This window comes from Furipterus horrens, unplaced genomic scaffold (assembly GCF_987537825.1).
Source record: "Furipterus horrens unplaced genomic scaffold, mFurHor1.1.pri manual_scaffold_4, whole genome shotgun sequence".
Lineage (NCBI taxonomy): Eukaryota > Metazoa > Chordata > Mammalia > Chiroptera > Furipteridae > Furipterus > Furipterus horrens.
The window spans coordinates 130,779,792-130,851,880 of record NW_028327174.1 but is presented as its reverse complement, the minus strand read 5'-3'; the positions used below and the strand labels follow the sequence as shown (position 1 = coordinate 130,851,880).

At 36.2% G+C, this 72,089-nt stretch overlaps 2 pseudogenes; both read left to right on the top strand.

The window, feature by feature from the left end:
* Positions 1-36,700: 36,700 nt before the first annotated feature.
* Positions 36,701-40,772, top strand: LOC150012862 (large ribosomal subunit protein uL14 pseudogene; annotated as a pseudogene).
* A 4,658-nt stretch (positions 40,773-45,430) lies between these two features.
* LOC150012861 (proline-rich protein 3 pseudogene) lies at positions 45,431-46,003 on the top strand (annotated as a pseudogene).
* Positions 46,004-72,089: the final 26,086 nt, after the last annotated feature.

Here is a 72,089-nt window from a genome sequence, read left to right as displayed (position 1 = left end):
TTAGAAGCAATACATGAAAGCAACATCCAGAAATGGTCTATATATGTAATATCTTTCAAAGAGGACTTCCATAGGGAGTACACATAAAGACCATACAGACTGAATCAGATCTTAGTTCAAATCCTGGCTTTGATGACAATGGTTTAAGCCATCTTAGAGTAACATTTTGATTCCTTTGGTCCTCTATTTCTTTGTCTATACAATGGAAATAATGATATTAGTGAGTTATTATAGTTGTGAAAATCAAATCTCTGTATAGCTGAGTGAGTGGGGAAATCACACAACCTCTTTGTGTCTCAGTTGCCTTATGTGTCAATGGGCATAATAAGAGTACCTACTATATAGGATTATTGTGAAAATTAAATGATAAGGTATGTGTATGTGCTTCCAAATGTGCTTGATATTGAAGAGTCATACCGAATATATCAGTTGTTATTAGTTATTGCTATACAAATCACCCAAGTTTCTTTCACAGAGCCATGAAAGACGATACGAGTGTTATAACTCCAGGTCAGGCTCTGGCTGAGGGCTGCTGTTACTTTGCAATGAAAGGGATTTAAGAAAATAGTCATTTCAGGAAACTTTTTATGTGAGTTAACGATGACAGTTTGAGCTGTACCAATCAAATCCCTGTGGCTCTACTGCTAACAGTGTGAAACCTCTGGCAATATTCTTATAAAACTGAATCAGCATCTGTGAGCCTGTTTGCCCTCTGCCCTCTGCCCACTGCCTAGGTGGTCATGATAAGAGCCTACTCAAACCTCAGTGTGCTCACATTTAATAGGAGTTGGATGAGTTAATTTCTGAATTCAAAGTAGCTCTAAAACTTACTAAATTTCTAGCACATACAAGCCTGTGTCTCATTGTTTGTCATACACTTAAAAAAACAATTACTGAATCCATAGCTTTGAAAATGTTTTAAGTAGAAGTGATTAGCCTAGATCCTTGACAATTAAATATTTATATGCATAAAAACCATGGTAGATAGAAAAAATATAGGTCTATTTGTTACTATATTATTATCTCAATTTCTATCATGCAGAGATATTCATGAATTTCACATTTTGGCCTTTCCTTTTCTTTCTTATTTCTATAATTTTCTTCTGGTTGTACTCTGTTTTCTCTTCATGAACTTCTTTTCACCTTTTTGCTTCTCTCTACAAAAAACAGATGCTCTAATATTCAGGCATAAAGCTATATTACTTGATGAAGGTGGAAAAGAGAAGGAGAAAACAGCAGCAATTCTAATGTGCTTCACTAGCCTATTAGGAAGTTTTGAAGTATTATTTTGGTTACCTCCTGAAGAAGGTGGCCCAGGTCAAGGATTATTAACTCTCTGATTTTCTTTGTGATATTATAAGTCAATCAGATTCTTGGAAAGGATTCTCCACTTATTTTTGTTTGTTTGTTTTTGTCATTGAAAGTTTTTCAATTGCTACACGAAGTCCCTGAAAATCTAAATGGGGCAGAATTAGATTACATATTTTAAGCCCAGTACTACAATTATGCTAATGCAATTAAGCTTCATGAATATAGTATGCAAATAAAATTGTCAAAAACTATACCAAATAGAATTGTTCTTGAAGCTGGAACAGATTGGTTCTGAAATTCTTTTAAGGATCACTGTTTCATAAATTCCTAAGTGGAATATCACTTTGTACAATGGATACATATTTTAAGAACATCGTCATCAATATTTAATTTGCAAAATTTCCTCCTTGGAAGTGGCATATCTTGATGTAAAGAGAAAATTATTTCTGTTGGCAACAGAAAGGTTTAAAGTATCAATACCTGGAAAAGGTTTAGATGTTATACCTTGTTCCATCTTTATTAAGATATAAGTGACATAATCTTGTGTAAATTTAAGGTTTACAATGTGGTAAATTATGTGATATATGTATATATTATAAAATGATTGCCACAGTAATGTAAGTTCATACATACCACATCCATCACCTCCGTTGGTTACCTTTTTCATTTTTGTGGTGAGAACTTCAAGATTCATTCTCTTGCAACTTTCAAGTATATTGTACAGTATTGTTAGCTATAGTCATTATATTATACATTATATTCCCAGAACTTATTTGTATAATAATTGGAATTTTTTACATTCTATTGTAATTCATTTCCTCCACCCCCTGCCCCATACCTCTGGCAACTACCAATCTGTTCTCTGCTTCTGAGTTGTTGTTGTTATTGTTTTTTAAGATTCCATATGTAGATGAGATCATACAGAATTTGACTTTTTTTGTCTGACTCATTGCACTTAGGATAATGCCCTCAAGATACATCCATGTTGATTTCCTTCTTTTTATGGCTTGATAATATTCCATTATATATACCACCTTCTCTTTATTACTCTGCGTATGAACACTTACACTGTTTCCATGTCCTCACTGTGTAAATGATGTTGTAGTGAATGTGGGAGTACAGATATCGCTTAGAGATAATGATTTAATTTCCCTCAGATATATAACCAGAAGTGGCATTGCTGGATCATATGGTAGTTCTAGTTTTCTTTTTTTAAGGAACTTCCACACTTTTAAAAATAGTGGCTGTATCAATTTGCATTCCCACAACAGTATAAAAAAGTTCCTTTTTGTCTACATCCTTGCCAGCACTCATTACTTCCTGTCTTTTTGATAATAGCTATTCTAACAGATGTTATATCTTAAATATAAACAGGCTTTTCTCCAATAGGAGCATAACATGATATACCACATTTTATGAAAAATAGCTTAAACAGAGATGTTCTATGAGCTATTGATTTTTATCCCACACCCCCACAAATATAATCACAGAAAAGCTATTTTGAGATATCAAAGTGACCCGAAACCCCTCAGCAGTTATTATATGAAGGTTGTAAGTCCTAGGAAGGGCTTAATGAAGAGGAAGGTGACAACAACCTAGGTTCCTTCCTGTGCCTTGGGCCTTTCTGCCTCTAGTGTTGACCCAGTCCTGTCTATTTATTTGGTGAGATCCCTTCTCTGCTGATCACCCATTTCACCTTCCAATGTCTAAGTCTTCAGAGAACTGGCCCAGAACAGAAGCACAATGGAAATAAATACAAACAAAAAGGACTCAATTGTTTTGTGCGTGATTGTTTACAATTTATAATTATAAAATTAACATTTTGTCATTCTAGAAAATGAGAGGCAGGCTGGAACAAACAAGGAAAAAATTAGCCCAAAACCCTATAACCCTACCACCAAGAAATCATCTGTGATATCATTTCAGTATTCCATCCAAACTTTGTGTCACCTTTTTAGTGTAATGCACATATTGCTGTTACATACTTTTGTATTTTTTAAAACTGAAAAAAATGTCCTGTATATTTCCCAGGTTTATCAACATGTTTAACATCATCATACTCTTCTACTATGTGTGTGTAGCTTGGTTTATATAAATGCTCACCCAGTGCTGGACAGAGGGCCTGAGGTTGGTGCTGATGACCTGCCCCTGCTTCAACTTTGTATGGGGTAAAGCTTTACATTTTTTCCTCTTTTCATCAAAGTGAAATATTCTATATCCATCTATACCCATGTAGATGATTACACCCCCAGAATTTTAAAGTAAATGTAGTTTTATAAGGACACCAAAAGTTATGTTTTTAATAAGTAAAAAATATGCTTTCTACCAATGTTTAACAAAACTATGGATTGCATTTTCAGAAGAGGAACGAAACTCATTATTGATCATATTATCTGCTCAACCAAAACCCATGATTGATTGATGTCAGGGGGTGGTGCTTGAATTAGTTACTCTACATTATCTTAATTAAATAAATGGGTGTACTGGCGGAGAGCTTACGTTGATTTATTTTCGCCTGATGATCACTGGGTTACATACCTTGACGTCTCTCCCCATCCTTCAGTTTTCTAATGAGGTTATTTTTAGGGTGAGTCCCATACTGGCTTGGGGTCTGCCCTCATTCACAACTGCCTGAATTTGGGGGGAAAAATTGATGCCTCAGCCTGGCTGGGTGGCTTAATTGATGGGAGCACCATCTTGTACACCAAAATGTTGTGGGTTTGATTCTTGTTTAGGGCACACACCTAGGTTTAGGGTTTTATCTCCGGTTGGGGTGCGTATGGGAAGGCGACCTATTGAGGTTTCTCTCATACATTGATCTCTCTCTCCCTCTCTTCTCTCTCCCCATTCCTCTCTCTCTAAAATCAATAAAATATATCCTCGGATAAGGATAAAAAAACAAAAAAATATCATGCCCCAAATGATGAATACTTTGTGTGATGTAGCATCTCTTTTATCCACAGGTTCCCAGAGGCCTCCCTTCAATGGTTTCTATTAAAACTCTCATTTTAATTTCCTCTAGCTATTTGTGGCTGAAAATCATAGATGTTTCCATTCCAAAGGGACTAAAGTGTAATACTAAGAACATTAAAATCTACTGGTATCATTTTAGGCATTAACCTAGAGTTTTGAGAGATGCAAGAGGCAGGTAACTTTAGGGATTTTGTAATTTTTTTCTCTGCACGTGACCTCCAGCCCCAATTTCTCTCCTGAGCTACTTCCTTAGATAGCCAACTGTCTAATGCCCATTGACTTTGGGTCGATCCTCTAAAACCTAAGAGCCAGCTACCCCACACTGAAATTTATCATCATTTTCATCGAAACCAATGGTTGATGTTATTTTTTCTTTATTTCAGTTGGTGTCCTCATTTTGTCAGTCACTTAGGCCAAAACGCTAGGAATCACATAGGTTATTATACCTCCCTCACACCTTGAACTTAATCAGCTGGAAAGTCCTGACATTTCCATCGCTATGTGTTTCTCAAGTCTGTCCTCTCCTCTAAATGCTCTATTTCATACATGTCTCAACACTTGATTACATTATTTTAACAGGTTCCTAACTAGTTCCAATATTTCCAGACTTTTCCAAGATAAACCACTAGCTCTACAATGACTTTACAAAAAGCAAGCTCATTTTCCTGGCTAAATCTCTTCAGCCCTGCCCACCATCTGTGCTATTTTTTTCCCCAAGTGAGGTCTGTTAATCACCTGCTTAATAATCTGCTAGGGAGGGATGTTGTAGAAAAATAAGTAAATTACTGTACCAATGACTTTAGAGTCACAATCTAGTTGGGTAGAGTCCAGGTATCTGGATTGTAAGCAAGCTGTCAAGGTGATCTTAAGTACTCAAAGATTATGAATCACTGACCCACCTATAGGATAAAAGGCAAGTTCTCACCAAGGCCTGGTTTCTGTTAATCTCTCTAGACACCTTCAGCATCATGCTTTTTTGCCCTATTAAGAGAGAACTTCTTTCTCAGCTCTTTCTCAGTAAAGTGCCCTTTCCCAGCTTCTTTGTCTCACTAATCACAACACAGGCATTGTGGTCTCCTCTAACCTTGACATTTAGGATGTGGTCCTCAGACCAGCATCTTCAACTTCACAAGGACACTTGTTAGAAAGGCAGAATCCAAGGCCCCACCCCGATTGTCAGGGTAAGAATCTGCATAAGACAATTCCTAGGTGATCTATAGACACTATTTCATTTGAGAAGCTCTGTTTTGGAAGAACCTACTAGATGTCTTTAGTTGGAACAAGATGTACTTTTGCAGAGCACACTGAGTACACTTTGTGTACACATCTGTCTCTTCTGCTGGAGTATGGGCTCTTGAAAGGCAAGAAACCTTCTTTATTATCTCTTTATTTTCAGCCCTTCTTAATGTCCCTGGCACATGGAGTGGCTCAACAAATGTTTGTTTAAACTGAGCTGACCTGCAGGTCAGCCTGGAACTCAAAACCTGGATCTTTGATGAAATGTCCTTTTGCACAGGTTGGTTGTACTTTTGTTTTTGGAAGCTCTTGCTTTTGGCTGAGCTGATGCTGTTTTTGTCTCCGCTTTCTAAATTCACAGATGGTCTAGAGCATTTTCTCACAGAGAGTGAATTGCTGCCTGATGTGGATTGCTGTGGGCCAGGCAGCTGGGCTTCCCTGTTGGTTACTGGCCAGACCCTGCTGATTGAAGCTTCCTTCAGGGACTTTCACATTCATTTTTCCTTCTAGGAGGGGCCTCATTTGAGTTTAGATGAGCATGTGCACGTGGTGCAGGAGAGCTTCCTGGTTATCAGAATGTTATTTATCTCCTCATGTCTAGGTTACTGAAGTTGCTTATGCCATGTTCAAGTCAAACTCTTCAGCATGAAACCTTTCTTATCTCCCAATCCACATTTTCTACCCCTCATTTTAGAAACTGGTATCTTTTACCCCTTACTACTTGTTGTATGTGTATGTCTGTTTCTTCTGTTGTATTTTGAGCAACTTGGAGGCAGAGCTGTCCTGTGTCTGTCTCTACTACAGGACCCAAAATGCCTTGTACAATACAATGCAAAGGTCTTGTATATAAAATTGAAAAATAATTTGACTAAAAGCCTGGAACTCAGGAGTCAGGGGTGTCCTACTGGCCCGTCACTTACTGGCTTTGTGAGGATGGCTATCTTAACTCTCTAAGCCTAGGCTTCCATCTGTGAAATTGTAAAATGGGGTTAGTAATAGAATCTCCCTCTTTAAGATACATGAGCATTACATGAATTTATCTATGTAAAAGACTAGCACTTACTAAATTTGGTATTTTATATATTCATTTTATCTTCATATTTCCTTCATACATGGTTACAAGCTGCCAAATAAGCCACAACTGAGAAACTTGGCATTGCTAATTCTCTCTAATTTTTCAATTTCCGTAGAACTCATAACTGTTGCTAGAGCAGAATTGCTGTTGAAGGCAAAGCTTTAACTCAAAAACCATCAAAATTTTTTGAAGGGGAGTTTAAAAGGCAGGAGGTAACTTAACCATCAGGGTATTTTCGCTGCAGTTCATAACAACTAAACCTGTTATGGATAATTTATGTTGAAGCTGTTTATGTCACATGGAAGAGGGTTCTATTTGCACAGCACATACTTCTTTATTGCCCGATGATTCATTGAAAATCACAATTTGTGATTATGTGCCTAGTGGAAGGGTTGTTGGTCATAAAAGCATCATAGAAGAAAATTCAATGACAGATATTATTTATGCCAAAGACATACATTTGTATTAGCTACACACATCCTAACGTGTGTGTATTAAAATGATAACACTGACAATTCAAATGAGACCCAAGGAAGGGTGAGCGTCAGCATTTCTGATAAGCTGTGCAAAATAATGGTTTTGGATACAAAAATTATTTCTGCAACCCAAATACCAAAGGATACTTACCTTAGTAACAAAGTCACATTTTCTTACATGTCACATGGAAGAGGGTTCAATTAACAAAGGGAATAAAGGGAGGGTAAAGGCAGAGAAGTAAAGAATGGCCTTCTGTACCAGATTTCTCCAACTTCTTGAATTATTTCCCAGTACTTACACAGGCACAGAGAAGCTAATTAACTCATCAGGCCTCATGGGTGCTATTGAATGCCTTTCTGAAGCAACAAAGAAATGGTATAAAAAAAGTTGATATTTGCTAAGTAATAATCTTTACTTTGCAATTAGATGGCTTACATGAAATGTCATTTGTAGATACAAATCTTTCTTAAACTTTAGCAAAAGGTATTTCTAGTTTGACACAGCTTTTCCTCTTTGTTAGTTTTACTTATTTTGTGGCTTTGTGTTCTTTTTACATGTGAAAGAAATTAGACCCATCAGAACTTGTCCTCATATGCTCGAGTAGATACAAGTATGACAGGGGGATATGGTGGCTTTATAAGAGACAAATATACCCTGATTTACTCTATATTATGTACTCTTCATTAATCTATCACTTTGTTTCTTACTGATAGAGTCTTAAGTTCTACCAATGTAGGAGACCGTGCAGCCTTGTAGTGGGTTAATTACATATGTTATGGTTAATAAACAATTAATGTTAATTATTCATCACATATAGTGATTAACTATATAAATATAGAATAATAATGAAACAAAATATAAATCAACAAAATTGAAATTTATAATATTTAGCATTTGTTTTTAAATGCTAGTTTAAAGCCTATCAACATTATTTCAATTACTTCTCAAACAGTCCTGTAAAGCAAATTTTATTTTTATTTTATTTTATTTTTTGCTACAAAGGTGTACTTTGCAAAAAAAAAAAAAAAAGAAACTTACAAAAAAAAATGTGAAATGACCTCTCCCTTCATTTCTGTTCTTTGATCTCCCAGAAGTAATTAGAATGAACACTCTGGTGTATATATTTCCTAGCCTTTTAAAGAAACACACATGCATCATTTTCCAAAGGACTATTATATGTTCAGAGATATGCTTTATCATTTGGTAGTAAGTCATGGACATTTTTTCATGTGAATACACATATGTGTTACATGCTTTTAGTAGTATTTCAGTTTTGTAAGTGGAAAACTGATGTTTTAGAAGGATAAACTTTCTAGCAAATAGTCTGGGTGAGATTGCAACTTGTATCAATCTGATGCTGGAACCCATGCCTGTACCTGCTACACATCTGCCTCTCCAAATGTATTGTAAACATCTAACTGTAGATATTTGAAGGACTGGACAATTATTTTTTCAAAAAGGTTTTATAAATTATTTTATTTCACCTTCTTGCTCTGTTAATTTCAAGAAGATTATTTATGTCTCAAAATATTTAATTTCAATCTAAATTTTTAACACTCTAATAAGTCTATTAAGGAATGGCACTGAGCTGCTCAGGATAAAATGAACTTAAGAATTGTTTATTTTGAAAAATATTTTTAACAACCTATTCTGTTATCAAACATGATGATGTTAAATGCAATGAAAACTTTCTATTTGATGAACAGTTCTCATCTTTCCCGTACGCTTTGTCTAAATGGGATGGAAAAAAGATTGACATAGAAGCTTTTAGAGGACTTTTATAATGGCTAAAGAAATATTCATTCATCTAACAGTATTCACTGAGAATTTTCTATTTTCTAGACACCAAGTTAAGCTTGTGCAATTAAACTGGGAACAGTGAGAACAGTCCTGTTGGACAATTATAATCAAATGACAGTAGTTAGAGGTTGGCTAAATACTGCTTCCAGTTCGTTTTGAAAACAGATTGGTATAAATTACAAATAAATAACTAAATACAAACTTTGACTGGCATTAACCACTTTTTCTTCAATTTTGTTGTTGGCCTGGTACTAAAATTCTTCAAGGATATTTTTCTGTTGTAAATAAATCATGTCTTTAAATATTTTGAAATCTCTTCACTTGTGCCACTGAGTTAACTGAGGCCCTCCATTGACATATTGAATAATACTTACCAGAAAAGGTTTAATTCTGTATCAGCAGGCCAGGACAGCTTCATTATTATCTTTGCTTCTTTTAAGGTTCCACTTTGGAAAAGAAGTGTTGAGATGCACATTCTAAGACAAACTCATGAGTATAAGCTCAACTGCTCCTGATGATCATTTGGAAGATGGGGTTATATTTTGGATCAGATTAAGATCTGGCATTTTATGAGCCAAATCCTCTGTTTAATTATATAGGTGAGATAATTGCCAGGGGAGTAGGTCAGTCAATAATTACAGAAATCCCAATTTAGCAAGAAAAACAGGGGAGAACAAAAGCTGATTTTAGCCAAACTGATTGTCAGAAACGTGGACTTTTGAAAATTATACATTCATTCATATCAAATTGAGTCATATAATGTCAATAACAGGGCTATTGTGAAAATTCCTCATTCTATAATTTGTAAAACTGCTGTAAAGACAAAGTTTGGACAGGAGAAAATAAAATATTAACACATTTTCATTATAATAAAGGTAAGACATATTTCCCTGAATAAAACAGAAGTAATTTACTCTAAGCCTTTTTTGAGCACACTCTAGACATCTGAAGAGAGAAAAAGGCAAGTGTGCATAAAGCTATTCAAGACATTTTCTTTTTCTTTCTATCAAATTAGTCAATGAGTATATGGGATTTATTTGAGAAGTGCACAGCTCTACCTAACTTATAATTAATCAATTGTACCATGAGGATTGTTATTAATATCATCACTGTCATGAGGAATTTGTTTTATAAAATTTTGTGATTCATGTTAGTTAATCCTTTGTGGAGCTGACCAAATTATTCCTCTGGATTGTGTTTTTATTTCAGTAGTAAATCTCTTAAACATTTTGCCTTTAGTTCAATGGTTGCTAAAAGCATAGTTTTACAAAATAGTAAAGAGCTGTCTTTAAATAGGAACTACTTATTTGCACTTATAATATTTTTAAAGAAATGTGTTATTGACTGTTACCTTAAATAAAGAACTTAAAGGTCTTTTAAAATTTAACATATTTTTCTATTTTGGGGGTGCAAGTAATTGTAGCTGCATTTCCTTCATTTTCTCAAATGAGAAAAACTTTAATAGCTTTAAATTTTTGTCATCATTTTAAATATTTTCTTAACAAGTTCAGTCATACCATAAGAATTAAATGAAACTGCCTACAGTGCAGAGTGATCCACTTAAAAAAGATATTAAAGCTGAAGCCAAAAAAAAAAAAAAAAAAAAAAGAGGTTTTCCATTTTTTCTGAAATTGCATAGAATATTTGGGGATGGAGTGTGACGGAAGGGATGCAGCTCTACCAGTGTGATTTCATTTCAATGTTTCCCTCCCCCGCCAATAAAATTTCTTCCTGCCATTCCTCCTCAAAATATCCTAATAGCTTCATGTTGCTTAGGGTTATAGGAAATGCTTGTAACATGGCTTACAAGGTACTTGTGATGAGCCCTGTGTGACTTGTTCAACATCCACTTCTCTATGCATCATTTCATTTCAGTTTTTGAATATACCTTGCTTTCTCTAGTTTTCAGCTGTTCAACATACTTGCATGCCTGTGGGGCAAGCTAATTTATACATATTTTCAGAGGTGAGCGTTGACTCCCTCTCTCAGTCCTTTCTGGGCCTTTCCTGAAAATTTTTCTCCCCCATTTGCAGCCCTTTGCACACACAAAACAGCAATGAAAAACTGGTTAGGCGCTCTTATTTGAAGCTGTCATAGCATACTGTTCTATAATATAGCCACTTATGAAAATTTACAATAATTATTCACTTAGTGATCTACCTTCTACAGTATTGGTAGTAATTATAACTTATAATTATAGAGAGTTCATACCTATCAAGTAAATCAAGATACACCCAGTTTATTTTGAATGCCTTGCACGGTGCCTGACAAGTAACAGGTGTACGAAAATAATATTTTAAAAATTATGTTGAAAGAGTCTTGTTCTTAAGTATATAATAATTGCAAAGAATAATGACTAGTTCCAAGACTCCTTTGAACCTTAAAGTAGAAAATGCCTATCATAGTGCCTGACCCCACAAAATGTTATTTTCATAGCTTTTTTCTTCCTTCATGGAAAAAATTGTTCATTGTACCAAATATCTCTTTTTAAGCCTGGGGATTAGTATGTTAATTTGGTTGACATAGATCTCCAGTAAATGCCATGTATTTTTATGATAATGAAATGGAATGTTTAATTTTTACTTGAAACACATTTAGAGCTTTGAATTTTCTAGCTGAAACCAGATGATAGAACCTTCAGAGAAAAAAAAGAGGTCATAAACTGATTTTATATACCTTGCAGTGTTACCAACTAGTTCAGTTGCATAGTAAAGGTTTGGGGGAGGGAATCATTTAAAATAGAATATGACTCTTTTCATCAAACTCTGAAGTCCTCATTTATATGCATCCTCTGTTTTTAAGCTTCATAGTCCCTCAAGGGAGGAAATGGGAAGCTCTTGTAGGAATGAAGATGATGATAGGGATGAAATTAGTGACAATGACATTTTCAGTCATAGGTAGATCATTCATTCATAAAAAAAGGTGTGTTCTTTGTTTTATATGTTCTGAGTGTAGAATAAACATCTTATTTAATGACAAACATAAAATCAATAAAAGATGCTGCATTCTCACAAACAAGTGAAAAGAAATGACAAATTCGGCAAGAGAAGCAGTGTCGTAAATATTCTTGCAATAATTACATTTGTCTCCTTATTAAACAAAAAGCCTTAAAGAGTCACTGGACAGTTAAGGTATTCTAATTTTTTTCCACCACAAAAAATAGCCACAAATGCTTTGAAATAATGACAGATATTGAGAATGGCAAAAAATGATGCTAAAAAAAGAGAAACTTATGTGCTCATTTCATAAATCATTTTAATGGCCATATTAACTGAACCTTTGATTTTTACACAGACACTTTTTGGTGGGTTGTTCATGGTAAGCAATGCACTCTTTGTTTTGTAGGCATTATCCTTGATTGAAAAGCAACTGGCTAAGATCTTTTCTAGCTTTAAAAGAGGTTGTAAATTTAAGCCACACGCAAAATAATTCAAATTATTTTACTTAGCATTTGGACTTCCAGGGCTAATATGTATTAGAACTTTCAAAATTAACCGGGCAAAAAAAAAAAAAAAGCATTGATCACCAGCTTTTTCTCCCAAATGTGATTCCCCCTATTTCCCATTTCAGTACATGGAATAACCATCCACCTAGTTCCTCAGACCAAAAGTCTATACAGTGTTATGATTCTCCTCTTATTCCCCAAACCCAAACTGACAGCAAATCTTTTAAAATTTTTATTGGGCTGGTGGTGCACCCAACTCTGCAGACTCATGAATAAACACCTTGCTGTGCTGCTCAAGTTCTGTGTCCCAGTTTTTATTGTGAGCATTTCTTACAATTTGGGGGCTCATCCAGGATCCTCTGCTTGTGTGTGGGAAGGGGCTCTGAGCTGAGGTGGAGAGACACGTCATATCTGCTTTTGGGTGGCCCGCTTGACCCAGGGCCCACCCTCCTCACAGTGTCCAGAAACAGACCTGAGACTTCTTGCTGGGACAGCAATAGAACCAATGCAAGGATAAACAAAAGGAAACACCATAGTAACCAGGCAACCTCATACACAGGCCAAGTTTGTTTTCAGGCCAGGATGGAGGCAGAGACAGATACGCTAAGTCTCCCTCCACAACCAAGAAGGAATACAACTACCTCAAAACTCGAAACAGTCAGAAGTTCCAGAAAAGCTAACTGCATGGAAGTCCAGTAAACAAAGATATAAAGAAGAAATACTCATCCAGACAGGTAGGAGGGGTGGAGCCGTGGCGGAGAGGACACAGTGTGGTGGCGGCAGCAGCCGTGACTCAGCCACACGTTTTAAAGTCAGGAGGGACACCTGGGGAGCGTTCCCAGCTCCTCACCAGACCTTGCAGCTCATGGTCCCAGCACCGGGGAAAATCAAGCCTTACTGCTTCTGATTGTGCAGACCAGTGGGGGTTGGAGTAGAGACAGAAACTGCCAGTCTCTCAGCAGAGTTTGCTTGTTTAAAGGACCCCATGGTCCTAGAACATCTGCAGACCCACCCACTCTGGGAATGACTGCCAGGGGAGCAGCTAGAGGGGTGCCAGTCCAGTGTGGAAGTGGGAGAGGTGCCTGGGAAAGGGATGAGTGTGAGGCAGACGGCATTGTTCCCTCTCAGAACCCTCCCCAACATACAGCACCACAACATGGTGAAACAGGTTGCCCTGTACTGATGAATCCCTAAGGCTCCACCCCTTACAACGTAACCAGAGCGACAGCTCTACCTGGGACATGGAGGCAAACAAACACAGGAGCCTGTCAGAATGAGGAGACAGAGAAGATGGCCCAAAAGGGGGAATGGATCAAGGTTCCAGTGGGAGAACTAAGCAATGAGGAAATAGCCAACCTAACAGATGATATAGTCAACCTAACAGACAAAGAATTCAAAACACTGCTGATAAAGATGCTCACAGATATGCTTCAGTATGGCAGATGTATAAGAGAAGAAGTGAAGGCTATGCTAAATGAAACGAAAGAAAACCCACACAAAACCAATGGTGAAGGGAAGGAAACTGAGGTTCAAATCAATGGTTTGGAACATAAAGAAGTAAAAAACAGTCAACCAGTGCAGAATGAGGAAGCAAGAATTGAAAAAAATGAGGAAAACTTCCCAAATTTTGTGAAGGAGATGGACATACAGGTCTGGGAAGCACAGAGGGTCCCAGGTGAGCTGGACCCAGAGGGGACCACACCAGGATGCCTCATGATTAAAATGCCAAAGGTGAAAGTTAAAGAGACAGTTCTGGGGGTAGCGAGAGAGAGGCAGAAAGTTGCCTACAGGGGAGTGCCTATAGGACTATCAGCTGATTTCTCAGAGGACAAATTGAAGGCAGGAAGGGACTGGCAAGCAGTATTCAATGTGATGAAAGGCAACCTGAAACCAGGATTAATCTATCCAGCAAGGCTTTCATTTGGAATGGGGGCAGATGAAGTGCTTTCCAGAGAAGGTGAAGTTAAAGGAGTTCATCCTCACCAAGCCATTATTATATGAAATGTCAAAGGGACTTAGTTAAAGAAGATCAAAACTATGAACACTAAAATGACAACAAACTCACAACTATCAACAACTGAATCTAAAAAATAAAAACAAAACCCAACTAAGCAAACCAGAATAGGAACAGAGTCATAGGTATGGGGATCATTTGGTGGGTTATCAGCTGGGAGGGAGGAGGGGGAGAAATGGCGATATGGTGCAGGGATTAAGAAGTCTAATCGATTGGTAGAAAATAGACAGGACGAAGTTAAGAATGACATAGGAAAGGGTGAAGCCAAAGAACTTACATGCATGACCCATGGACTTGAACTAAGGGGGGTGGGATTGCCTGAGAGAAGGGGGGTACTGGGCAGAGGAAATTAAGGGGAAAAAATTGGAACTACTGTAGCAACATAATCAATAAATATAGTTAAAACATTTTTTCATTGAATTTATTTGGGTGACATTGGTTAATAGATTTACATAGCTCTCAGGTGTACAATTCTATAATAAATCATCTGTATATTGTATTGTGTGTTCACCACCCAAAGTTAAGTCTCCTTCTGTCACCATTTATCACGTCTATACCCTCTTCTACCTTCCCTCACCCCCTTTCCGTTTGGCAATCAGAAGTGTCAGAAAGTCGTATACATATTACCACCTATTAGGAGAGATCCTCTTTTATGGGCCCTGAGCATCCCTACACATTCCTTTTGGGCCTAGAATGATAAGCCCTGGCTTCTCTACACCTGGGCAATTTCTCAGAGTTGTGATTATGCAATGTCTCCCTTGGAGATAAAGTATGGTCTTCCTTTCTGATTGCTGTAAAAGTGGTAGATTCCCTAAACTCAATGTTTCTCTGCTATAACACAGTCTACACATTTATAGATATTCACATGAGTCAAATAAAAAATGGGTAGCTTTTTGTGTATGACCCATTTAATAATTTACAAACTATGCTTTCTATCTGAAATCCAAATTTGCCCATAATTTTTTATTTATAAGTTGACATTTAAATTTGATAATTGAACATTGTGAAAAATGATTCAGAGAGATCTTATGTGCATTTTACAAAATTGTTTCCCAAAACTAACATTTATCATAGTAGTATCTTGACACTGGCACAACCCACTAATGCTATTCAGATTTCCCAATTTGGTGTTATTCATTTGTGTGTGTGCACATGCTTGTGCATGTGCGTTTAGTCTTCTGTTGCCCTTTAGTAGCTATCGAATTGATATTTGTGTTTAATCTTACATCCTTTGCCCTTGTTAACCTCAATTATTGTTTCTAGCTGTTTTAGTTTTGGTTTTTGGACCCATTAGTGTTTTCTATTTAGAACATCATCTATAGTTTTATTTCTTTCTAATTTGAATGCCTGTAATTCCTTTTTCTTACAGCAGTGGCTAGAACTTTCAGTACTCTATTGAATAAGAATATCGAGAATGAACATCCTGGACATATTGCTGATATTAAAAGGAAAGAATTTAGTCTTTTCCTATTTAGAATTATGTAGCAATAATCTTTCTTGTAGACGCTTTTTATCAAATTGAGTAATTTCTCTCTATTAGTTTTTTGCAGAGTTCTTATAATGCATAGATATTGGATATTGACAAGTGATTTTTCCTGTGACAACTGATTTGATTATTTCTTTATTAGATGTTTTATATAGTAGATTACATTGATCCTTGAATGTTCAACCTCCTTTGCCGTGCCTTGCTCATGGCATGTAAATGTTTTTATACTTGGTTAAATTTAGAGTATTAGTATATTATTAAGAATTTTTGCATCCAAGAATGTGAAAGATATTGTTCTGTAGTTTACCTTGATGTAGTGAATTTGTCTGATTTTGACATCAAAATCAGGGTAATAATGGCCATATAAAAAGAGTTGGAAATTATTCCTTTTTCATCTATTTTCTGTAATTATGTTAAATTCTATGTTAATTCTCTTTAAATGTTTGATAAAATTCTCCTGTGAAGCTATTTGAATCTGGATATTTTTGAGAAGTTTTAAATTATAAATTAATATTTTTTAGTGGTTAAAGAGCTATTTAAATTACATATTTAATCTGGTTGAGTTGTGGTAGTTTGTAGTTTTGGAGAATTTAGTCCACTTCTACATTATCAAATTTATTAGTATAAATCTATGTATATAATTTATTATTATGTTTTTAATGACAGCAAGACCTTCATTTCATTCCTGATATTTGTGATTTGTATCTTCTCTTTTTTAATTTTTGTCAGTCTTGCTAGAGTTTTTCTATTTTATTGAGTTTTTGAAGAGTCAGCTAAGTGCTTTACTCATTTTCTGTTATTTTTCTATTTCAATTTCATTGTTTCATTTATTTATTCCTGATCTTTATTATTTACTTCCTTCTGATTGATTCAGGTTTATTTTTCACATCTTTTTCTGTTTCTTGATTATTGGCTTGAAAACTTTCCTCATTTCTAATATAAGCTTTAGGATTACGCATTTTCCCCACAGTACTACTTTCCTTGGATCCTACATATTTTGATAGATTGTATTTTTATTTTCATTCAGTTTATTTTACTTTTTATTTCTCTTAAGAAATCCTTTTTTGACAATTAATTATTCAGAATTTAGAAGTGTGCTATTTAGTTTCCAACTGTTTGGAGGTTTTTCTGTTAACTTTCTGCTATTGATTTCTTGTTTGATTCCACTGTGTTCAGAGAGCACACTCTGTGATTCTAATTCTTTTATATTTGTTGAGGTTTATTTTGTGAGCCAGAAAAAGCTACCCCTTGGTGAATGTTCTGTAGGTAATTGAAACAAAAATGTATATTCCTCTATTACTGGGTAGAGTGTACTATATATGCCAATTATAGTCTATTGGCTGATTGTTTAGGTATTGTATATATCCTTGCTCATTTCCTATGAAGTAGTTCTGTCAGTTATTGAGAGGGGTGGTGAAGTTGCCAATAAAATTTTGGTTTTTGTACTTATCCTTTGAGGTCTATTAGTTTATCTTTTATGTATTTGAAGGCTCTGTATTTTGGTGTAATATACTAAGAATTCTTATGTCTAGCTAGTGGATTGATCCTTTTATCATATTGTAATGTTCCTTTTTGTTTCTAGTAATTTTTATTGTTCTGAAGCCTACTTTATCAGATATTAATATAGCCACTCCTACTTTTTTTGCAATGCATATCTTCTTCTACCCTTTTATTTGAAAACTATCTGTGTCATTGAATTTGAAGTGAATTTCTTGTAAAAAGCATTCTTCTCCATTCTGCCAATCTCTGCATCTTGGTGACATATTTAACTATTTACATTTAAGATAATTACTAGTATGATAACACTTACATCTGCCATGTTATTATTTGTTACTTCTTATTGTTTCTTTTGGTTCTGTTTATTTTTTCTCTATCCTTGCATTCTTGTGGGTTACTTGAAATTTTTTTCAGATTTTACCTTGATTTATTCATATTATTTTTGTGTGTATCTCTTTGTATAGTTCTTGTTATGGTGGCTATAGTCAATAAAGTACAAGTACAAATACACATGTATACACACATATATAACTACCAAAAAACTATAAATCTAGCATAAGTCTCTATAAGACTTATAGAGTCTATTAGTATCAACATTTTACCACTTTGAGTGAGTGTGGTAAATTCATTTCATTTGGGATTTTTTATTTTCCTCACTTTTAAATACCATTGTCTGAGTGTCATGTGGTATTACAATTTGTTTTAATTATCAAATATTACTGATAAAATTTATGAGGAAATATGTACCCATATTTCTGCTGTTTCTGTTGTTTTTTATTTCTTCCTGATGCTCATAGATTCTTTTATTATTTCCTCTCTGTTATAGATGTTCTTTTAGTCAATCTTATAAGATAGATATGCAACAACCAATTATATCAGTTTCCCTTTCTCTGAGGTTGAGTTTATTTTCCTTAATTTATAAAGGTTAGTTTTGGCAGGTGTAGAATTTACTTTTTGTAAAACTTCTATCATCTCCATAATTTTAAATTAAAAATCTGCTGCTGTTTGGTTAGTTCCTTATAGATAATGGACTATTTCTCTTAGCCTGAGTTCAGCATTTCTTTGATTGTCTTTACTTTATAGAAGTTTAATTATTATGTGGCTTGGTATAGAGTTATTTGAGCTTATCTTCTTTGAAATTTGATCCTGTTTTAGAATCTGTAGATTTGTGTATTTCATCACATTTGGGAAGTTTTCCCATCATTAATTCTTTGAATACTCTTAAGCCCACTTTCTTTTCTGTTCTTCTGAGACCCTTACAATATGAATATTGGATATTTTGTTACTGTTAGACATATGTCCAGTTCTCTGTTTATATTGTCTAGTTTATTTATTCAGTCTATTTAGATTAGTTGAATTCTATTTATCTGTTCTCAAGTTCATCCATCTATCCTTTTTAAAAAAAATTTTCACTTCACTGTTAAGTGCATATAGAAATTTTTATTTCTATTATTGTATATTTTAATTTTGTAATAATCATTTGATTCTTTTTTATAACCATATATTTATTTACTGATAACTTTCAAGTTTTTCCATTTGTATCAGAAGTTGTAATTGATTTGTTGAAGCACTTCTAGGGAAACTGCTTTAAAATTCATGTCAGATAATTAGAACACCTGATCCATCTCAGTGTAGGTATCGGTTGATTTTTTAAATGCAAGTTGTGATTGTTTTTTTCTCGTTGTGTTGTAAGTTATTTTTTTATTGTATTTTTAACTTTTTACATTATGTTCAGAGACTCTGAGCTGTATTTATTCATTTATTGAAGCTGGTTTTTGTTTTTGTTTTAGCGAGCATTTTCTGGCCTACTCTTTCGTGGTTCCAATAACGTTAAATTTTTAGAATTTGCATTATTATTTTAATCTGCTTTGATGTCACTGGGCATCCTGCTAGGGAAGAGATCATCGTTGCTCCTTGAGGAGGTGGCAGAGGTTTCTCCAGGAAGGGGAATGGGGTTTTCTCACACTGGCAGTGGGGAGCGTCAGTTCTGCAGGACATGTAGCTTCCAGGGCCAGGTGCTTGTAGTGGCTGGATTTCTCTTGCCGATTCTGCCTGATAGCCTCAGTATCCCTTGGAGAAAATAATGTGTCTCAGGTTCCTATTGTTTTTACATCGGTGGGGTTGCAGGTTCATCTTTACTATTGGTGTCAGGGAAGCAGATGTCACAAGAACTCCTGTTCTATCCAGAGAACTGAGCTGCTTTCTGTTGCTGGGTTGGAAGCTAGGAGACACTGGGCCCAGGTCACCTTCTTCTGTTGGGTTTGAGGAAACGGACCTAAGACAGTCTGCTACTGTGTTGGTTTTCCAGTTTTTGGGTCAAAACCAATCCCGGTTTAGCTCCTTTTTACCACTTTTTATAGTTCTATTTTAGTTGTAGCTTGCACTCATTGCAGGGTTTATGGTTGTTCAAAGAAGAAACAATTAATGGGTCCATACTATCTTTACTGTAATGGAATTTTTATCTTGCTTGTATTTTTATTTGCTAAATATGGCAACCCTAACTACGCCACAAGTAATTTGGAATACAAGTACTCAACTGCAGTATATAGTTACCTTATATTTTTTTGTTTACTTTAGCTTCACAATGAAAGTGGATTCAGCAGATTTTAAAACAATCAATAGTATAGGGAAGGGAACCCCAAACTACAGTCCCCGATCATATTTGCCTCATAGTCTGTCTTGGTATGGGTACTTTAGCTAAGAATGGTTTTACATTTTTAAAGTGTTTAAAAGAAAAACAAAGAAGACTGTGACATATTTGTATGTGGACAGCAAGGTCTTAAGCATTTGCTGTTAAACCTTACACAGAAAGAAATTTGCTGACCTTAGTTTAAGGATATAGAAAAAACAAAACAAAACAAAACACTAAAGTTGGATTTAGAAAAGGGGAGTTTGAGTCTTACCTTTGAAACTGATAAATTTGGTACCTTTGGGAAAATTACAAAAACTCCCTATCTCTATTTTTCTCTTTAGAAAATAAAACTTTTGATAAAAACATTCAGGAAATTCTTCCTGTATGAAATTTTAGATTAGCCATTCATAAACTATTGTAGTTGGGTAATTTTCTAAATGAGGATTATTTGTAAGCCTAACATTTTTATTTTGAAAAAAAAAGAAATTTATTGGAAATTTGAAAAATAGTACAGTGAATAGCTATACACCCTTCCCAAATATTCACCAGTTGCTCATATTTTGCCCTACTTGTTTTATCTCATTCTTTGTATATGCATATGTATGCCTAATTCATCTAAATCTATCCATTTATATGTAAATTGTATTTTTCTGAAACATGAAAATATATTGCAGCCATAATAACACTTTGCTTCTAAATATCTCAGTATGTATTTCCTAAAAAGAAACTTCTAGAACTAAGAGTGGAATCCTTATATTGAAATTAATAAAATATACACAAAAGAAGACTGACATAGAAGAAATGCCTTCAATACATATCCCAGTTAAGCAAATAGACTTTAAATATAAGGGAAAAAAGCTTCAGGACTATTGGTCAAAAATACTTAGTGTGTTACAAAGTAAAAAAAAAAAAAATCTTGTCATCGGATTTCTCAATAGTAATATATAGAGCAAATAAACATTTTTTTCCAATAAAGGAAGGAAGTGTGAGACAAGTATTTTATATCTAGTCAAGCCAGCCATCAGGTATCAAGCTATAAAGAAGAAATCAGCAATTTTTATGCATGAATTTGGAGTTTGCTTATTAGTTATTTACTTCTTTATTTTATGATTTATTTTTTATGGAGGAAGTTTTAAAACCCTTGGATGGGAGGAAAAAGCACTAATATTTATTAGGTATTTATTATGAGCTAGACATACCTAACAACTTTGAGTTAGGTCTAATTACCTTTACAATGCAGAAACTGATAATGAATTGTTTGACATATGTGACTCAGTGAATATGTGTCAAAGCCAGGATTCAAATCCTATTGTCTTTCATTGTAAAACATTGATTTATTTTTATAGCAAGTTCACTGTAGATTCTCCAAATTCATTGCCTAGTTTATAATGCAACTATAATTTTGTGGTGTTGTTTTTAATTAACAGAAAGAAATTATCCTCTTTATTACTTCATTTAATACTTCTCTAACTGGTAAAGCCATTCATAATCATCCTCAGCTGACCAGCACTTCTACTCTTTGCAGTAGCTTAAGTTGAGAACACTATAAAGTGCATAGTGATTTTATTTAAAGACTTAAAAATAGTCAGTTTGAAAACATAATGGTTTTACATGCTCAAAGTTCCTCCTTCGTAACGAACTACATCTGATAATATAGAATAAAAATGAAAATTCTAAAAGTTAGCTTTCAGCATTCATTGAATCTGTTTTGAATCCATGTAAAATAAACAACACTTCCAATAAAAGTACTATCCCCAATCAGAAATTAACAGAGCATATAGGATTACAAATTTTGACAAGGTATAAGCATTATCACTTTCAAGCAGAGGACAAAAAATATTATTTGGTGCCATTTCTGAGACTCTATAGTGTCTTATCAGCTTCTGTGACAAACCACCCTGAAGTATCTACTGCCCATGCTAATTAGATTATAGCCTACCAACCACATGTCTACAGAGAAGACAACAGAATTATTCAGAAGTGCTCCCTCTCTTTCTTCAAGTCCAATTCAATATAGATGGTAATGCAAGAAATCATAATGGTGTCTGGAAGACACAATAAATATATTACCTATTAAATCCCACCCATTGTTTGAAAGTTGATATAAGTATTTGTGTCTAATTCCAGAGTTTCTAAAATCCACTCTTACCTTATTTGATTAAATAAATGGGAGGGGGAAAGTCCTGAGAAATGGAATTGGAATGCCTCAAAATGTTCCAGTCAGTTGCAGCCTTTGTACCAGTGACCTAGCATAGTTGATATATATTTTTAGCTGAACTGCCATTTTCATTACTGGAACAATTTTTTAGCAGTTTATAACTAGGACATTTTAATTCTCACCATCCTGAAACCTGACAGAAATTGACAGACCAAAGGTACTTTGAAGAATACAGCAGAACTACGTTGGCTCATTGACAATTTTTAAACACAGCAGTTGCTAGGTCTTTCACCAGATTTCTCTCTACTCTTAAAACAAGAAACAAGATTTTAGATGATTTGGATAATTCTTTTAATCTTAATTACATTATTTATTGTATAAGTTTCTCCTTTGATTTGGACTGAACATCAAATTCGCCTTATTAAAACAGAAGAATTTGAAGGGGTTGTAATGTAAGAATGAAAGGAGATAATAGCCCAGGGTCTGGCAAACTGCAGGCAATCCAGTCGTGTTTTTTTTTTTATCTTGGCCTCTGAAAAATGGAATACCATTTCTTAGGGTTATTTAAAAGAAGTAAAAGGTAACACAGAAAGCAATATTTCAAAGGAATCCAACTAAATGTAAAGTATAGTGCCTGGAAAGATAACTGCCACATTTTAGTAAAACTACAGAAAATACAGAAGCAATTTGAAGAAGAGGAGCAAATGCTAATAAACACTATATTTCAGCCATTCTTTCAATAAAATTACTAGTTTTATTTATTAATAATAAATAAAATTACTAAAATCTCTCAGTATGGTTTACTTCCTGCAAAATAATTTGCCCATTTTAAATTAAATTGTTTGCTTTTTGGTGTTGAGTTGTATGAGTTCTTTATACATTTTGGATATAAATTATTAATCAGATGTGTCATTGGCAAATATGCTCTCCCATTCAGTGGGTCATCTTTTCATTTTGTTGATGGTTTACTTTGCTGTGCAAAAACCTTTTTAGTGTAGTGTAGTCACATTTATTTATTTATTTTGTTTACCTTGCCTGAGGAAATATATCCAAAAATATATTAGTAAGGGAGATCTCTGAGATTTTATTGCCTGTTTTCTTCTAGGATTTTTATGGTTTTGAGCCTTTAATCTACCTTGAGTTTATTCTTGTATATTGTATAAGAATGTGGTCTCACATGTATTTGCCCAATTTTCCCAACATCATTTATTAAATAGACTGTCTTTAGTCCATTGTATATTCTTGCTTCCTTTGTCAAATATTAATTGACCGTGTAGTCATGGATTTATTGCTGGGTTATCTCTTCTGTTCCCTTGATCTGAATGTCTGTTTTTATCTCAGTACCAGTCTGTTTTGCTTACTATGGCCTTGTAGTATAGTTTGATATTAGGTAGCATGTTTTGTTCAATTTTGTTCTTCTTTCTCAAGATTTCTGTGGCTATTTTGAGTCTTTTGTGAATCCATATAAATTTTTAGATTATTTCTTCAAAAAGGACACACAGATGGCCAATAGACATATGAAAATGATGCTCAACATCACTAATCATCATAGAAATGCAAATTAAAACCATAATGTACATCACCTCACACCTATCAGATGGCTAGCATCAACAAATCAAGAAACCACAATGTTGGCGAAAATGTGCAGAAAAGGGAACCCTCCTTCACTGCTGGTGGGAATGCAGATTGCTTCAGCCACCAGGGGAAATGGTATGGAAGTTCCTCAAAAAATTAAAAATGGAACTTCTGTAAGACCCAATGATTCCATTTCAAAGAAACCAAAAACACTAATTTGGAAGAATATATGCACAGTTATGTTCATTGCAGTATTATTTGCAGTAGCCAAGCTATGGGAGCAACACAAGTGTCCATCAAGAGATAAGCTGATAAAAAAAAGTGGTGGCACATATATACAATGGAATATTACTCAACCATAAAAAGAACAAAATCTTACCATTTGTAAAGACAAATACCATATGCTTTTACTTATGTTTGGAGTGTAAAGAACGTTATAAATGAACACAGAAAACAGAAATAGACTCATAGATAGAGAGCAGGCAGATAGTTACCAGAAGGGAGGGGGACAGGGGAACTATATGAAAAATGGTTAGAATATTGAGAATTACAGTTTTGTAGTTAAAAATAGTCTCAGGGATTTAAAGTACAACATAGGGATCATAGTCAATAATATTGTGATAACTATGTATGATGCCAGGCGGGCACTTTCTAAGTGTATGATTGTCTAAGCACTTTGCTATACACCTAAAACGAATACAAGATAATAATGAATGTAAATTGTATTTGGAAAAATTGAAAACATTTTAAAAAAGTTAGTGACTAGCAAATAAAAGCAATCACATATAAAAAATAATGTAATAGAAAAAACCAATAACTTCCCAAAATGTAAATTTCTAGACTATTTCAGGGAAATTGGCTTAACTTTTTTACCTCATTATGATATGGCTCTACTTGATACCATAGCAAAATAATAGCATTTTGCCCAATAATGGTGTGTGCAGCTGTGCGGGGGTGCCAGCCTGTAAGCAATAAATAGCTTAGGCTCTGGGAAAGCCTGGTCCAGTGTTCCTAGATAGATTAGTTTCCAGGATTATTGAGACCAATTTTTGTTTTCTTACTCAATATAGAAAGGATGGCATATTATTTTCCTGGGATCTCTGATCATGAAGAAATGTAAGGACAATATAATCTTTCTAGGATTGATTGTTGCTGCTTAAATTTTGCCCCATAAGGGCAAATGGCAAATTTGTCGATTTTTCCCTTTTGTAGAATAATGTAGAATTAACCAGAATTGACACTATTCTCACATCCCAAAGAGAGCCCAACATGAGTTCATTGTCTATGACTTTGACTATCACTTCAAAAAGTAAAGTGGGAATATGAAACATATAACCTCATTAATATCTATTCTTGCCTGTTTATTTGACTATTTCAAACCAAAATATTAAAGTGTAAGCATGTCTTGGATAGTAGTAGTAGTTCTTCCCTTTTAAGTAGCAAGCATTTTGTAGTGGCCTGGGGGATGAATGAGAATGCCACATAAGCTGTTAGTTCTGTGTAGTTAAGAAGATATAAAAATAACCCCCTAAAAAGTAAGAGTAAATAGACTGAGAATTTGGTGTTTTGCCTATATGCTACCAAGCAAGTGATCATGTTAGGCAGGATTGATAATACACTAAGTCAGAAATGGGGAGGGAGACACACCTCACTCATGAACTCAGCAGTCCTGAGCCTGGTCAGATAAGATTGCCAAGTGTTTTGAAAATCACAAGAAAAACCACGATAGTGCAGGAGAAAGGGAGCCCTTGAAATTCTGCATGTATCATTTCTACTATCTGAGAAAGAAAGTCTTTGAAACTGTGTATTAATCCCAAGGTCTGGGGAGGGAAACTAGAAGCTGGCTACAAGCATAAAACCCTGAAAAATCCCAAAAGTCGGGGCACTCAGACTAGCTGGGTGCCTGCTTGCAGTTTCATGCTCAGGTGTATTTCATAAATAAACTTTCTGTCTCATTTCCCTATACGTGTTGCCGCTCACCTGAATTTATCTCTTGTGAGTGAGGCAAAAACCGAGGAGGGGGAGCCCCCTAACTCAGGTCTCGTCAGTAACAAGATTGGTGATTTAACTGCAAGTCAAGTAGTAATGTTGGTAGTCCATAGTCCCAGCCACAGATGAACAGAGCAAAGTTTGTAGAGATCAGAAAAGTGAACTAGAAAAACTTCCAAGGCTTTTGTGAATCAGAAAAACGGTATTCCAACCATGGAAGAGATGAGCAAGGTGGCTATATATCTAAATACGTAGATTGTGGTTGAGCAAAGGAAGAGATAAAAGAGTCTCATAAATATACTTAATTTAAAATGCATCAATAGCCTCTTAAAATCACTGTGTTATGTCTTTGTATTTTAAAGAAAATAGTAGAGACTATTTTTGTTACATTGCCAGCTTTATGTAAAGATTCCTTGTATGCAACATCATATGAAATTTTTAAAAGACAGTTTCATATTTTAAATAAAACTTACAAATACAGTTCACAAAATTATAGTGATAGCAAAATTGTTATCATTCAATTTTTAGAAATTTAGATGATCTATAGGAAGTTTTTAAAGGATTAAAAGGATATTTAGACACTCAATAACTCACTCAGAAGCTAGTATCCTTTTTAGCTGTGTGCCAACCCTGCAGTCAGAATGTGAATTTTAAAATTTTCCTGGCCTTCTGTTTGCTTATTTTTCTATGTTTGGCCTGTGAATATTTTAGTGAGATTTCACTTTAAAAGTAATCCTGCTCCTTGTTTTTACTTCACAATATTTGAAAAAAATGACTAGAGGAGCTTTAATGTTGTCTCGTTCATCTGTGTGAATCAGATAAAAAATTAAAAACAATAGCTAAAGTGCAGCTCCCAACTTGGGTTTCTGTCTGTTGAATTTAAGATTCTTGTTCAGACAGAAGATAAATAAATAAACAAACAAACAAACAAACAAATAAATTCCACTGGTGTCAGCAGGCTATATCACTGGGGATGCATTATTTTTAAGCCAATATATCATTGATGTTTTATGTGATTGCATTAGACTCCAGCCCATCATGATTCCTCTCCAAGGCTAGCACACCTGCTTACCACACAAGGGCTCTGAACAGTAATAGGGGAAGCGAATAGCAAAGTCAATGAGCAGCCTCTGCAGACAGTTGGTGGGTAAGGATGTTATGCATGATACAGCACAATCTGCCTTCTCAAGCTTTTTAGACATTTTAGCGGATGCCACTAGTTTTTACTCCCCTCTCTTTGACTTTCTCTTCTACTTTGGGAGACAATAAAGTAGGTGTTTGGATTGAGATATAGGCCATGAAATGTGGAAACTTATGTAGCCTTTGATCTGCAAATGCCAGTATTTTTGCATCAAGAAACTACTGCTTTTACTCCTCACCTGGCTGAAAAGGAAAAGAGTATAGCACTAACACCTGTCAAAGAAATTACAGGTGTAAACAATTATTGGGGTTGGAGGCACTAAGAAGAAACAATTATACACATTTTCAGTCTAATATAATGATACCCTCAGGTTTCTGGCCCCTTGCCAGGCCAATTGCCTGAGTTATAAAAACTGAGGCACCTGGGTTTTAAAAGTTAAGCCACTCTCATTTTAAGCTTGTTGATTGGCTCACTGCAAAAGGAATGCAAAGTAAAGAATACAGCTGTTTTAGAAGCATGTTTTATAAATTGTTACAAAAGCTTAATTTTCAAATAGTACTAGGGCAGGTTTATAACCTTTATTCTGGTTTGTGTGCTCAAAATTTGTTTATATATTTAAGATTTATTTATTCAAAAACAACCTACAAATACTGTATCCTCTCAAATGTCATATACATAACTCTAAATAAAAGAAACATGACCCCTCATCCCATAGATCTTATAGTCTAGAAAGGGCTTCATCTGTACACCAATGATATATATATATATGACATGAGTCATGAAGGATGTCATGGAATTATACAGTTGGGGATGTCGTTTGATTTTGAAAAGTATAGGGAATGTTATCTAGAGTACTGGCCTTTAATATGAAGATTAAGAGATAAGGAGGCCAGCCCTGACCAGTGTGGTTCAGTTGGTTGGGCATCATTTCACAAGCAAAATGTTACAAGCTCAATTCCTGGTCAGGGCACATGCCTGGATTGTGGGTTCAGTCCAAGATGGGGTAGCATACCAGAGGCAACCAATTGATGATTCTCTCTTCCATAGACGTTTCTCGCCCTCCCTTCTCCTCTCTAAAAATACATACATACATAATATATACATACATACCAGTCATGAGGGTGATAAATAGCATATAAGGAAAATATGAGATGGCCCCTATCTTCAAGGAGCTCACCACTTTAAATGGGAAGCATCTCCCATTACAATAGAATCATTTAGATTTGAATAAAGGCTTGAACCAAATACCATTAGGATCAGAGAAGAAACACAGAAAAGGATCTTTTACTTAGCTTTTGAGTGGATATTAGCATGTGCCCAAGAAAGAAAGTATTTGATTCAAATCTGGAAGAGCTTGCAGGGTAGCTACATGGACGGAAGGTCAGAAGAGCCTTCCAGACCAAGAAAAACACATGCCCGGAGACCTATTTGATGCACTTGGAGAACTGCCTGTAGGTTAGAATACCTGGAGATAAGGGGGAGTAGGAGTGGGACAGAAAATGTGGCTGGAAAGGTTTATGTAACATACCTTTACTTTATTAAGATATGAGAACTATTAAGGGATTTGTATGCTGTATCACCTTACAATTTTACTAAATATTCACCAAAGAAAATTCCATTTTTCTTTGCAGAAAAGAGCCAGTAAGTGAGCCAGTTGTCAGTAATACAAAGTTGCTATCTTAACCATTTCTGTCACTTTTCAAAAGTCTACAAGAATTTATACCTATTCAACAAAATGTTAATTTATGCTTCAAGAAAGAGAATATATATAATGTATATAATATATATTATATATAGTGCATATATAATATATATAATGTGTATATATATGTGTATGTGTGTGTATTTTATATATACAAAGGTGATCCCTTTCTTATTTGGGATCTAATTTCTTTATCGACCTGAAAAATGGAATAAAATTTTCCAGAAAGACATCAAATACTCAACAGAGAAAAAGGAAATGGTCCCTATTTAGCATGTTTCTACAATCACTGCTGAGTGATGTATTGTGATTACAACTTTTCTTTTAATTGGCAGGCTTTTGGGATCCTATGGGAATTGGTGACAAGATGATGGATCAGTTTCTCCATATTGGCTGGTTGATCCAACAAACCTAAAGCAGATATTGACATTTGTCATTCAACATTAGGGCCCTACAGACTCATGTGCTGATTAGTCAAATATTTCACCTCTCTTTAATTAATGTTTTAAGAGCAGAGCCTTGCAGTGATACTCAAGGGAGAAAAGTTTTACAATATAATGGAAAAGAAAGTCTGCATGGTATTAGCTGAATGAGAAGAAGAGAGCATGGTGGGGGGAAGAAAATCAATGACCATGTCTGAGCAGCTTAACCCTGTTAGCTCTTGCATGTTAATATATTATTTATGCATCACTTTGCCAGTGAGAAGAAATTAGTATGATTAGCATTTTCTGTTTATTGACTGCTTAACACAAATTGAAAAATGTTTACATGTATTTTTATTTATTACCTTGAAATGTTATTGACAAGAAAGGTCAGGAGAAGAACTCATCCTCTCATATAAACTGAAAGAATTTTATCCTAAAGGGAACAAAAGTATAAATGATTAGAAATATATTTCTCATTATGCTGAGAAGCAAAAGGAAACTATTTTATTTCCAGAGAAAAGTCTTTTCAGATAGGTGGTCAGAAAGGAGCTTTGAAGTTTGACATGAATCTAATCTCATTCTTTAGTTAATAGTCAAGGATTTTCAAAGTGTCCTTATGATGTTGGCAAAAAAATCTTCACCCTTTCTGTGCCTCCCCATACCTGATCATTCCCAGGTTTCCTTCACCATACAACTTCAATCATTCTCTGTTTTGAAAGAAAGCTGTAAGCTAATCACATAAAAAAAAGACAGTAAAACAGATGCTGAAGGACAAATCCTGACATGGGGTTAGATTTCTACTTTAAGCACCTTAATAATTCAGAGATACAGAGGTATTATTTAGGGAAAATGAATGTTGGAGTCTAACTCTTATGAATAATAAATCCACAAAGATATCTGCTGTATTTAGCAACTGTAGAAACAGGGAACAAGTGTAGATCTGGGAAGGATTTCCAGATGCCCTCTGTTGGTGTTTGGCAAAGTGGAGAAAATGTATGCTGCAGAAAGACAGATTTGGATTTGAGTCTCAGGTACTTTAATATCCAGTAAGTAACTTTGGGCGAGACTTTAAAAACTGAAGCACCCTAGAGATTTTGTGAGGTTCAAAAAGGTTTTTTTCTCTTTCTCTCTCTCTGTTTCTCACGATCTACCTACCACCTATCATACTCTAGCTAAATGCATATTAATTGTCCTTCCCATCGCCTTCCCATATGCCTGTTCCTCCTTTGGATTATTTTAATGAGGCTGATGGAGAAAAGGATCGTAACACCTCCTACTGTTGCTAATTAAGCCTCCAACTTTCATAGAATATGAGAGCATGTCCTTTATTCTTATTGAAACAATCACTGGATTCAAGAAAGGGTTATAGATTTGGATGTGACATTGTTGAACAATCAATGCTTAGCATTCACATCCCCTTAGGAAAATATTTAGGGAGAGTTTCTTGTGATATAAAATTATATATTTTCCTTAGCAAAGAACAACAGGTCTCCTCTAGTCTTGAGATCTATTCTTCTGAAATCTAGTCCCAATCAACCACATAAATGCAATTGTTTGACATCTATGATTGTCTGAAGTTAAGGAGCATACTGCCAAGACAAAAATCATTCTGCAGAACCAGTTTGGCAAAAAATAGTAAATATGAACAAATGTCATAGACTTCATTCTTTCTAACACTCTGAAAAAGGCCCTAAAATAAATTATGTGTTGTTATATTTAGATGTCATTTTCATTTTATCAGAGAAATATACATATAGACTCATATTTTAAAAAAATAAAATAATAGCACAAAACTTGTAATAGAAATTACCACTATCCTATTTTCAAGGGCATCTACTTTCAACTTTTTATTTTCCTCTGTTATTTATACCTATAATACTAAATAACATAATTGGGCTGTTTCTTGATCTCCTTACTTTTTTTAGCCATTATTTGTTGACTTTCTATTTCAGAGGATTCGAATTTAGATATTTTATTGTACCTACACACAATTAAATGCTTTCTCTTTTCTTATTCTATCAAAACAAGTGTATCATCATTTTTGTCTAAATCAATATTCAGTTTTTATTATAACCAGGGAAATCTTATACACAGAAGGGCTACATAATTGGCTATATTGTGATTACCCATATTTTTCTTATACAACATTTTGTTTTCCCTGATGTTAACTATTGTACACACATACACACAGTGAGAGAGAGAGAGATGGAGAGAGAGAGAGAAAGGATCTGTATATTGTCTGCTAATTCTGGCAACTCTAGCTCTTTCCTGTCCTTCAAGACTGATATTAAATAGATTAAGTAGCTCTTTATTGGTACAAGAAAATTTTCAAGTACAATTCTTTTTTAAATGAGGAAGGCTGCTTAAAGACTATTTGGAAATATATCCTTATATTTAACCTCATATTTCACAATGGTGGCATCAAATTCAGTCTTGGGATAAGGTGACAGCTTTTCCTGATCCGGACCAGGAAAACTGATGTTTCTTATTTTCAGTATTGGTGTAAAAGTCTATAGAAAGTAATCTTCAAGACTCTCTTCAGTGATCTACTTCCTCAATCCAGATGACCATTCTTAAGTTCCCACTATGCAGAAATTCTAAAATTTTCACTGATACTTCAGAGTTTGAATGTAGTCCATTTTCTTTGTGATTCCTTTTGTAATTTAGACTAAAAAGTGAGAGTAATTTTTGGTAGTAGTTTAAAGAAAGACATAAATGGAAGGAGATTTAGAATGTGACTTAGCAGGAGCTGAGGATCTCAGAAACTGTTGATGCAGAAGGAGTCAAAGGTCAAAGCAGAGAAAACCATTTTTATTACCTAAAGATGTGGGTTGCTTCTCTATGTCCTCACTACTTACATGCCACCCATCACCTGGAAGTTTTAATCTGCTGCTAGGAAACCCAGACTTACTGTATCAGATCTACTGAAGTTTGAGAAGCTCTGTTGTACTTAGTAGAGAGCTAAAACTATTCGAGTATTTCTCTTTATCCAGATTATTCAAAGAAAGGTTGGGACTTGGCATTAAGGGAAAGGAAAGAAAGTTATTATTAAAACAAAAAAAAGGAAATTGGCAGGCAAAAGGAAAGTCAATAGGTAATGAACTAGCATAGTTTTGGAATGGTGAGAAGCTCATTATGACTTAAGAGTAGAGTGCAGGTTTAGGGTAAAGCTGAAGATGTAAGCAAGGGAGAAATAAATGATGGAGGACCTCAAAAACTTTGCTAAGGACTTTACATTTTGTCTTATAGGTAGTTTGGGATCCACTGGAATGTGTTAAGAAGAAGAGTTATGTAATCCATCTTATGTTTTAGGAAGATCAATCTGTCTACACTCTGCAGGACAGTTTGGACTTGGAAAAGAGGATGGAGAAACAGACTAGCCGAGAAATATTGCTTTGTCTCAAGAAGTTCATAAAGATTTGAATTAAATAGCAAAAGTAGCAGTTGAAAAGATGAGATAATTAAGGATATAAAATGTTAGACCTGCCTGGCTTGATGGTAGAGGAAATTGGACAATGCAACTGCTCTCAGGAGAAGTAAGTCATATGATTCTAGTTTAGTTCTGTGGTTAGCTGAGTAAGCTTATTTCATAGTCTGTGGGCTTACTTGTATCCCCTGAAATACATGTTCTGTAAAAATATTACCAAAAAATTACATCACAGGGATAGAGAAATGGCATAAAACATAATGTTTTTCTTTCTATTTTTTTTTGGGGGGTGGGGGACTCTGTCAGCCCCTTCTTTCTTCTTCCTAAAGAAATTTAAGTTCTATTAATTAACCCTCCTATGTAGCCCATGTGACTCAGGAGGATGCTGAACTCACTACCAACTCTGGATATGAATCCCGATTACTCAAATTAGTGTATGGCTTTTGCCTGGTGGCTCCTATTGATCACAGTGTGGCCCAGTCAACTAGATGGAAAAATTTATATTCTATATTTGAGAGAGCCAACTCTCTTACCTTCCCTCCTCCATTCATTTATCAGCTTATCCCTCTCCCTTTTGCCTAATATAAAAGCAAGGCACAAGTTTTTCCCATTTTCTATTAGTAGCAATCTATGACTGGAAGAGAACTAATCTGAAGATAAAGTAATGTATGTGATAAATCACAGATTTACACACAACTTCCTTGTTGGTATCTGAGCCACTAAGTCAAGCAACTCTGAGGTTGGCTCTACTTATGGACTTAATGTTATGTGAGATAGTAAATGTCTGTTTGTTTAAGCCAAAAAAAAAAAAAAGAAGAAAAGTTCAAGTCATCAACACTGGTATTTGAGACCTTATTTGCAAATGGGTCTTTGCTGATGCAATTACTTGAAATGAAACCATACTAGATTAGAGCAGGCCCTGATCTAATGAGTTCCGAGGTTCTACCAATAGCTTGACTTTTGGCATCAGGCCATGAGAACTGTGAGAGAATACATTTTTGTTGTTGTAAGCCATCCATTTGGTAGTAATTTGTTATGGCAGCCCTAGAAACTACTACCCATAATTTTTGTAGGATTCTTTTTTATAAACCTGTCTCATTAATGGAAGGATAAGTTGTCTAGAGCTTGTAAGTCTTACTCACTTTTTCCTCCTTCTGGCTATAAGGAGAAGACGAAGTTTTTCTGTTTCAAACTATTTAATCTCTCATTGTGAGTGAGGAAGGATGTGGATAGTCCTAGTTTTCTACTCTCAAGGTGGAATGTTACAATGGCTGGAGCACAAAACACAGCAACATTGTGCTTGAGGAACAGCCCTAACATGATGGAAAATGGTTCATTTTACCAAATAAAAGTTCTCCTAAAAAGATTAACAAATAGAAAATAAATAAATTATAAAATAATTAACCTCCAGTGTGATAAGGTAAGCAAGAGTTTCATCTATAAGATAAATCAAATAACTGAAATATTGGAAGTTTGAAGATTCATATTTTATAGTTTGCTTGAGTTATAAAACCTGTTAAAAAATAATTGTCATTATTACCCTTTATATACATATACTCCATGCATGGTCTGCATTATTTTATTAAGTTAAATTTACCATGTCAATGAAGAATGACCTCTAGAATATATTTAAATTGAAGATATTTGCATAGGCTTATACATTCACTTTGTGATTTAAAGTCCCTATGGATTCCTTGTTTACCTCATCCTGTTTTTACTCATTACAATTTCACATCCCTTCATTTGCTTGAAATACGCCAACAGCCACTTTCTCATTATTTTTATAAGGAGGGAGAGTTGTGCTTCTTGAATGTTGTTATTGATTTCTCTGTGAATCTGTACAATTCTATTTAGACATGATTGTTTATTATTATTTCTGGTTTTAGTAGTCTTGCTTTTGGGGGGGAAAAAGCCTAGAAGTACTCTCTGATTAATAAAAATGTTTATATTGAAAGAATGAGATACTGGCACATATGCATTGACTTACCATACCATTTTCATAACATATGTATCAGGCATATACACAGTTGGGTCTAGAAGTATGCATAGGTGAAAATGTGTGTGAAGGATGAACAAATGCATATGCAGGTTTATGTAGTTATGTTAAGTGCAGAGTTAGAATATACAAATTTTTATTTCTGCCAAGAGAGTAAACTAACAAGGTTTCCTGGCTATCACCACTTCCCCCGTGGGAATCGACCTGGAAAAATGTTAGAAGTGAGAGGTTAAAGCATGGATCTTAGAAACCAACTCCAAAATATAAAACCGTCAGAGTGACTGAAGACCAGCTTGAGTTGGTGTGTGTTGGGGAGAGGTAGGCAGGTACTGCCTGGGAGGAAGGTCACTGGGCAATAGTGGGAACAGTTTGAAGGAAAATAATTAAAATCCTGTTCCTGTCTTTCCCCCTTAAGGCTTTGGGGAAATTGTCACCTGGCCCTTCACAGCAGAGAGCAGCAGCAACATTTCAGTGACATTCACTTAAATGTAAGTGTGCAATAAAAATCACCTTAGGCATATAAGGTTTCAGAAGTTTTACTAAAAAAGTAACTGCATTAGAAAATCTCCAAAGAAATTCTCAAATACTTAGAGTAGAAGTGACATAAAGGGATGGAAAGTAAAGGTGGCTGAACAAATATTTAGGTAAAAGTAATTGTGGCCTTTAAATTGTAAAATATTACAGTTAGTGAAATAAAAACAAATACAACAGGATACTAAGTTAGCTACTTATTTTCCATGAATCGTTCAGTGTCTAGGCCCTGGATTTCTCTTGCGTATTTATTTTTTTCTTAAAAGGCTAAAATACCTAAAGCTATTTGTTCCTTTCTCCACTCTACCAGCCCATACACCCTTTTTTTTTTTTTTTTTTTTTGGTCCCCTTTTAGATTGTAAGAACGTGAAGGGAGTTCTATATTTTTGCAAAGTATGTAGCTTCAAAAAAGTAGAAGTTAATTAGCAAATGTATCCTTTAATATGCTAAAGCTGCCATAGTAAAATACCATAGACCAGTTTGCTAAAACAACATTTTATTTTTTCACAGCTCTGGAGGCTTGAAGTCGAACATCATAGTGGCAGCAGGTTTGGCTTCCCCATGAGGCCTCATTCCTTGTGTTGAAGACAGCTGCCTTTTTTGTTGTGATCTCACCCTCAGGCTATGTTTATAAGGACATCATCATATTTTATTAGGACTTCAGCCTTAGGAACTCATTTAACCACAATTGCCTCTCTAAAGACCTATATCCCAATATGATTACATTCATATTGTACTAAAGGTTGGGACTTCAACATACAAAGTTTAAAGGAATACAATTCATCCCACGATAGTCCTGTTTTATGAACCTTTGCATGAAGGGGTGAAATCCTAATGAAAAGATACTAATCTTGGGAGCCACTGAGTATCAGACATTTTTCTAAAACTTTATGTATATATTATCTCATTTAATCCTCACAAGAAGCCTGTGAAGTAAGTACTATGTTTTAATCCTAATTTTACAGCTGAGAAAACAGAACAGACAGAAAATGAGGAAACCAGGATTCATACCAAGGAAGCTTGATTCCATTACCCATCCTCTGATTTCCCGGTCTTATGTTCCCCACCCTGAGCTATGGAAACAAACTATGTTTATTTAACTTCACAAGCAGTTTTGTTAAGGATGTTCACTGTGAGAGTCAAGACGCTGGCTTGGTGTCTATGAGTTTCTGTTTGTTTGTCTCATTCGTTCAATTGTTGCTTTCAGTTTTATATTACACATATGAGTGAAATCTTATGGTTCTTGACCTTCTGTCTGACTTATTTCACTTAGCATGATATTCTCAAGATACATGCTCATAGACAAAGACAAAAGTATGGTGGTCAGAAGAACATAAGGGTAGGCTGAGGGAAGGAAGGTAAAAGAGGATAAAGGGAGTCAAACATATGGCAATGGAAGGAGATCTGACTTTGGGTGGTTAACACACAATACAATATACAGATATATTATACAATTGTACACTTGAAATCTATATAATTTTATTAATAAATGTCAACCCAACAAACTTAGTACAACGTTTTAAATAAAAGATACTAGCTCAGAGAGCACTGGCTTTAAGTTCTTTTTTTCATCTGAGCTGAGAGGTTGTTTTGAGAAACCTTAGAGACAGGCTTAGTTGAAGAGCACAGCTATCTGTGCAAAGTGGTTTATACCAACCAAAATAAACTCACTTAGGAGAGTTAATGGGAGATGAGCTGAGAGCAAGTTTTTCCTGTTCTCATCATTAAAGGAAATGAAATATGTGAATCAGAACACAAGATCAGAAGGATGAGTGCAGCTTGTTTAGATCCATGAGCTCAGCAAGGTGCAATGTTAAGGTATGTGTCTTGGGAGTAAATATGTGAGAGAATAAAGGTAAATCTTTAGAGGTAAAGATTGTTTCCTGAATGTAAGCTGTTTTATTTTGGGCTTGGAGGGAGAAGTGATTAACATTTCTGTTTTAGCAGAGTATGGAATAAGACTCGGGGTATAAAGAGGAAGAGCTATTACACTTCTTGCCATCAGTTATCAAAACCAAATGAGAGCTAACCAAACTCTAGTAAATAAAATGCAGGCATTATTTTGGCCCATTCAGGAAAAGCAATGTTGTAGTTTATGTTAAATAGAAAAACACACTTTGGGAAATACTACTTCAATCTTTAAGTACTTTGCAAGAATTACTTTGTTTAATATATTATATGAGGTATCTAAAATAGAATGTTAGTGAGTGTTTTCTCCCTTAACTTAATCTCAAATTCCAAAATTAGGCATTTGTGAATATATGTGATCTTACAATATTTAAATTTTTCAACTGGCATGTCTGTGTATGCAAAGGATATTCCATTGAATTAATGAATCATTTTTAAATAAAGATCTCCATGGAATGGTAGGTAGTGTGAATGTCTTTAAACGTATTTTGTAAGGATTATAGTTTATTTGTGAATATATTTTCTTTGTAAAATTAATACACAAAAAAGCATATAATGAAAAGTGTGAGAGTTTCTGTGCAGTCTCTTCCATAATCCCACTCTACTTAATTTAGCATTTCATTTTATAATGATTTTTCTATGCTTCTATTTATGGATACCCATATCTAGTTTCCAAATCAGCTATACTGAAGTATAATTGATTGCAAAAGCTGCTTATAGTTAAGGTAGGCAAATTGTTGAGTTTGGACATATGTATACACCAGCATTACCATCACTACAATCAAAGCAATAAACCTATCCATCACATACCAAAGTTCACTGTGTCCTTTTGCATTTTTGTTTGTTTGGTTGGTTTGTGGTAAGAAACACCATTAGTTCTAATTAATTAACAAATTTAATGCACCACAAGGTACTGTTCACTATTGGCACTCTAGAACTTATGCATCTTGTATAACTGTAACTTCCTACTCATTGAACAGCAACTCTGTATTCCCCCTCGCCTGTTCTCTGGCAATGCCATTCTATTGACTACTTCTCTAAGTCTAACTTTTAGATGCCTCACAAAAGAGAAATCAAGCAGTATTTATTCTCCTGAAGTACATAGATGACTAATTTCACCTAAGTTGCTGCAAATGGTTTGAGTTCCTCATTTTTAAGACTGATCAATATTCAATTGAGTATCTTTCTGGCATTCAAGATGTTGAAGTGCAGACATCTCAGGTGCTAAATTCTAGATTTCCTTGGGTCTTCTGGTAGGAGCCGTGATCAACTGTGTTGAGAACACAGGAACCAAATATCTGTATATCGCCTTGTGAAGAGGAACAAGGGATGACTGAACAGGCTTCCTGCTGCTGGTGTGGGTGACATGGTGATGGCCACAGTCATAAAAGGCAACCAGACCCAGAAAGAAGGTACATCCTGCAGTGGTAATTCAACAACAAAAGTTTTAGTGGAGAAAACATGGCATGTTTCTTTATTTTGAAGATAATACAAGGGTCAAGTAAACAATAAAGGAGAGAAGACAGGTTCTCCCATCACAAGACCAGCTGCAAAGAAGTGTGCACATTGTGACCCAGGCTTTCATCCAATGCTGGCAGCATTGCATGGTTCTCCAATGTATTTGCATTAAAAAAGACATCCCTCTCCCTTACCCCCCCAAAATATTCAATTGTATACATATAATACCCAAAATGATTTACAGTCAATATACCTCAAAATGGTATATTTTCAGAATCTCAATGGTAAATTTTACGGAAGTATAAAAAAAAATTATATGGAACCACAAAACCTAGAATATTCAGAGTGGTCTTGAGAAAAAAGAATAAAGCTGGAGACATTATACTTCCTGATTTCAAAATATATGACATAACTAAAATAATTAAAATAGTGTGGAACTAGAATAAAGACAGCCAAATAGACCAATTGAACAAAATAGAGAGTCCAGAAATAAACTCATGCATATATGGTCAACTGCTCTTCCATAAAGGTGCCAAGAATTTGCAGTGGGAAAAGGCTATTTCGTAGTTAACTGATCTTGGAAAGTTATTTAAACTCTCTGTAACTGGATTTTATCACTTGCAAAATGGGCAAAAGAGAGTTCTTGTCTTATAAGATTGTTAAGAATATATAAATTCTTAAGACATTGCCTGGTACATAGTAATTACTTTGTAAATATTGTCTATTAGTGTTCTTTCTATGAATATATCCATTTTCCCTATGCCCTGACACACACTGAATATTTTCAAACTTAAAATTTTTTAACATGCTAATGCATGGAACAAATGTGATTTAAAAAAATCTTTCTAATTTTGATTCCAGATAAGGAAGTGATTTTTTTTTCTGTATTGGTCATTTGTAGGTTTTCATTTATAAATTACTTGCTTATATACTTACCTGTTTTTATTTTACTTATTATTGTGTAGGAGTTTTCAAATATATTCTTGACATTACCCCTTTGTTTTTCAAACATATTAGAGTAAATTTTTCCATTATATATCTTATCTTTTAATTTTACTTGGAATTTTTATAGTCATAAAAAGTCTTTATTATACCAACACATTTGTCATTTTTTCCTTTATTGTTCTAGAGGATGTGATTTACTTAAGAAGGTCTTCCATATTCTCATATAAAGATACATTCTATTTTCTTTTAATGTTTTTTCTTATTTTTATTATTACAATGATAGCTTTTTTAATCCATATGGATTTAGTTTTCTGTATGTAATGAAGTTGTGATATAACTTTATTTTTTTCTCCTAATGGTCAAACAGTGTGGGCAATTCATTTATTGAATGTACAGATATTTCCTTATTAATCTGAATGCACACTTTTCTGGACTTGCTTCTCCTCCATCTAACCATTTGCCCATTCTTATTACAATACCACACCATTTAAATTTCAGAGATTTTTGGTTTTTATAGAGAAAGTCTCCCACACCAATTCTTTTAATGTTTGACATTTTAGCATCGGAACCAGACTAGTTTCCTAACTCTGAGTCCAAGAACCTTTGTAACAAAGCACCTGCACGCCAGTTTAATTTTCTTATGCAGTTGTTGTTGCATATTGAGGATTGTAGAAGGTTAAAAACCAACATGGAAAGAATTCATTTTTACTTTTAGATGAAACATTTGGAAAAAACAGCTACTTCCTACTTCTTTAGTACCACTGGGGAGAGCCCAGGAAGTGGTTTAATTGTCTTATGAAACAATTAACCCTTATGACTAAAAATGAATGTTTCCACCCCTGTTTTCTGGAAGAGAAAATGTGTACATAGAAGTTAAGTAACTTGCCCCACATCTCACTACTCACAAGTCCTGGAGCTCAGGATTCAAACTCAGAACTCTATGAGTCCAGAGTTTTTCAATGTGACTATTGTATACTTTGCATTATTTTTTACATTCATGTTTGGCAACATTATTTCATTAGTATGAGCATTTCTTAAGGATACATGAGTTTTATAATATAAACCAGGCTGAAATTAATGATTCTGGGAAGCTTTATAGATGGAAGATCATGAATATTCTCTTAATTTCATAATATAAGTTAACAGATAGGGCAGGAGTTGGCTCTATAAAGAACCAGATAGTAAGTATTTTACTGTAAAGGATCAGATAGTAAAAAACCACATAGGAAATACTTTAGACTTTATGGGCCACAGGGTAATGTGAAAACAGAAATATGCATGGCTCTGTTCTTATATGGTAGGCAACATTGAGTCAATGTCCTCTAAATGTCCTGCATATAAATGACTTACAGTGTCTGTTGGGATTGCCCACCTCCTTTTTGTGATTCCTGTTTTGTTCAACAAACAATTCAGTCCAATCAGTATTGATTGAACATCTACAATGAGCCATGCTGAAATTAGAACACATATGAAGAAAATGCAATCTCTCCTATCAAGAGCTCAAATTTATTTTCTTTGCACATAAACTTGTTGTGTTCTTTTTCTTTGTAATTTAGGTGCAAGGCTTTTGATTAGTTGCATTGCTTTGATCTTTTATGAATACTTGTGCTCACTAAATAATAGTTATAGCTTTTGTTTCTTGCACATAACACCTTTCATACAACCTTCTAAAATATTGCATTATCGTATAACACAAATGTGTATTAAATGAAGAAAGTAACATATTTTAGGGAAGACAGTAATTAACTTCTGAGATTGCTTACCTTTGTTCTGTTTTTAATCTTGTCTTGTGAGTGATGATAAAAAAGATTCAATTCTTTCTACACATGAATTAATCTATTGTATAATTCAACCTGGTGGTGTGCTATTATCAAAGTCTTTTAAAAAGTCTTAGTTAATACATATGTATGATCTCTCCAAGGACAGTTTTTTTGATTCATCTTGCAACCAGCTTCTATTGCACATGTAACTTCAATAAGCTTCAGATGATAATGAGGGTGTGGTTCACTGTGTAGAGCAATTACTGGGCTTAAAGAGCTTCCTAATCCTTTCTGAGGTTCTAGGAAAACTCTTCATGGGTCCATGGGCATGGGTGACAGTGTGTGACATCCTCAAAGTAATCTGACGATTCAAATTCCATGGTGATTCTCTACTGTGGAACAAGGGCCTGCCTCAAAACCTTAAAATTCTGGAGGCAGTCTGCTCACGAAGACTTTATAAATCTTTGCTTTTAATGTGGCCCTCAAAAAAGCAAAAGAAAAGACAAATAAAGGGGCATCATTTTCATTTACCATTTCAGCTCCTTGGCTTTTTTGTTAGTCTTTGATGAAAAAAACTAAATTTAAAAACCCCAAAAAGGTGGTTGTTTTTTCCTGAGAGTTTACCTCTGACTTGTAGTAAGGGTTCACTTTAAAACAAAGGAAAAGAAACAAACAACAAATACTTACAACAAATTAAACAATCCAAATTCCCTTTAGAGTTTCATAAATGACAGGGCTTCAGCCATGCAACAAGGAGTTTATATAATTGATGAATGTCAAGTGGAAAAATCTGCTATTACTTTTTTTTTCTATTATAGTTTACTTTCAATGTTATTGTATTTTGTATTTATTTCAGGTGTACAGCATAGTAATTAAGCAATCATATACTTTACAAAGTGGTCCCCTGATATTTCCATTACCCACTTGGCACCATACATAGTTATGGCAATATTATTAACTATATTTTCTATGCTGTACTTTACATCTCTGTCACTATTTTGTGACTACCAATTAGTACTTCTTAATCCCTTTACCTTATTCACCCAGTCCTCCAACCCTCTCCCCTCTGGCAACACCAGTCCACTCTGTTTCCAGTAGTCTATTTCAGTTTTGTTTGTTAATTTATTTTGTTTTTTAGATTAAAAATGTAAGTGAAATCATATGGTATTTGTCTTTCTCTGACTGACTTATTTCACTGAGCATAATATCCTCTAGAGCTCCATCCATGCTGTCGCAGATGGTGAGATTTCATTATATCTCATGGCCCAATAATATTCCATTGTATGTACCACTTTTTTATCCACTCTTCTGTTTTTGGGTTCTTAGATTGCTTCATATTTTGACTATTATAAATAACTCTCCAATGAACATAAGGGTGTATATATTATTTCAAATTAGTGCTTAAGTTTATGTAAACATATACCCAGAAATAAAAATCCTGAGTCATAAGGCAGTTCCATTTTTAATTTTTTAAGGACCTCCATATTGCTTTCCACAGTGGCTACACCAGTCTGCATTCCAACCAGCAGTGCACTAGGGTTCCCTTTTCTCCATATCCTCGCCAGCACTTGTTGTTTGTTGATTTATTGATGATGGCCATTCTGACAGTTATGAGGTAATATCTCATTGTGGTTTTAATTTGCATTTCTCTGATGCTTAGTGATGCTGAGCATCTTTTCACATGTTTATTAGCCACCTGTATGTCTTCTTTGGAGAAGTGTCTATTCAGATCCTTTGCTCACTCTTAAAAAGGATTGTTTGTTTATTTGGTGTTGTATAGTATGAATACTTTATAAAATTTGAATATTAGCCCCTTATCAGATGTATCATTGATGAATATCTTCCTCTAGTAACTTGCCTTTTTGTTTTATTGATGGTTTCTTTTGCTGTGCAAAATCTTTTCATTTTGACATAGTCCAATTTCTTTATTTTTTTCTTTTACTTTACTTGCCCAGAGAAGATATATCAGAAATAATATTACTAAGAGAAATGTCAGGTTTTTCTTTTTTTTGCCTATGTTTTCTTACAGGAGTTTTATTGTTTTGAGTGTTACCTTTAAATATTTAATCCATTTTGAGTTTATTCTTGTATATGGTGTAAAAAGGTAGTCTAGTTACATTTTTTTGGCATGTATCTGTCCAATTTTTCAAGCTCCATTTATTGAATAGGCTGTCTTTAACATATTGCATGTTTTTGCCTCCTTTGTCAAATACTAATTGACCATAAAGACATGAGTTTATTTCTGGGATGTCTATTCTGCTTTATTAATCTATACGTCTGTTTCTATGCCAGTACCATGCTGTTTTGCTTACTGTGGACTTGTAGTACAGTTTGATATCAGGTAGTACAATTCCTCCAACTTTGTTCTTCTTTCTCAAGATTGCCGTGGCCATTCAAGATACTTTGTGGTTCCATATAAATTCTGGAATATTTGTTCTAATTCTGTGAAATATGTCTCTAGTATCTTGATTAGAATTGCATTAAATCTATAGGTTTCTTTGGGTAGCATGGATATTTTAATAATGTTAATTCTTCTTATTCATGAACATGGTGTACCCTTCCATTTATTTGTATCTTCTTCAATTTCTTTATTCAGTGTCTTATAGTTTTCTGAGTGCAGGTATTTTACATCCTTGGTTAAATTATTTGTAGATTTTTTTGAAGCAATGTGAAAGGGATTGTTTTCTTGGTTTCCTTTCCTGATAGTTCATTTTTGGTGTATAAAAATGAAACTTATTTTCTGGATATTTATTTTGTATCCTACTACTTTACTGAATTCATTTATCATTTCTAGTAGTGTTTAGATAGAATCTTCAGGGTTCTCTACATGAGTATCATTTCATCTTCAAATAATGACATTTTTACTTTTTCCTTTCCAATTTTGGATGCTGTTTATTTTTTCTTCTTGTCTGATTGATGTGGTAGAACTTCCAGTACTATATTGAATAGACTACCCATCATAGCACTGATGAAATAGCCAGGAATTGGGAAAAAAACCACCTTAATTCATATTTCCTAGTATGAATAGAAAGTAGGTAGGTTATAGAGTAATGGAAGAAATATCTTTTGGAGAAATATAACTATATGAGCTGAGACATGTTTGCTCTTTCTGGAAAAGAAAATATTTCAGCTTGACCAGTTGTAGGATGGGTGAAGACGGTTGACGCTAGCTGTACCTAGAGGGGAAAGCAAAGTGAAAATCATCAAAATATTTTGCTCAGAATTAAGGAGTTTGACACTTATTTTGAGAGCAGTGGACTTTACAATCAGCCTTTCTGGTTCTGTATTAAGTGTTGTATAGTAATTGTCTAATTTAAACCTACCATTCACTTTAATTTTTGAAATGTATTCACAAAAAAACAACAGGTAAAACACATTTTTATAGGAATACTTCTTGGTGTGGCTTACTGGTGGGAACAATTTTGTCTTAGGCTGCTGTCAGAGAACTGAGGAAAGCAAAGATAAGGATTTGCTGGTATGCAGATAACTGAACCTACTCCATAGCAATCAGATGACTCCAAATGATCTAGCCTTACTGGCATCTATATAAAGGGCAATTCTAAAGAGAAAAGCTCTAGTACATAGGCAGGCATCTGGGCATAAATTCTAATCCATAAATAGGGCATGTTACTACTTTACCATATAAAAGATCAAGTGAGGAGTGCCAAGGCATTGGAAGATCCCAAGGGAGTGTGTAAAAATACAAAAATTCAATTTGTGGTAACCCAGAGAATTTTATTACTCGTGTATCAGGGACCACTTCCTGGGAGGAAAACTGACTTTCTAATGTTTACCTAAGAAAAGTACACCTTGATCCACGTTTAGATAAACTACAGAAACATCTCTTTTCATTGTGTTGAGGTATCATTGTACAGGTTGTCTTTTGTGATTTTTAAAATCTTTGTGTTTTTGATGTTCTGAAGTTTCCATTTACCATATCTTTTTCACTATAAGATGCACCTGACCATAAGACACACCTAGGTTTAGAGGAGGAAAACAAGAAAAAAACTTTTCTGAACCAAATGGTGTACTAAAATATTTTATAAAATATAACAATAATATTTCAACCACATAAAGTGAACAGCAGTCAACAGCAGTATTAAGAACCATCATCACTGTCATTAACAATGAGGAGAGACTTTAAGGTTCAAGTACTCTTCTAGTTTTCTAGGAACCCCAAGAACTCATCATCACTAGTATCATAATTTATGAAGCTCAGTTTCTCACAATCACTGATATCACTTTCTTCTCTACTATCTTCAGTTCCACCTAAGGCATTGTTAATGCCACATTTTTTGAATGACTGTACAATGGTTTCATCCTTCACTGAGTGACATGATGTTTTCACCCATTCACAAACTTGAGTAATAGTGGACCTCTTCATTCGTCCAGTAGGTGTCAGATCATGACAACCAGAAGCTGTCCATTTGTTCCACTGTTCTCGCATAAAGACTTTAAATCAGATTGCAGCAACCACGATGCCCAAACGAAAGAAGCAGAATCAGCAGCCGCCGCCGCCGCGGGGCCCCCAAGTGCCAAAGCGGGAAGAGACCAGAAACGAACACGATGGGAGTCCTACGGGACAGCCCAGCGTTCCGGGCCCTCCCCCCCTGGCCGATGGAAAGCCTGGAGACCCCAAGTCAGCTCTTCACAGAGGTCCTCCAGGATCAAGGGGGCTGATGATTCCACCACTGCTGACTCTCCCACCTCCTCCCCGGGGCAGAGGCCCAATTTGGGGAGGCTTAGGCCCCAGGTTTGGCCCATATGGTCGTCGTTGGTGGGGGATCAATGCTGAACCTCCTTTTTCCGAACCAGGGCATAGTAGTCCCTCCAGGAGAGGCTTTCACAAAGAACAGAGACATCCTCGAAGGCTCAAAAGCTGTTCTCTTGTCAAGGATACCTGTCTGCCCAAGGATGAACCCCAGGTTGTGGAAGACAAATCTGACCGCCCTGTTTGCTGACACTTTGCCAAAAAGGGCCACTGTCGATATGAGGACCTCTGTGCCTTCTACCACCCAGGCGTCCATGGACCTCCTCTGTGAGGCTACCTTTCCATCCAAGCTGGAAGGAGCCCTCTGTGACCTAGCAGCCACATATTTCCCTGTGGCCCTGTGACAGCTACTGTGATGCTGTTCCACCCATCACCCCCAGCCAGTGACACCCACCCCTGTCCACCACCTCTCGCATTTGGAGTCCAGAGTTGTGTTTCATCACTGGTGCATAGTGTGCACTACTCTGATCAGCCTCCAGAGCCTTGTCTTCAGGATCCCATCTTTGCTCCCTTCAACTGCCTCCTGGATCCTCTCTCCCTCACCACCTGACTGCTGAACAGGAAATTTATTTGGTGCTGTTTCTTGTGCAATTGTCCATCCAGCCCTCAGTATTGCCCTCAATTCCTGAGCACTGGAGCATTCCCTTCTTCTAGCTGCTTATTTTAAGTCCTTTTTATGTGATACCTCCTACCCCCAATATTGGCAGCTGCTCTGTGAAACATCCTAGGTTGTCTGACCTGGGGTTAATATTGAATGACTGGTACAGAGTCACTCCCTGAAAAGCTATTCTCCTTGCTTTTGGATTTTGTACTTTCACCATCAATAGCATAGCCTCCAACTGCTGTGGTCTGTGATCACTGTGCTTTGTGAAATGTGCATCCCCTCATAGCCTTTCTCAGTGTCCATGGCATTTCTGTGGCTTCCCAACACTAGAGTATTTCTGCCAAAATGAGTGAGGCTCTTGGTGCCCTCTAGACTTTCCCCACCACCCAACACAGGATGTACAACAGGATGACTGCTTTCCTGGCCTCCTGAGATGTCCTCTAAAGCCTCTGGAGGGCCTGCCCTATCCCCTCCATTTTAGTTAGACTGCATCATTGTGAGGCCACTAGGCCTCCTTGTTTGAATTCTGTGAATCTCCACCTGACCTATCTTTGGGTGGAACCTGGACAGTACTGTCATCCTCACCCAGCCTCTGTCCCCTATATCCCTGGCACTGGTTATTTTCTGTGAAAACAACAGTGAACAGGCTCAGTTTTGAGCTGGCCCTGAGGAACTGGGTCAGGATTTGTTTGGGCAAGAGGGAGGGATGAGAGCTGTTGAAGAACTAAAAGTGAATTTTTCTTTTTAACATTTTGTTAGTAATAAATGCAGTAGAAATGAAAAAAAAAAAAGACTTTAAATCAGTGGTTCTCAACCTGTAGGTTGCGACCCCTTTGGGGGTTGAATGACCCATTCACAGGGGTCACCTAAGACCATCTGGAAACATATATATAATTACATATTGTTTTTGTGATTAATCACTATGCTTTAGTTATGGTTGGGGGTCACCACAACATGAGGAACTGTATTAAAAGGTTGCAACATTAGGAAGGTTGAGAACCACTGTTTTAAATGATTTCTTGATGGAAATGTAGAGAGGTTGTAACTGGCTGGTAAGACCCCCGGGAATTATAGCTAGATGACTCTTCACTTCTTTAAAGCTCTTTTTTGTAGTTTCGCTAATATGTGCACTAAACTGGTCAAGCACTAATAAGGCAGGTTTTTTCAGAAGCCCTCCAGGACGTTTGGAGCACACTTTTTCAACCCATACTCTCCCGTTTTCGTCCATCCATCCTTTCTCATGAACATGCACGACAATTCCTTTTGGAATCACTTCTTTTGGAAGTTTTTTCTTTTGAAAATTAACATCAGTGGCCATTTGGTGCCATCTGCACAGCAGGACAACACAGCTGTGTAATGGGTTTTCTTGTGTCCTGAGGTTTTCACAGCTATGGCTTTGGCACCTTTCAGATCGCTGTCCTGCACGGCACCAGCCACCTCACCCTCCTGCATAAACTGACCGTTTTTCCGAAGCCACAGACTGGCACTAAGGTGTTGTGAGGCCAGGGCATTACAGAATAGGAACTAAGGAATTAAAAAGTACCTCCAACCTCCCGAAAGCTCCCCTTCACCCCACTTCTCCCTTGGCAGTTAGCCCAGTTCAGGCATTCAAATTTAAAAAGCTCATTGCTTCTCACCCCCACTATCCATTTTATGACAAATATATGAGCTTTTTTTACTTTAATGCTCTAACCAGGCTAAGCGCCAAGAGAGAAGTAGGCTTTTGGGATGGCTGGAGGTCCTCTTTAAGATGGGGCCTTTCATAACAGGCATGGAGGGAGTTAAGAGGTATCGCTAGTTGTAACAGTCCCTGAGAGTATCACTATCCTAGTTACAGGTTCTGGCAGACTACCCCCAGTGCCTGTTATGGCTAGTGAAACCCCTTAATACCCTTAGTGCCTGTGTTACTGCTAGAATAGTGACCCCACCATAACTCCCTTTATATACTACAAACTTCAGCATATATGGCTGCTCACCCAGCTACTGCTGGCCTCCTCACACAGAAATCTGGTGTGCACTAGAAACAGTATGGAGGCAGACGAGACAGCTGTAGTATCTAATGGAGCCAGTAGCCAGCCGAGAAGCTTACTTCAGCTCCACCCATCTGCCTCTCATGATTGGCAGAGCTTATGACACAGTGATTGGTGATTGGAGGCGGTCCTACTGACACAGACCCCACCCAGTGTCAAAGGCAATTGGCAATTGGCCCTGCGCCTCATACCCATTATTAGCCTCAGCTGATTCGTCAGGTCAGCGGTTGTAGTGGGGAGTGTCAGGCGGCTCTGCACTCTCCCAGGTCCTGGGTGATGGGCAGAGGTGGATGGCAACTGACCAGATGCCCTGAGATTCAGCAGTAAAGTGGGACATTTAAGTGTCCCCAGGGGTTTCATGTGGGCCCACTGCTTCCTCTTCTAACAGCTGTCACCACCACTGACAGGTCAGGTGATACACATCACGGTCTGTGATGCAATATTTGCTCCATAAGACACACCATCATTCCCCACAACCCCTTTGGGGGAAAAATAGTGCATCTTATGGGCTGAAAAATGTGGTAATATGTCTACATATTCCATTGAGAATTTGCTATGGTAACTGAGTCTAGGGATTCATCTGTCTTATCAATAATGGGAAGTTATTGGCTATTTTTTCTTTCCATATGTCTTCAGTTCTTCTTTAACCCAAATTAGATATATTAGGCCTTCTTATTCTACCTGCATGTTGCTTTCATACTTGCCATCTTTTTGTCCCTCTGAGAGAGTTTTTGAATTTATCTATGTTGCAATACAGTATGTATCTCTTTAATTCTAACATGTGCTGTTTACTTTAATTGCAGTTTTGTATTTTTATCCCTAAAATATCTATTTAAGTTTTCCCCTGTCTGACTGATTTTTATTTTTAATATTTTATTTCTCTAGCAAGTTTTGATAACATATAGTTACCCAATATTTTAAGTATATAAGGTTTTTTGGTATAGCTGAACATTATTTTGTCTGATCTTACTTGGGGTAGCCTGTTTCTTCATGTATTTTTTGTTATATTATGAACTTATATGTGCTGAAGATTTATCTATAGGAATCCAGCAACTTCTTAACTGTGAATAGACCTTCCAGAAAGCATTTTTATTTCTTTTTTGCCAGTTGCCCCTAAGATACTTCCAACCAAGGACTAGCCTGTGTTAATGTTGAGGTTTCCAGAGATATTTAAACCAATTTTGCATCAAGGAAGTTCTCAAATATTAAATTCTTGGGGTAGAGTTTAATTCTCTAAGGAGATTGTTGCCTGAGATACAAGTTTTCTTGTCAATCACTCCCTTTTCTCATGACATTTTCTAGTCTACCTTTGAATGAAGGCAAAGCGCCACTCTGTTTCTGCCCTTTTTAAATTAAGTAAGCCTTGTTCTCACACATCATCTTGCTTGGGCTGAAGGTCATCTCTACCATTCTGGGCACAGCCATTAAACCTAAACTTCTTGGCTACTGAGGTTGACAAGCTCCCCTAGGACATTCAAGGCTTTAGCATCAGCCTGCCATTCTGATTCCTATTTCTCTTTTGAATTCTGGCCTCTGGAGACTATCCTTACTTTCTAGTGAGTTCAGTTATGCACTTAAGAAGGTTATTTGTTATATTTCATCTAACAAATCTAGGAGTTTTGCATTGGAAACTTTATGAGAATTTAGTTTATAAATATTGCCAGAAACAAACTCATAAAAATAGGAAATAGAAGCTGTTCTGGAGTCTTTGTGACATCCATAATGAACACCAAGCCAGCTGAGATTTTGGGGGCTAGTGCTAGCATTTCTCTTCTTAATGCCTCAGGTTATTTCAATGTCACAGATAAGAGGGCCCATAGCAAAAATAATGGGCACTAGTAAGGTTTGTTTTTGCACAACTACCTAATTAGCCAAAGTTAACCAAAGGTAGTAAAAATAAAGTCCAGGGCCAGAAGGCTGAGAATTTAAATATTTTAGCCTTAAGGCAATTGTTTTCTTAGAAAGAATGGGGAAGAATTTTAACATGCTTCTGCTAATCTGTATGTCTTAACACATTCTATTTTAGTATTAATTAATATGAATTAATATTTATTAATAGTGGGAATATTGATGAGAAATTTTGCATATCTGGAGAGGAGGGGAAAAGGAAGATGTGAAAAAAATTGCAAGCAATTCATGCAGTGAAAGGCGTTGTGCCCACTTGTCTATCCCCTTCCAATTAACAACCATAAGCTGGAGCAGGAGTGTTGAAAATATAGTAGAATCAGCATGCTTTCCTTTCATTAATCAATATAGTGAAAAAGTTGTCAATAATATTATATATACAAAACAAATAAAATATTTAAAATGCATATGAAAAGATTGCTATGTAATATAAATATAGATATAAACATGGTTTAGTTTGTAAATTCATAGTATATCCACAGCTGCCTGTCCAGACTGACAAGCACCAAACATAATGCAAGTAAAAGAAAATGAGTAGACTAAACAGTTCTTTGAAACTTTCCTTCATAACAGCAAAACAAGTACAGTTATATTACACAATTCCCTGAGCCTCTTCACTATTTCAGCATGGTAAGTCATCTGGATGGAAGTCAGGATTTTCCCTTTTCTTAGTTAACTTATGCCAAGGCAGAGATTTGGATAGGTGAATAGTAAATTTGGCTGAACCAAAATATATGAAATACCAAATTATGTGATTATAGAATACTCAGTATTTTTTTTCCTTCTGCAATCTAGATTATAGCCAATATTATCAGCTTCATCAATCTGGAATTAGGCTGCCACACTGCACAATTTGGCGGGGGCCATTCACAGCTTCAAAACCTGTTCAACTGTCTGTGATGGTCCTGTCTAGATAGCAGATTAAGATTAGGTTCCTTATACACACTTTTGCCAGTACAGAAAAAAATTTAAAATCTTTCTCAGAATTCCTTCTCTCATCATTTCTTAAAGTGGCTACCCCTTTCTCCCAACCCTTCTCTCCCTCCCTACCTTCTTTCCTTCTTTCCTTTCTTTTTTTCTTTCAAATCCTCCTGGATGAATGCTTGTCCAGACTCAAGCCTGCACACTGAAGACTGGAAAGTTCAACCACCATCATCTGAGAGCTGATTACAAGCTACCAAGCTGGGGTGCTGCTGTTCAAACTTGAGGTATCTACAAGCTTTGCCTGCCCACCTAATGCTGTTGCAGCTCTTGTCCTCTCAACCACCATTGCTGGTTCTCCAGAGCCTGGCCATTCCCAAAGACAAATCTTTGGTGCTCCATTTGGTTTGTTTTGGGACTCAGGTGACCTTCTGAATGCAGGGATCCTCTTCAGAGCCTCATGTGTGCAAAGGACAGTCATTTACTAATGTCATAAAAAGACAGATCCTGCAGCTGCTGAAACTGCTGCTCATTTTATATTCACACAGTTTGATGCTGTGACTCTTTTCCTGCAGAAATTATCAGGGCACAACAATAATGCTGTTCAACATCCAGCAGAGAAGCAAGAGACCTGTTTCTTAATGTTATTATATCTACTATTGTCTCTTACCTCCATTAGAATGGGATCCTATAAATGCATTCTTTCTTTTACTTTCATGTGCACAGTTTTTATTCCTGGAGCACTCCCATGGTGGTAGTGTACCTTGGTCAAAAGAAAAGTCTCATTTCTGTAGCATATTGAAATTAAAATGTATGTCCTCACTGTTCTCATGACATCTACCTTCTTGAGATACCAGCTTTCCTTAGATACAATATTATCTCATTTTACCAGAGATATTCTCACTGCAAAAGAAAACATGGACCATTCCCTTCTTCAGGATAAGTAGTGCACCTTAACTAACTTATCCCAATACCTTAAAAGTTAAACAAAGAAAGTTCCTTATATTTTTTACTCAGAACATTGATATCTACTTGCATTTTAGTTTCATAATTAGAGAGCCCACTCATAATTCTCACAAAAACAAAAGAAATCTACTCCACAATGACTTGTAAAGAGAACTTCTTGGCATAGATATGGCTGGCAACTTATGAATAGCATTTTCTCTGGGAGAGAAAGACAGTAAAATTGGGGGAAGGGGAGAAAGAAAAAATTGTACCTTACTAAATACCTTGGAGGAAGACAGCTACCCTGATATCTATTCATTTTCTTTACCACAGAGACACACTCAGAAGAAAAAGAAAGGTGATTGAGTCTCATCTCTTCAACTGACTCTCTATGTAAATAAATGAGTACCATTTATTATGAGAAAATGCTCTTATTTGCAGAATGCCCCATCATGATGTCCATGGTTAAAAAATTACTTATAGCAAATAAATCCATAATCTATGAGACATGGCTCCCTTGAGAATGTCACTTAAGCTATATAATTCTCTGGAAATAAAATAGAAATATTTTTTTTGATATTTTAAATGCTCCCTGTTGTAGGAGAAATCTCACAAAACCTCACTAGGAGAACTTAGCTTTATTCAGTTCTAGAGACGTGTGCAATGCAGTGGGCCTGGAGACCCACTCTTGATGGCCTTACATGATGAAAATATTTAAAGGAAAACATCATAATTCCAAAGTCTCTGAAGGCAAATTTAAAAGGAATAAATATACTCAGAAACTCTTGCACATCCATTCTTCCACTAGCTTATGAATTATAAGTCTAGTGGGATAAGAACATCTTTCCTGATGCAATAAATTAATTATAAAAGTATGTGATTGATATAAATGGAAATCATCTTAATTAGATGACTAGAATTGCATGAAGGATGATGCATGACAAGTACCATTTTAAGGTCACATGTCCGTTGAGGATTTAAGTAATTATTACTTGTTATTTATAAGATATTTAAAAGCCCCAACATAGAAATACAGTGTACATTTATGCATTTCACTTGAATTATCTTGTATAGTTAATTTTCTAGAATTTTAAAGCTGGTTAATATGTATTATGTTGAAATTCATAGTGATTAAACATTGCATGATAAATTTTTCCATATGCTATGATGTACTAATAAAGATAAGTCTTTCAAATTATATATAAAGGCTAAAGTGCAAAGAATACAAGAATATTTTAGTAAGTTTTCAAAGCTACTTTCTATTATGCAATGCTCACCTGGATGACATAATCACATTAGCAAGTAAGTTGCCAATGCTTTGCTCAAAATGAAGTAGAGTATAGGTTTTATAGATAGAAAATAAATGAGTGTGTGATCTATTCTTATAGAGTGTATTAATCTCAATGAAACTCTAACCTTATAAATCTAGCATTAACATATAACAAATAATGTTAAATTTCAGAATATCTTGGAATATAAATTTAAAACTGTGTTGTTTTATAGGATTTTGCCTTTTAAAGTATCTTAAAGTTACCTAAAATCTTTATCATAATGCTTACTGTGAAATGTCTATGGGAGGGCAATGATTCATGAGTATGATCAAATTCCTTTTTACTTCAGAAAAGAAAGCAGTTTTTCTAGTGAAGAATGTCTGCTCACATCAGGGACACCTGATACTATTCCATTCTGTAGGCAAGTGGGTTGCAACAAGATTTCAGGATTAGGACTTCTGGCCAAGATGGAGGCATAGAAAGACACTGCATCTCCCTCCAAAACTAAGAAAAAATACAACTTCCTTAAAACTAAAAACAACAACAAGTTCTAGAAAACCAAACTGCATGGAAGTCCAGCAAACAAAGATATAAAGAAGAAATACTCATCCAGACAGGTAGGAGCTGGCGGAGCAGGGGCAGAGGGGATGCGGTGTGGTGGCTACAGCAGTGGTAGAAGCAGTGGCAGCAGTGGCAGGCCGGCAGAAAGAGCAGTCACACGTTTTAAAGTCAGGAGGGACATCTGGGGAGCATTCCCAGATCCTCACTGGACCTAGCAGCTCATGGTCCCAGCACCACGGAAAATCAAGCCTCATTGCTTCTGACTGTGCAGACCAGTAGGGGTTGGGGTGGAGACAGAAACTGCCAGTCTCTCAGCACACTCCGCTCGTTTAAAGGGACCCCATGGTCCTAGAATGTCCATAGACCCACTCACTCTGGGAACGACAGCCAGGGCAGCAGCTAGAGGGGCGCCAGTCCAGTGCAGAAGTGGGAGAGGTACCTGGAGAAGGGGCGAATGCTGGGCAGGCAGCATTGTTCCCTCTTGGACCCCTCCCCCACACACAGTGCCACAACGTGGTGAAACGTCACCCTGTACTGACGAATCCCTAAGGCTCTGCCCCTTACAACATAACAAGAGCGATAGCTCTACCTGGGATGCAGTGGCAAACAAACACAGGAGCCTGTCAGAATGAGGAGACAGAGAGTATGGCCCAAAAGGGGGAACAGATCAAGTGGGAGAACTAAGCGATGAGGAGATAGCCAACCTCACAGATGAGGAGATAGACAACCTAACAGATGAAGATTTCAAAACACTGGTGATAAAGATGCTCACAGGCTTGACAGTTATGCTTGAGTATGGCAGACACATAGGGAAGAGGTGAAGGCTATGCTAAGTGAAACAAAGGAAAATCCACACAAAACTAATGGTGAAGGGAAGGAATTCGGTGTTCAAATCAATGGTTTGGAACATAAAGAAGAAATAGTCAACCAGGACAGAATGAGGAAGCAAGAATTGAAAAAAATGAGGAAAGCTTCACAAATTTTATGAAGGAGATGGACATACAGGTCTGGGAAGCACAGGAGGTCCTAGGTGAGCTGGACCCAGAGGGGACCACACCAGGACACATCATGACTGAGATGCCAAAAGTGAAAGATAAAGAGAGATTCTTGGGGACAGCAAGAGGAGGCAGAGAGTTGCCTACAGAGAAGTGCCTATAGGACTATCAGCTGATTTCTCAGAGGACAAATTGAAGGCAGGAAGGGACTGGCAAGCGGTGTTCATTGTGATGAAAGGCAACCCAAAACCAGGATTAATCTATCCAGCAAGGCTATCATTTAGAATGGAAGGGCAAATGAAGTGCTTTCTAGATAAGGTAAAGCTAAAGGAGTTTATCATCATCAAGACATTATTATATGAAATGTCAAAGGGACTTACTTATGAAAAAAAAATCAAAACTATGAACACTAAAATGACAACAAACTCACAACTATCAACAGCTGAATCTAAAAAATAAAAACAAAATCCAACTAAGCAAACCAGAATAGGAACAGAATCATAGGTATGGGGATCATTTGGAAGGTTATCAGCTGGGAGGGAGGAGGGGGAGAAATGGGGATATGGTGCAGAGATTAAGAAGCATAATTGTTGGTACAAAATAGACAGGAGTAAGTTAATAATAATATAGGAAAAGGTGAAGCCAAAGAACTTATATGCATGACCCATTAACATGAACTAAGGGGGGGTGAGACTGCTGGAGGGAAGGGGGTACTGGACGGAGGAGAGCAAAGGGGAAAAAAATTTGGAACTACTGTAACAACACAATCAATAAAATATACTTAAAAAAAAAAAGAAGAAGAAGATTTGAGGATTAGCCCAAAGATGATGTGTGAATAGTACACAGGCCCAGACATAAGAGGATCTATCTGTAGATTCATACTCCCTGTGCTGTTGCTGAAGAACGAGAGTGTTCTACTGTTAAAGAAGGGATTTAGTAAAACTTAGCAGCCTGATTCATCAACCTAACACTAGATGGTCTGAAGAGTGCAAACCTACAGAGGGAAACTTCCTCAAGGGTTGACATTGGGACAGGTTAATCAAATTCCACCACATTCTATTTTTTCATCATTAAAGGCACACAGGGAAGATCCTCTCCTTGGTGACTAAAAACACCAAATTCACCAAATTATATTATTAATCATTGATGGACGTGGGTGAGTAAAAATTTTTCATGCTAAGGCTAATGAAAGAACAGGGCGTTACCGCAGCCACATACGAATCAAGACAAACTGCAGGAGTGGCTCCCATAGAAAATTTGTCTTCCTACCAGATATCCTAGGATGCTGTGACCTTTCAAGGTCCCTCACAGGTCTATTATTCTAAGAATTTTATCTTCCTTTCCATTTTAATGCTGTCCTAAGTCTGCTTTTCTTTCCAGTTTATTTTCCTCTGCTTTCTTCATTTTCTTAAATGCATTTGATCTCTATCCCCGCTTCCTCGGAGAAATCGATAGCTTGTTAAAAAAAAAAAAAGATAGTGACACCTGAAAGGGCAGAGCTAATGGTCCTACTCAAGAAATCATTGTGCTAATTGGGTTTGTAAAGCATATCTAGTGTCTTCCTTTCAGAGAGGGTCAAGGATCCAAATGAATGATATAAAGAAAAATTATTTTGGCTGGTGAGGGAGGGATGGGACAGGAAAGGATAAATTACAGTATTTTTTTTTTTAAGTTTGAAAGCTGAAGAAATTTTGTAGGAAACTAATAAAAGTGAGTTGTTATTGCTGTTTTTGATTTTTAGATAATTAAGTAAAACATCTTAAAATGTTATTATTTAATAAAGGAGCATAGTCATCTAAAATAAGGACATTATATGGAAAAAAGTTATTGAAAATGCCTCCTTCAGAACCAACTATATTTGTGAGGAGATGTTGCTTTTGAAAATAGGGCTATAACATTAGATGGCTTAAAAATAAAAGTATTATATTTTTATGTTATTATTAATGCAAATAGCAGTAGAAAACTAAGGAAAATAATCTGATTAGGGGAAGCATCTTTCTTCTCAGAGATGACATTGTAGACAATTTCCCCTGGCAAAGTCAGTAACCAGACAGATAGATGACAGAGAAGTTGATCATTTACTCTTACCTCATTGTAAATTTTTATTTTCCACTAAATAAAGCCTGAATGTCCTTCCACTTCTTAAATGTGATTCTAGCTGTTACATAGTCTTACTATGTAACACTATGTAACATAATCTTTCTGCTCTAACCTTTATGTATCTGTTTCTTCATAACTGCAGAAAAGGATGAAGGTAGAGAAGGAGTAAAGGAGGATGGATGAAGTGAGGATGACAAGGAGGTAGGAGTATAGAGAGGTAGATGGTAAAGCTCAAAAGCAGAGAGGATAATGAGAAAGTAGATCCTGTGGATGTGGGTATGCATTCTGATTCATAGCTCTCCTGAAGCAGACCACATCCTATGTGCTATCTGATTTCAGAGTGGTTGCTGTCTACTTGTACTGCTTAATGTGTAGATTAATAAAACTCTAGAAAATTATTCACCTTTGGAACCAGAGACATTGCTATTTATTTATTTGGCACTTTTCTGTATTGGGTTTGTCACACCAGCACTTCCATCTTTGATTTCCTCTCTGTGAGTTGGGGATTTATCTTGTGGGGTTCTTGCAAGTTTTAAATTAAATTAGTTAATATATTTAGGGTCTTTAGGAAATGGATAGGTCCTAGATAAGCACTCAGTAAATATTAGATTAAACCATATGAAATTGCTATTTTCATAATAAAAAAGGCCAAATATTGGCAATTTATATGCTTCAACCTTACATTGATTTTCTCCATTTTCTTAAGCAGCTGGGAAGGCAGAGACCAACTCCCCATATACCTAATAGCATAGCCCTGCTGTGTAATCTGCTCAGGCCCTGAGATCAGGCTTTATCCTACCTATCTACGATGTGGATTATTGCCTGATAGTCATTCTGAAGCTCACACAACTCCACATATATACTTCATCCTGTTGCCAGATAATTGGGCCTCTCACTGAGCTCTGGTCAACCTACATTGGACCCACTATACCACTAATGGGTCTATGGATATTTTTTCCCACTTGATGGTTGTTTGAATTTTATTTCAGTGGAACTCAATTTAAAATATCATGGATTAGAAGCACTACGCTTTCAGGAAATACACAGTCTACCTTGCAAGGGGTAATTACTAGAAGTTGACCATTGTGTAAATTGAGCCTGCACTCATGTTAGTCTAAACAACATAAAATTGCCAATATTTGACCTTTTTTGATCTACAAAAATTGCAATTTCAACTAGCCCTTATATGAAATATTAAAGCGACTTATGTAAGAAAAAGAAGAAGATCAAAACTCTGAACAGTAAAATGATAAAAAAATTCACAACTATGAACAAATAAATCTAAAAAACAAAAGCAAACTAAGCAAGCAACTAGAACAGGAGCAGAATCATAGATATGAAGACCATATGGAGGGTTATCAGCTGGGAGGGAGAAGAGGGAGAATTGGGGAAAGGTGCAGAGATCAAGAAGCATAATTGGTAGGTTCAAAATAGACAGGGGGACGTTAAGATTAGTATAGGAAATGGAGAAGTCAAAGAACCTATATGCAGGACACATGGACACAAACTAAGCAGGAGTGGGGGAGTTGCTGCAGGGAAGGGGGTACTGGGCCGAGGGAAGGCAAAGGGGAAAATTGGGACAACTGTAATAGCATAATCAATAAAATATACTAAAAAATAGCAATTTCATATGATCTGATCTAATATTTGCTGAGTACTTATCCAGGACCTATCTGTTTCCTAGAGTCTAAATATATTACCTGATTTAATAGCAAACCTCTTGCCATCTCTGTCACTCAGCATGCTGCCTACGTTTTTACATATGCCTGCCCCTCTGTGCCAGTGCCTCCCGCCCCCATTGGCGTGACAAACCCTACTTACCCTGCAAGAGACAGCTCACATGTGCTGTGCTCTGCAAAGCTGTCTTTTAATCCCCCGAGCAGACACACCTGTACTGCCCCCCATACCACTGGGCCCCTGTATGCAGCAGTCTCAGCAATTATCACACCATATTTAAGTCCGCTTCCCCATTTTATTGTGAAAATTTTGGTTAAATGAATAGTATCTTTATACTGAAGCAATAGGTACCCCCTAAATTGTTTCCTTGAAAACATTAGTCAGTGAATCAACCTCTTCTAAGGGTCCAAGGACAGATTATTTGCTGTTTGTTTATTTATTTATTTATTTATTTATTTATTTATTTATTTTGGTACTAGCTCTCTCTTTCTTTCATCTTTCCTCCCTTTCCTACTTCCCTCACTCTTATTATTCCTTTATTTTCATTCAGCCTTAAAAATACTGAATTTATCTCCCTGTTTAGAGGTTTATTGGGATTTTGAAGATGCTGATTTGCACAGGTAAACAAACAAAAAAAATCACACATAAAAAAGAATAGGCTCCCTGGCATCTTTTAACTGATTGCTGTATTATCTCTTTTAATAAGATGCCTTAGAGTCTGCACATTTTCCTGATAAGAATAACTGCTGTCATATTTTTATTGTTTCAATTTGAAGATTTTAAAGGCATTGCTATTAGCACTAATTAGATGTATAAGAGCCTTCCTGAGCAAAGTAGATAGTCACAATTAATTCATAAAGAATTAATGATAGTAGTTAAATTGCCACATAGATTTTCACTTTGGGTAAGGTTACATTAACAAATAATGTGAATGCTGCTTAAAATAAATTTAATTTTTAATGCAAGTCATAGTTTTATTAAATTCCTAATCATTTTGAAATTTGATTAATATTTTTTAAAAATTGACATCTGTATAAAATCCCTTAAAGTAAATAAGCTAATAATATAATAACACCAATGGAGGGAATAATAACATTAGCCCTTTATAGAACATTTGCTATTATTACTATTATCCTCATATTTTTTATTATCTTCTGTCACACAGACAATTCAAATCAAGCTCCTCCAGTATAGATACTAGATGTCTGAGATAATTCATTAACTTTTTTGAGTCATTAGAGTATTATTGACAGAACTGAAGTAACCATTTGTTTAATGACTTATTAACAGCCTTAAAGTGGTTGGCATATGTATGTGTGTATTTCTCGTAAGTTATACAGTTTTCTCTCAAAGTAGTTTATACACTGAGTGAACACATTTAACTGACTCTTATCTAATTAGAAGTTAAGTTACAATAGAATTTATTTAAAAGAAAAATTTGAGAGATAGTTTAAAGCTAGAGTGTCATCAAAATTAAGCTGCCTATTGAGATGGAACACAGGGAAATGGAGTCCTGTGAAGAAGGTATAAGGAGTCGAGTAATCTCCGTGTTTTTATCTGCAGTACAGATGATTTCCTGATTAAGAGAACAGAAACAAATACTGTTGATATTTGAAACTGGGGGAAGGATAGAATGGGACCGAATTCACATATTTTGTCTATTTACTGTAAGCCAAATTTTGCTCTAACTTTACATATGTTATTGTATTTATCTCAAAATTGGGGACTTGCTGGGGAAAAAGAGGGATCTCTAAGAATATTCATATTTCTTTTTTTTATTTTTACTATTTTAGTAATGATAGTTGCACATTCTACTAGGTTGAAATTTTTCTTAATGCATGGCTTTGGGTCCAGAGCATTTCATAGACATAGGAAAATAGGAAAATGGCCACAGGGTAATCCACCTGGCCTGAGGATCAGGTTTTCTTCCATATTCGCTTTGCTAAGGCACCAGGAAGTTCTTGGAACACAATAAATTATGCTTAATAATTGTTTGTTGAGTGAGAGCATGAATGAATAAATTACCTTACAGAAATTTTCTCTCCATCACTGACTTCTGAAGTCTGGTTTCCTTTTTTTGTTTGCTGTATTAGGTCTTGGTACCTTGCCCTCCTTCAATATCTCTTCTTAAAAATTTAGCTTTTTCCTGACAATGGTCAATACTTTCTAACCATGTGGCCTACACCTTTAGTTTTATTTTAGAAAACTGATTCATCAGTCCATCAAGCTATGTCTTAACCTCCTGACTTTTATATCATTAATCTCTCTCCTTTGAGATCAGAAGTATTTAAATCCCAGCTGTTTCAACACAAACTGTTGTCCACTACCTAATTTCTCCTCATCTAAGAGACTAACTTGAAGATGTTTGTTCCTGCCAGGCATGACCAAAAACTTGCGTTTCAATTATTTGAGGTTTGTTCTGTTTCAGTTTCAGCATTCCCCAGGGTATATTCTATTTGGAAGAATGAATTTCAACTTCTTCAGCTTGAGAATGTGGTAGTGGTAGGTAACAGGGGTTGGGGAATGAGGGCATATATTTATGTCTGTGCCCAAGAAGACACTCTTGTCCTTGCTCCTAATATGCAATCTCACACCACACTTCCTTATGTCATGTCACCATCTGTACTTACTGCTGTCTGTACAACACCCTTCTGTCCTCAAAATCTCAGTAAGTATTCACTCTTGCTATAATTGCAGGCACTTCTTTAGTAGAAAATATAAATTTATAATAAAAACAAAGCTATTTGTTTTAAAATTTTAGTAACAACTTTCGAATCAATCTCAGCTTTGAAGAGACTATCTAAATTAGGGAAATTTTTCATGGAGAGAGAAAACTGCCTTGATTAACCATCCACAAAATAGACAAGCATGCGATTAACTGGAAAAGAAGTGGAATGCATTATTAATTTCATGCTGCATATCATCTTAAAACTCTCACTGTTATTACAAAGCAGACCTTGGAAGCTATGGTAGGTATGGGAGAAGAGATATGACTATTTACAGAAATGGAGATTGTCGTAGTATCTATTGATACTTTTCTTGCTTGTTTTGTTATGTATATATTTTAAAATATCACCATTTTCTGAGTGTCGGCCTGCGAGCTAAGTGTCGCTGGTTCGATCTTCCAGTCAGGGCACATCAGAGAAGGAAAACTCTGACTCCAAAAAACCTCCGCTGCCTTGCGGCATACCTCTTCAGGGGAAAGGCTAAGGGAGTAAACCCCGACAGAAAATCCGGAGCCGGAGTCCCTAAGGCAGTTTGAGGTTGTAGTCAACACCGGCAACTCCTACGGCGCACCTGAAGCCAAGCTGTATTGACTCCGTCTTTCCCTTGGACCCTTCAGCTGCGAAGAGAGGGGGGGGTCTGCTGCATGGGCAACAGCAGACCCTCCATATCACCCTGCCCAGGCTCTGTAGCTTCAGCTTCACTGGAGAGGACACTCCAGCGTCATCGCAAGATGTCGATTCAACACGGGAGGAGACAGATACCGTGTCACTCCCGAGTCGGACTGCACAGCCATTCTCGGTGGTGCAGATAGACTCTTAAGAAGCTACACCATCGTCTCTCGAGACGGACGACTGCTGACGACGACGATCACCATTTTCTCCTCATACTATCTATTATAAACTGTTTTTAATAATGTTGAGTTGTTAAGGCTATAAATTTAATCTTTAAGTGACAGAATAAAAATGGAAGATCACAATGTACTAGAAAAAGAATATTACCCAATGATAAATACAGGGACAGAATGGAATTTACATCTTGACCTCTGAGAGGAGGTGGGGAATGTCTTCAGATGATCAAGGAATAGTTGTATTATGCTAGAAAGAGGAAAGATGTTGTTTTATTGTTATTTGGAAGTTTATCTTGACTAAAAAGGTAAATATGGATGCTGAGCAGGGAAAGTGCATTGCAAATTTACTTCCTAGGATCCACTTCCTATATAATCTCAGATTCTGGTCTGTTAATAAGAGACACCGATGAGATTTAGAAGCTAGAAGTAGAAAGGTGTCAGAAGGCATAGGGGACAGATGTGTGGGGCAGATGACAGGTGTCAGGTTCAAAGTAGCTGTATTATACTTGGAATACATAGAATGACTTCTAGGTTTTCTTTTTTCCTGAAGCCTGACTGATTCAGTGAGAAAGAAAACATTTCTTGCTCTGGGGTAAGAATAAAATAATTATTCCTCATTAACTTTCCTCCAATCTAAACCCTGGAGGCATTTAAGATCATGACTCTGGAATGCACAATATTTTATGATGGGTGATAAAAATGACTCTAAACTAGTTCTTTGCTCTCAAGCAGCTTGAAAAGAGAACGTATACATTCAGAGAAAATAAATATATAAAGTATCATGACCTAATAATGAAATTAAGGTACAAAGGAAGTCTCTCCAAAGTTTCAAAGAGCTGACATCAATCGTCTTCAGAGCCTTTGCAGATAGATACCTCCTCCACTGCTGGACAGTGCTCCATTCTAATCTAAGGCCAGTCCTTTTGCATTCTTCAAGTCTCAGTTTGAACATCAATTCTTTTATGATTGACCATCCAACCTAAATTAAGCATTATTCTCTTTCAGAGCACCCATATTCTTTGCCTTCGCTGCACTTATTACTATTTGAAATGATTTATCTCCATACATATGTGCTTAATTAGCATTCATCTCCTCTATTAGACTGTAAAGTCCAAGAGGTCTAAGACCATGCCTATTCCGTAAACTGCTTCATATCCAGTGCCTAGAAAGCAGTTGGTGTTCAATAAGTATTTGTTGAATGAATAAATTAATGAATGAGTGGTTAGTGAAAGCAGAGACATTAAGGGCTAGGTGAAACAGATAATCTTTTTTAAAAAGTCATTGGTATTTGACTCTGGAATATTAGCCAATAATGTGAAATAATGGTGTGGGTTTATTTGGTTCCTTATTTCCCTATGTGGTGAGAGAAAAATGGTGGCATTTCAGTATTTACTACAAGTCTCTCCAGGGAATTGGAAATAGAGAAGAAAATTACCATCACCTTCCCCGTATATTCAAGTTCTCTTAAATTTTAATTCAGACTGATTGTGTTCACAGGCCTTCATTTTTATATGGTATCTATAAAATGAAAGTATTTTATATGATATTTATAAAAAGAGTTCTTTGGTGCAACTAAAATAAGTGTATCTGATGGAGCTACACATGGAGTTATTTAGCAACAATTACTGTTTTGCAGAAGACTTTTTAAATAGAAATTTGTGCTTACTGAACAAAAAAAACAAAGTAAAACTGACAATGTTTTGATAATTTTGAGATGTATTATAAACACTGTGAAAAGACCTGCCTTCTTGTTTGAAGTTACACCGATCAATGCATTGACCTCTGTCTGGAACTGCATTAACCTCTTTTTACAGTAAAGAAATTTGAGAGCTCTGCTATTTTTCTTCTTTAGAAACTTTCACTAAGATACAAAACCATTTTTGGCAGGTTGAATTATTTTCATTTTTACTCAGAGAAGAAAGAACAATGTCTACATTTGTGTGGAATATATAAAGCTACAATTTGTGTAATCCAAAATACGATATGAAAGCAGGACCAAAAACAAATTTGCATAGATATCACACACAGGGCTTGTGTATGAATTATATACGTCGTTGCATTATTTGTAGTAAACTGCATGCACTTAATATTTAGAGAAAGAGACTTCTACTTACTTTTGCCCTTCTAATAGACTCTCACAAGAAAATGAATTTTTATTTTGATTAGGTTAAACAAGAATGTGAATATTAAAGCTAGAAAGCCCTCTTTATTACTGGATTCTAGTGACCCTCTCTGTTTAAATCTGGACATTTCTTTTTAAGATATTGTGACAGTATTTCTATTACTTAAAAGATTTTTTAAAAAGAATGAAATGACAATACAACTCAATTACAAATTTGGTTAACTTAGTTTTAAATCTGGGTAGTTTCTTTTTTATCATTTTTATTTTCTTTCACATACTGCACCATAGGTTACCTTTGCTGATGCTATTCCTACAACTTAAGATGTTTTAGTTTTTATGATTTGAACAGAGAGCAACACTGGCAAAATTATATCAGGAAGAAAATGAAGGTTATTTGGAGCACCAACCATACCACTTCCAATTAACTCCTTACTAAAAGGCCACTTTTATCAGTCAGCTGTTGACAACAGTTTGTTATATAACAATCAACTACAAAACCTTGGAAATATTTACCAGTAAGCATTAATCGCTGTCACATGTAAGTGTGCTGGGACATCCGATCTTGGCTGGATTTGGATGCACAGCTCCCTGGCTGCGGTGCCGCCTAGGCATGCTCGGGCGGCTTAGCTCCCAGCGGGCTCTGTCTGGGGCCCAACTGCAGGACCAGCAACCATCCAGAGGAAGCTGCTTCTGTGGCAGTAACTGGAGGCAGAGAGGCGAACTGGAAACAGACAAGGCCTCTTAAAGTTTAAGTTGAAAACCAGTGCATGGTCACTTATGCCCACATTCTTTTGACCAAAGCAAGCCTGCAGCTGAGCTCAAGGTCAAGGAAGTCAAGTTTGGGTTTTTGTGGGAGAAACTGCAAAGTTGCTAGGAAAAGAGACAGCAAAGAGGCAATAATAGTTCAGTCACTGCCTTCAGTCACTGACTTAGATGATCTTCCACCAACTATTAGGCCTAGGTAGATAGTGTCTGATATGATTTTCTATGTTAAAGTCATGACAACCCCACATTCTTTGGATATGATGGCAGGAATAGAAGTAACAACAATATTAGATTCACTCTATTAAAAAAAAAAAAAAACATGGGAATCTCAAAGGTACAAATATGGATTTTATCATTTTATTTAAAAATATTTTAAAGTTAATCTTACTTGTTTTTTAGTTTGTTTATAGTTTCATAGCTATATAATCAGATGTTTTTGAGGATATTACTAATGGTACATCAAATATAGTAAAGTTTTGTATGATTTTATTAATGATCTGAGCTTTTTAATTGTGTTATTTAAGAAAATACACTTAATCAGTGTCTCATACAGCTCATTAATGGTTCCCATTGGTCTGAAAGTTGTGGGTTAGCTTCAGCAACTTCCTTCAGTGCATGTTTCTGCAGCCCTCTGGGATACTCTTCCCCTCTTTTCCCTCTTCCCCTATGTTGTCAACTATCTCAAATGAAGCATCATGCTACTATCTGATCATCAGAGACTACCATGACAAACATGACAGACATTTGTTGAGCTAGTGTAACAGTATACTAATGTATTTATCCCCAACATATGAAACTCATTTTAAAAGACCAAACCCTGTTCTTTTTCTAAAGTTTCTTTAGTGAATATTTTATGCACATTATCTCTCAAAATGTAAATAAGAAACCAGCAAAAAAGATTAGATTATTTATAGATTTTTCTAGTATTTATTGCAGAGTTTTTCAGTCTGAGGGAACTGGGGTTATGTAGCTAAAACCACTAACCATCTTGTCAGCTGTTTCATATTCTTAGTACTGCTATACCAGGCTCTATGTGACTAAATATGTATTCTTATACAATACACAAACTCTTATAAGTTATCTTCTGGTGGAAATTCTAGAGTAAGACAGTTGTTCCTAAAGTCAGAGTTCTTAATTTGTTCAACTGGTCCAAGGTGATCCTCAGCTGGTCTGCATAGTATAATCACACCTCCTATTAAAATATTAAAAGCCTTATATAACAGCTGGTAAGGGGGAGTTGTTCTGCCCCTGGGCGTTACACTTCCCTCTTCATGTATCCTCCAGGAGCACCTTGGTTCTAAGCACACGGCAACTGAAGGGCCTGCCTCTGGCATTCCAGGGGCCCCCAGGACCCTCCCCTGCACTCCTCATATCAGGCAGCTATGCCAACTGCTCAACTCTCATGCCATACTAGTTTTAAAATATTTTTACATATCATCCTTGCAGCCATGGGGAGAAATGTCTCATAGTAAATGCAGTCTAAAAAGGGAAGCAGGAAAGTAAAGACTTAGTTGCAGGAAGCAGTAAGGGGGTAATGAGAAAAATCATAGTGTATATGCACCCTTTTGTTGAAATCAGTATTCAGTTCCTATCTAGTTCTTATCATTTCCTAGTTGTGTATTCTTGGTGAGACTTCAACCAGAAATGAGCACCAAGTTCCTTAACTTTTAAAATGAGTGCGATAATACCCACTTTGTAGAAGATAATGTATGAAATATGACTTGATGTTTAAAACTGCCTGAGTCTATTTCAAACAGTTAAGAAATAATACCAGCTATAATCATCACCGTGCTTAATATAAAGAAGCAAGAAGAGTAAAAGAGTCTATAGTCCTGATGTCTCTCTTTTAGTCATTGCCCTGAATACAGCTGCTGTAACAAGCATTGATAGCAGAGGGAGCTTCGACTCGACTTGGTGCCAAAGGACTTTGCATCTAAGGTTGAAGGAACACAAAGAAAATCCTATTTATTTCTGCTAACTTGCTACAGGATATTGGCACACTGGTTGTCTGTGGGTACATTTAATATCTTGATTAACTCTCCTGAGAATGCCTCTGGAAACTGTTACATGAAGTGGGAGATGGAAGACTGACTAACACCTATGGTGGCTTCAAAATAGTCTCCAGAGGTCTAGTTGCTGAGAATTGTTAGGTGTTTGTTACCTTGACAACCACAGGCGGCACAAGGCTGAGTTTTGAGTGACTTTAGATTCCATTGCAATTTCTTATGGGGATGAATGATTTGTATGTCAAATCAATGAATGGCAAAGACATATTATTTAATAAGATTAATGAAGCTCACCTAAAGCATTCTGCTTGCTTAGAAATGTAGTTAACATTTCTGGAATGTTGGCCTCAGGGAGGACCAAAACCTTCTTTAATACTAGGTGAAATTTCAGGTTCGGAGCATAAGTATATTTTCAGTTGCTTCTGATAGTCTCAGAACTTGAGATAGTACTGAACTCTATGGAGATTTTTTCCTTTTTCTTTTTTTCCTCTTCTTTGTTGATGATGTGGGTAACAGTTGGATGACTTCTAGACCTAGTAGTAAATAATGCAGACACGTTTTTAGTATCTCTGCTCTGTTTGAGGAATTCTGAACTATCATTTTCCCTTTCCTAATGTTCTGTTCTCTTACTACCATGGCCTGGTTTTACCTTCCTTCTTTAGGCTCACACTTGTATTCTTCATTCTGACCATAATGAACACAAATTTGTCTATGCATATATAAATAGACTTTCTTCATTTATCTATAATTGAAACTATTTTAGAACTTCCGGCCAAGATGGAGGCTTAGAGGGACATGCTCAGTCTCCTTCTACAACTAGAAAGGAATACAAATACCTCAAAACAAAAGATAACCAGAAATTCCAGAAAATAAGACTACATGGGAGCCCAACGTATGAAGTTATAAACCAGCAGTGCTCACCTGGATGGGTAGGAGGAGCGAAATTGGAACTGGAATGCAGTGCTGTTTGCAGCAGCTGAGGGGAGAGTGGCAGGGGGAGCAATCCCAGCTGCAGTCCAGCCCTAACAGCTCGCGACCCGAATGTAGGGAAAGGCATCCCCCCCATTGCATCGGAGAGTGAGGCCCAGAGGGCAGGAGGATGGATCCGGGTCTCCCAGTGGAAAATAATGGCAGAAATCCATCTTGGACCCCCGCCCCCACTCAAAGCACCGCAGCACAGAGAAAAAGGTTGGGATCGAAGCTGGTTGCCGAATAGTGATGAGTACATGGGGCTCCGCCCCCCCCCCACAGCCTTCCCAGGAAGCAAAGCAAAACACAAATCTGTCAAAATGAAGGAGGCAATGATTGAAATCCCGGTGACGCAGCTCACTAGACAGCAGATGAAGAATCTGACAGACGAACAAATAAGAAATCTTTCAGACCTATTGTTATAAGGTGGCTTACAGAATTAACAAAAGATTTGGAACAGAAAAGGAAAGAAAGCCACTCATACTGAAAAGAATAAAAACACATATGAGACAAGTGGTGAGGAAATAAAATCCAGAGATCAAATCAACAAACCAGAACATAGAGAAGGAACAAACAGTCAACCAGTGCAGAAAGAGGAAACAAAAAGTAAGGAAAGTGAGGAGAGGATCAGAAACCTCTGGGACAACTGTAAAAGATTGAACATTCAGATTATAGGATTGCCAGAGGGCGAAGAAGAAGAATTAGAAATTGAAAAATTATGTGAAAAAATAATGAAGCAGAACTTCCCAAACTTGGGGAAGGAAATAGACTTACAGGTCCAGGAAGCACAGAGAGTTCCAGAAAAACTGGACACAGGAGAACCACTCCAGGACATATTATAATCAAATTGTCAAAAATTAAAGATAAAGAGAGAATCTCAAAAGCAGCAAGAAGGAAGAAAAGAATCATGTACAAAGGGGTCTCAATTAGACTATCAGCTGACTTCTCAAGGGAGACCCTGCAGGCAAGAAGGGACTGACAAGAAATATTCAAAGTAATGAAAATCAAAACCTACAACCACGAATACTCTATCCAGCGAAACTGTCATTGAGAATAGAAGGGCAGAGAAAATGCTTCGAGGACAAAATAAAACTGAAGGAGTTCATTAGATCCAAATCACTATTATATGAAATGTTAAAGGGACTGGTTTAGAAGAAAAAGGATCAAAACTATGAACATTAAAATGAAAACTGTATCACAAGAACCAACAACAGAACTAGGGAATCGAAACAAAGGCAAACTAAATAGGCAACGAGAGTGGAAAAAGGAACTATAGGTATGGGGAACATACTGAGGGGAGGTCAGCAGAGAGGGGAAAGAGGGAGAGGGAGGGAGATGGTATAGGAATTAAGAAGCATAGTAGGGATTCTAAGAAGCACCAACAAACAATAGGAGTCACAAAAATGGGGAGACAGAGAAACAACCCCCCATCAAAAGGAAAGGTAGAGTCCTCAGAAAGAGTGCTAAATGAAATAGAGGGGAGCCAACTATCAGATATGGAATTGAAAGCATGGATTATGGAGAAGCTCAATGAGCTCAGCGGAAACTACAAGGAACTCCAGAAAAACTACAATGAACCTACTGAGAATTACACCAGCATGAAAAAGGACATGGAAGCTATCAATAAGAGCCAGGAGGAAATGAAGAATACGATCTCTGAATTGAAGAACACAGTAGAAGGAATTAAAAACAGGCTAGAGGAAGCAGAAGATCGAATCAGCGAGCTGGAGGACAATGTAGACAAAAACTCACAGACAGTGCAACAAAATGAAAAAAGACTGAACAAGACTGAAGAGGCTCTAAGACAGCTGCAGGACAACATGAAACGTAATAATATCCATATCATAGGAATTCCAGAAGGAGAAGAAGAAGAGCAAGGGATAGAAAACCTCTTTGAAAAACTAATGACAGAAAATTTCCCTAACATGAGGAGAGAATCGTGCAAGTCCAGGAAGCACAGAGGGTCCCAATGAAGATGAACCCCAACAGGCCCACTTCAAGACACATCATAATTAAAATGCCAACATTCAAAGACAAAGAGAGAATCCTAAAAACAGCAAGAGAGAAACAACTAATAACATACAAGGGAGCTCCAATAAGGCTATCATCAGATTTCTCAGCAGAAACACTACAGGCCAGAAGGGAATGGCAAAATATATTCCAAGCAATGAAAAACAAAGGCCTACAACCAAGAATACTCTACCCAGTAAGGCTCTCATTCAAAATGGAAAGTGAAATAAGGAGTTTCCAAGACAAAAGAAGGCTAAAAGAATACATCTCCACCAAACCAGCATTGCAAGAGATGCTAAATGGTCTGCTTTAAGAAAATGAAGAAACAGAGAGAGACAGAGAGGAACACGAGTACAAAGGGGGAAAATGACAATGAATAAGTACTGAAAGAAAGAAGGAACTTCTACCATTTGCAACAACATGATTGGAACCAGAGAGAATTATGCTTAGCGAAATAAGCCAGGCAACAAAAGAAAATTACCTTATGCTATCACCTGTTACAGGAAACTAATGAACAACACAAACAAATGAGCGGGATTGAACCAGAGGTATGTAAACAAGGAATAAACTAACAGTAACGAGGGGGGAGGGGGGAGGGAGAGAGGGGGTGGGAAGGGGAGGGGTCTGGTCGGAGAGCATGTATGGATGACCCATGGATGTGGACAGCTGGGTGGAGACTGGGTGTGGAAGGGGGGGGGCGGGGTGTGGGGAGGCAAGAGGGGAATGGGAGTGAGACAACTGTAATGGAAAAACAAACAAACAGAAAATTTTTTAGTGGGGGGAAAAAATATAAAGAATAGAAATGCAAGTTCAGTGAATATTAGAAGGACAAGGATTTTCCTTCACACTGTATATTTTTCTCCCTATCTGACCCCTCCAGAATTTGGCATTCTAAAGAAGTAAGTAATGACCTAACTTTCTTTGCATAAAACTAATAAGACCAGTTGTTAATAATGGTTTTTTTTTTGTTGTTGTTGTTTTTAACTAAGACTTTGAATGGAATGTCATGCCTAAAGGAGACATGCTTGGGCTTTGGTTGTTACCAAAAAGCCCTGAGCAACTGGAACTGGCTTTCAAAGGTAATAAAAGTCCACAAGATAAAAGGCCTGGTACCTTGGATGGATGAGCGGTCCATAGCAATCTTTCCAGGGAAGGAATGAAGGTTGTTTTCCTGAAAGATGGCTAGAAGGGACCTTAAGGCACAATGGAAAACCAGGAGGACCTGGAAAAGACAGGTGTTTACAGGCAAGGCTGAATGCCAGGTATGTGGATCTGCTTCTGTGCCTTGAAGGGGAGACTGAAGGTCACCCTAAATGTTCCTTGCGTAAATTCCAGCAAAGCAGAACTAAAGATCATAAGTGATCATTTGCTGCTCTTGTTGTGTTTATGCAAATGAACAGGATAAATTAAAAATGAACTTAATGCAGTCCCTTTAATGACAAGGAGGGTAATCTTAGGGAGAAAAATCACCATTCAAAGAAGATCACAATGCCCAGTGGTAGACTATAAAGTAGTGCAACTAACCATCTTTAAAGTTTCTTTTCATTTAAAATTTGTTTTCATTTGAAATTTAAACTAGGTCTGTGGCATTATCAAAGATGTTTAATTTACAGGCAAGAATGTCAAATGCCTTGCAACTGGATGTCTTTCCGATAAGACAGTCCTACAGATTTAGAGACCTGTATGTGGGTTATGTTACATAAATTAACATGTGTTTTCTGTTTTCAAAGGGCATAAGCCTACGATCTCATTACCTGAGTGATTGTCTGTATGTATAGGCCTCACTTAATCCTGTCTGCATTGCTGCCTCCTGAGACTCAATGGTTTGGCTGAACTAAGTGGCTGGGTTGGTGAGGAACGGGGTGGTCTGTGGGCTTCACTTTGAAACTGGTTTCTCTTTTC